The 72,089-nt window shown below is 34.6% G+C and overlaps 1 pseudogene; it reads left to right on the plus strand.

Annotated features, from left to right (window-relative positions):
- The first annotated feature begins 14,790 nt into the window (after window positions 1–14,790).
- LOC121488793 lies at window positions 14,791–44,234 on the plus strand (annotated as a pseudogene).
- Window positions 44,235–72,089: the final 27,855 nt, after the last annotated feature.

Here is a 72,089-nt window from a genome sequence, read left to right on the forward strand (position 1 = left end):
ATCAATATAAAAAACTGAAATCACCACAGTGTATATGTAGACTATGCCCTAGTCTGGAAAAAAAAAAAAAGCTATTTGTATATTGTGGTTCAGTTAGCATTACATGCTAGACAGCATATGAGAATTACACTTTCAAAATCCATCTTTCCACACTATCTTTATTAACTTAGTTGATGACATGGCACTGAATCCGTCAAATTCCAGTCACTTTGCTCTAAATCTGCAAAATTCCATTAAATAATGTACATTGAATACTTTTTTAAATAGAAAAACCTTAAATAAATGCTGTTTTCTTTTCTCCATACACAGACCACCCATGATCCTGCATATGCAGGCAAATGGTAGAAATAAAAGATCAGTTTAGTAAACATGGTATATTAATCAAAGTACTTAAGACTGGGTTGACTTAGGGAGCCTGTGAACTGATTTAAAGCTTCACAAGTAAAAACGTTCAGGGGTCCAGTATTGCAGTTCTATAGGTGAAAAGGCACATCAAAAAATGGCTGAAATGCTTGATACCAGTTAAGTTGCTACCAGCATAAAAACAAGACATCAGTAGAGACTGTGTGTTCTCCGCTTTGCAAATGTGCCCCTAACATTTATAAAATAAAATGTTCTTTTGATTGCTTTCTACCAATTTGTATCAATTGATGTAAAATAAATGATAAATCTCTGTAAACTCCCAAACACTTAACAATAGGCAATCCCCATAGTCCCCTCTATCCATGGTAGTATGGGACCATAACAATTACTGTCCAATTTATTATCTTAATAACCCTTCTGGGAACTTTAACATTTTTTTGTCAAAATTTTAAAAATCCTACCAGTTATAAATGTGTAAGGAAGTTTTTAATACACTAATATTTATTTAATGCACTGTATTTGACAACATATGAGATTATTTCATTTCTTTGTTGACATAGCAGTAGTTTAAACAGTGTTTACCTTCTAGTCTATAATTTATGATCCAAAGAGAGAAAGAGCATCTTTCATAGATCTTTAAAATTGTAACATGCCTTTCTAAATTTCATTTGAAATGAAATGGTGGCATTTTTATCCTCTGCCCTTTCAGTAACATTCAATGTTTCCAGTGTGTTTTTTGGCCACTGTAACTTCCTCTGAGATTTTTCCACCCTTTTTTTCACAACTGCTTTCTTCCTTTATGTCTCTAAGTTTGCCTTCACTTGGTCCTGTCGGCATTATATCTAAAGACTTGTCAACAGTAGTGTCAACATTCCCACGGTCAGGTTTTTTTCTTCTCTGATTCCACTTCTGTTGATACAAAGTTGACTTCCAGTGTTATCACTTTTTATTTCTTTGCTACACTTTCAACTTTGTTGGCCAATTCAAAACTCATTTCTTTAAAATATCACATGGGCTTATCACTAGGGAAAATGAATTAGTACAACTACATGCTAAGTATGCATAAACTGAGTATGTGTGTGGTGACCAATTTTCAACAGATTTTGAAAGAAGTGAAGGGATGGGTATTGACCATGATGCAGATCTATGTTATTTACATAGTGATTTATGGACTGAGGTAAGGCAGTCAAGTTTGTACTTCACACAATTACTCACAGTTAATGTATTCTAACAACTGAAATTTAACCTGTGTTGTTGGGAGATTGGTACTATTTAATCTGTTCTAAACTGAAATCCATGTATATCAGAGCCATACAAAACAGTAATTATCGATAAAAGAATAAGATTATAAAATAAATCCACTTTCAATTAACACTTGTACATATATATATGTATATATATATGTACACACACATAGAATTTTTATGACAAAATTGTTTCTCAGCAAGTGGCCATATATTAGAATAATCATATATCTTTTCAACAATTAAAGAAATATTTATTAAGCAATTGAAATAATCCTTCTGGGTGGAGAACAGAAAGAAAATTCATCTCTGTCCTCACTGTACTGACACTGTGGTGAAGAAAGTAAGCCATAAATAAGATAAATACGTTATGAAAACTAGGATAATGATAACAACAAAGAGGAGACCGAAGCTGAGAAGTGCAGCGTAGTGTCAGGGAGGTGGTTAAAACTGGCAATAGGATGATCAGGGAAGATTTAACTGAGAATATAAATGTGAAGTAAAGATCTAAAGGGAATGAGGGAGTGGGGCTTTATGCATATATTATGGAGGAGCATTTCTTGCAGAAGAAATGCAAATGTAAAGGCTGAGAGTTGAGAGTTGTCCTGTTATAGGAGAGGAATAGGGAAGAAGTCAACGTGGCTGAGTCAATGAGAGGAAAAGAGGAATAATGAAGGAAGAAGGGATGGAAAACCAGCTTACACAGACTCTCAAATATATTCATAGCATGGTTTTACTCAGAATGACATTACAAATCATGGCAAAGCTTGGGCGGAAGAGTGGCATAAACTTAGACATTTTTACAGAACAATTGACTTCTTTCTTAAAAACAGACTGAAGAGGGGTCAAAGCAGAAGAGAGGTAGTTAAGATTCTATTGTAATAATTCAGGAAAGAAATTAACAGAGTTCTAGACTAACATAGGGGTCTTGCTGTGCTGGTAAATAGTTGAATTCTATTCCTATTTCAAGATTAGAGGTGTATAATAGCAGTTTTTCAATATCACAGAGGTGTTTGAACAATCCTCTAGAACTGGTTGAAAGGGATCCCTGAGTGGCGCAGCGGTTTGGCGCCTGCCTTTGGCCCAGGGCGCGATCCTGGAGACCTGGGATCGAATCCCACGTCGGACTCCCGGTGCATGGAGCCTGCTTCTCCCTCTGCCTGTGTCTCTGCCTCTCTCTCTCTCTCTCTGTGACTATCATAAATAAATGGATTAAAAAAAAAAAATAGAACTGGTTGAAAGACAATTTGAGATACTAATTGCCTCGAAGGTGGTAGAACTCAAATACTAAACTACATCACCAACCATGAAAGCTCTTTTGCTGCACGGTGTGCAAACATTTTCTCTGACAAAGGAAAGAAATGCATTTCAAGATAAAGTTGCAACAAGAGGAAAGAACATATTTGACTGGAATTTTTCAAGATAATTTTAGGGGTCTCTTCACCTTTGTACAGGGTGTCAGTTTCAGTTCTAAAAAAACATTCCAAGGCAGAGAAGGGATGGTAAGACAGGATAAGAGGCAGCATGATCGTCTCCAGGGAACACTAACCTACAATCATGAGTAAAAGGCAAAGTCTTAAGGCCTCCAGGGATTGATTTCCTTCGAAACAACTTTCTGCTCAATAACTTAGAGACAAACAGCCTGATGCAAAAGCGGAAATTTGTGCTTTCAGAGAGCCCTCCTTGTAGGGACAAATTCATACATATGAATTGGTACCTCCATGTCTCAATTAATTCCAGTATCCACAAGAAAACCTTTTCAACTTCTGAGTATTTGCCTCTTCAACATGAAGTAGAGAATGTAACTGTATTCCAATTGTTCATGGATGATGTACTTTGCACATAAATTTGCACACAAATTTTTGAGATATTTTTAGGAAATATATATTTAACAAATAGCAAATCCTTTAGGTTACAGGTTTTATCTTTGTTTAACCAAATCATTTTACTAACTATTCTGTGATGAATACCCTTTATTTCCCCTTCCTGGTCCTTCCTCTCTTAATATATTTTACGACTAATGGAGGTTCACTTTAACACATCCTGTCCTCTGAAGTACACAAATGAATACTGATTTTTGTCAACCCCAGGTGACTCATCTTTGTAATTTGTCATGTCAGATTTTATCAGGCATTTCATACTGGCTTACTGGAAGAGCACAACACAATCCAATTGATTCAACACCAAACAATTTATCATAACATGACACTTTTTAAATGATGAAGTTCCAGGATAGACAGAAAAAAGGCTTGTACTATTAAAAAAACTCATGAGAAAAAAGAAAATAAAACTTTCTCTTGGTTATTCAATGTCTACAAGTGTATTTCTAGACATTCTGATCATTTTGAAAAGAAACCCAGTATTAAGAGTAATGTTCTTGAATATACATATGAATTCATTTCTTGCAGGTTTAAAAGTTGGCTAGCTTAACACAGGACTAATGCGTTGAGTATAGCACATTCCAATGTTTACCCATCAAGTTTACCTTGATTTTCCAAAGATTCAATTCCAGCCATTCAGCACCTGCTAATTATGAGATACAACTTGTAAGTTCTTCTGAATAAAATTTCAGAGCACTTCCAGGACCAGCACATCATCAAGAAAAGTAGCTAGACTCATTATCCCAGGTTCTATGATTGCAATGTCAAATGAAGCATTATTTTGACTCGTTTTCACTACATCGTGCTTCTTTCTTGGCAGTCTGCCAGCAAACAGATTTTTTTAAATAGCTCCCAATGAGATTTCTATAAATCCCACATGTCAATTACCCTACACATTATATACAGGAATAAAGCGAACAATTCTGATACACATTTAAAAAGACACCATTCACTGTGTATGCAACTTCTTTGAATAGCCATCTTCCTAATTTACACATATTGAACCATAATGAAAATAGTGAAGCATGTTTCGTATTATGGTTAAAGTAGTATTAAGTATGAAGTTTACAACTCACAGCAATTGGATAGAGTTAATATTTCATTCATTTAACACATTATAGGTACTAATAATGGTACTGTGCTAAAGCTGTGATTCCAATTTATTTTTATATCTTCCCAGAAATACAATTATATCTTTATTTTAATGATGTGAAAACTAAAGTTCTGATGCTGGGGATTCAGGCAGATGAAATCTAACCTGAGAAGTATAAGGACAAACAACTCAACTTAAAAGTTAATTATAATTAACTATAATTGGCGTTAATATTGGAGAGGGGTGAGAATGGACAGCAAGAGGAATGACCAACTTTAGATAAAGAATTCCAAGGTTAATTAACATTAGGGCATCCCTGGGTGGCGCAGCAGTTTGGCACCTGCCTTTGGCCCAGGGCGCGATCCTGGAGTCCTGGGATCGAATCCCACGTTGGGCTCCCGGTGCATGGAGCCTGCTTCTCCCTCTGCCTGTGTCTCTGCATGCCTCTCTCTCTCTCTCTCTTTCTCTCTCTCTGACTATCATAAAAAAAAATTCCAAGGTTAAAGAATTTTATAGTGAAAATTAAATCCAGGCTGGAAGCTACCAGTTAAAAGTAAAGGAAGAGAGCAAGAAGGAAGCAGTGGGAGTTTTCAGCAAGTGTCAAGCACTAGATATGGAAGAGACTATGTAACTGGTAAGAGTTTGGTAGTTTGAACATGAACCTAATGGCGACAGGAAAGTGAATCTTAAAGACATTGCCAAAATGTGGAAAAATCTGTATGTTATGCTAAGGGCAATTGTTATGTACTCAAGTTATAATCATAAGAAGTTCACATTTTAGAAGATCACTCTCACTAAATGGGAAGGATTAGAAGATGGCAGCTCTGAATTAGAGAAACCTAAAAGAAAACCACTGCCATAGCTTAGTTTAAATTGAAATGTTTTACCTGAAATGGTAAGGTTAGTAAGAGATAAACACTAAAGAAAATGTATAGGATGCAGAGACAAGGGTGATGTTTTTCAGACATGAGTTTGTGTCAGAATCATCTGAAAGGCTTGGTATAATATAAATTGATGGGTTTAGTCCCAAGATTTCTAATCTAGAAAGTACAGGATGGGACCAAGGAATTTGCATTTCTAAATTCCCAAGTGATACTGATGCTTCTGGTAAAGGGATCCCTTTGAGAACCACTGGTTAAAAGAAGGAAACTGGGAAGGGAGCCAGAAAAGTCAAGAGTCATGCAGTCCCACCCTTCTTCCTCACACTATTGCTGAGTTCAGGGAAAGGAGATCTCCAAGGAATGAACTTGAAATGAATCCAAATCATTCTCATCCCATCAGGACTCAGAATTCTTTCTTTCCAGAGACCACATTTCCCTACAAACTCTGTTTATACAATATCTAATCATACTCACAAGCTTAAGCTGAGAACTAGCTTTAGAAAGAGATTTTATTCTGGAAGCCAGTCGTGGTTTGTCTATAGATCACACATGTACAAAATTGGATTAATCATTATCCTTATTTCATGACACAGCCAATGCTGAATGTATGGTCTACTTTTACTCACTGTTAACTTAAAAATCAAAATAAGAAAAAAAAAATCAAAATAAGCACCTGCCAATCAATCAATTTTATTTTTGAGACAAAAGTCAGAACACTGATATAAATCTATATTAAAGCGTCTGATAACCCCCAACTCACATCCTGATTTTTCCTAGCCTGAGTTAACCATTACCTTTAATATTTTGTGTTTTTTTTCATGTAACTTTATGTCTATTCACATGTTTTTCTAAAGAACATTTTTAAATTTCAGGATTATTTTGCTTTATATAAACTATATTATGCTGTATGTTACATTTAAAGATATACTTTTATGATTAGTATAATATTGGTGATATTCAGCTATAATTCTGTGTGTCACCAGATCTATTGTAACTACTACACAATATTTCATTACATGAATATACTATAGTTTTTCATTTTGTTGTTTCTCTGAAAAATATTGCTGTGAATCTTCTTATATATGTTGGCTATAAATGTATGCAAGTTTATCTTAGCTAGTAACCTAGGAGTAGAATTTCTGAATCATCCTATATATAAATGTTGACATTTAAGAGATAAAGCCAACCTTTCCCCTGATTGTAACAACACACCCATTAGTGATTAATGATCCTGTGGATCTGGGGCACCTGGGTGGCTCAGTGGTTGAGTATCTGCCTTTGGCTCAGGTTGTGACCTGGGCTCTGGGAATCTAGTTCCACATCAGGCTCCCCACAGGGAAGCTGCTTCTCCCTCTGCCTGTGTCTCTGCCTTTCTCTCTGTGTCTATCGTGAATAAAATAAATAAAATCTTTTAAAAAATATCCTGTGGATCTATATGCTCTTCAGCATTTGATGTTAACAAATGGACCTTTTTTTTTTTAAATTTTGACTTCAAATGAGCATCAAATTCTATTTCATGGTGATCTTGATTTGCTCTTCTCTTTCTTGATCGGCTAACGATTTTGAGCATCTCTTTATGTGCTAGCTAACTAAGTGTGTTTTCTCATCTATGGCTATTCCTTTTTCCTCTTGCTACTTTACAAGCATTTGTGTTTTTTTTAATTGATTTACAAACGGTCTTTAGATAATCTTATTTCTAATTAATTTTATGTATTAATATAATACTTAAATGTGTAGCTTTTAAAATATCTGGATAATGAGAGGTTTGCTTAATAAAACACACTATCAAGTCATAAAAAAAAGCTTTAAGAAGAATATTTTCTTAGCTTTGTACACAAATACTCATAAAACCAAACAAAGAAGAAAAACCTGACCTGTTTCTTAAATGCAGATAATTAATAAACCTTCCCTTTAAAATCAGCAACAATGAGAAATTCCAACCACACTAAAGAATTTAACTAAACTGTTTCATAATATTGCTGCCTTGGGCAATCATTTTGTGTCACCAAGTGGCCTGCAGGGACTGGTGACACTAATCCCTTCCTGAAATAATATGTCGCTGAGTCCCAAATTAATTTAAGTTCTTAATGTCACTCCCTCAAAGACCCTTTTGATAAGGTGTCTTTCCCACCTATTCCCTGAGCCTTTTCTTGGTGTACCACTTAAACAAGACCTCTGTGAAATTTACCAAAACCCCCCTCTTTCTGGGTTGAATTGACCAATCTGGCCTTAGCTCCAGTACCCTAAAGCATTCTGAGAACCCTAACAATGGCACATGACCCACGTCCTGCTGTGTTTTTAGCACACACTCTACCTTGACCTGTCATTGTAGCCTCTGGAGACATGCCCTCTGCTGTCCCCAGGACCTGTGAGTTATAAACTTCTCCGTTTCATTTCACTATCCAATACTAGGGCTCTACTTTACAAATGTTAATTAAAAAAAAAATCACAACATAAACCAATAAAATACTGAAGCCTTTAGTCAATAGTGTAAGATCAGAAAAAGAATTTGAAAGCAGAGGCACTAGAAACGAGAGAATACAACTTCCCTTTTTCCTTGTTTTGCAGATGATATGACCATTCATCTACAAATTTTAATTTTAATTTAATTTAAATTTAATTCTACAAATTTTTAAAAATAATAATTGAGGCTTAATAAATTTGTTACATATGAAAAAAACATATAATAATCAACTGGTTCTGATACCTTCTTCCCTTAGAATTAGTGTTTCCCAATAATTTTATTTGGTTCCTCAGTGAAACAGACTCTTACTTAATCAAGTGTAGTCATATCTGGACGTCATTTCTGAAACACAAAGTTTAACAGTTTACTCTCAAACTAGAATCTCTGTCTTCCTTTCTCTCCCTCTGTCTCTCTCTCTCTCTCTCTCATATACACATACACCCTTTACAAAAATAAATAAAATCTAAAAAAATTAATAAGAATGGTTCAGGGACTATAAGTTTTTATAGTCCAAAAAGAAAAAAACACAGTTACAGAGAAATGTTGTGGAGAAACACAAATAAGCTAGATAATAAGGAGTTAGTACTCCTTAGTACTATTTTATATGTACTTTAATGAATTCTAATTTTTCTAGACTATATGAAATCTTCATATACTTGAAAAATACTTGTTTGAAATTAAAGAACCAAGACATAACTGAAATAATGAGTTATCCTACAGAGATCATAACTTTTTCCCTGTTGTTATTGCCATAAGTATATGTAGGAAACATTAACAATATTTCCAAAAATGAAAATGAGCATAACACAGGGAGAAAAAAAAAAACTAATGCAGGTTACTGGGCATCTTTAATGCTTAAGACAAGAAGGTAATATGCATTAAATTTTTGAGTAAAAAGGATAAGTAGAAAAATCTATTTTTAAAAGCCACATGCTATTACACTTTCAACATATGCTATACATTTATAGGGCACAGAAGTGATGAGGTAACTCAACATTTTAATCAAGAAAATCCCCCGGATGAGTATAGCAGAATGAGTGTCTGGTTCAGGGTAAGAAGCAGAATTACATTATTTTAAAATAACAGTGGTAATTTTAATCAAGATTTTTGCCTAAATTTGTGAGCTAAGTGAATAACTGATTACATAATGATCAAAAAAGTAATCTTGTTAGATGATTTTCATATGTCTAAAAATAATCGCTTAAGTTGTCTCTCCAATTAGATCCACATATATTAATAAAAAGGGGGACAGATGTTTTCTTTAAAACTAATTCTTATCAAAAAAAAACTAATTCTTATCAATAGAATTTAGTAATGCAAATGTTGCTACTATTGCATAATTGACCTCAAAAGAATAGTCTAAATTTAAGAATTCTTTAATTCTTAAAAGCATGCGAATAGTTCTGTACTATTTTAACATCTTGCTAGTCAAGTATTGTTTAAAATTGATTCTGTTCCTCCAATAATCAAATATCTACTGAGAATCCATTATGTGCCAACCACTGTTCTGGGTCTTGAGACAAGAGGAGTGAACTAATCATATAAGATTTCCTTTCCTCATGAAATGTAAATTATAGTGGAAGAAACTAATTTTCAAAATAAAATCAATGTCCATAATATGATAAATGTGAAAGAACTAAGGAGAAAAACGGAATAAAAGAAGTATGCTCACTCTGTGTGCTGGGACCAGTGTATATACATCTCAGATTTTATTCTTCTATATGACCTAATGAACCCTGGACTTTGTCCCCTTACCCCACATCCCAGCTGCAGTGGCCACAGCATGATTTGCCCAGACCATGCTAGACCTGCAGTCATAAAAGACTCAGATATTCCCACTGTTATCTTATCTTTTAATACCATTGGTTATTCTTAGACTTTCCCCAGAATCAAAGAACTTCCACATGATTCTCTTCATGTGCACCAGAGAGAGAGCCTCAACTCTGCACCCTAGTTCAAGTTCACTATGGACGATCTGTCTTCCACAGTGACTACCTGTAAAAAATGGCTAGAAGTGTCTGAGAATTTACACCAAAAGAGGTAAACTTTGATAAGAAATAAGAGATTACAAACAAACTATTCTAAATTTCCTGCTCATTCTTTCCCTGTTTGTCATTTTCAAGAAGTAGTGATTCCATAGGCCACTTCTGGAAATGGCTTGAGTGACCCAAGAAACAGTTAGATTCCTTGGGAGGCCGTCATCAGTTCCGCAGGATCTTCTTACACTGCTTTCTTTCTTTTTTCCAGCCTTACTTCCTTTTTCTTACATAATCTTACCTAAGTTTGGTCTCAAGCCCTGTTTGCTAGGCATCTCAGAGATGTTAGTTCACTCCTGTTGCATAAAAGCATTCCCCCAAATTTAGCAGATAAAACAGTAGCCATTTTTTAAATTTTATGGGTCTAAAGGTGCTAGGCATTCATTCTAGTGATCTGAACCAGGCTTGGTTGATCTCAGTCAGTTTCTTTCATATCTGTACTTGGAAGGCTGAAGGCTGCTGGTCTACGTTAACCTCAGCTGAAATCACTTGCCTCTAATGCACAAAGTCCTTCTTCCTCCTGACATAGGCTTATTTTCTTGGTGGAGGCCAGGCTCAAAAGTGTAAATGTAAATGTATATGTGCAAGTTCTCTTAAGGCCTCAGCTTGGGATTGGAACCTATCACATGCACAGCAGGCTATCTCCCAAAGCAAGTCAAAATTCATCTCAGAGTCAAAGGGTGGAAAACATCTAATCTCTGTTATCATGGGGACAGCTGCAAAGTCAGATTGCAAGGAACACTGTCAGAGGGAACGAAAGAATCATGGCCGTTTTTACAATCAATCTGTTATGCTAGGATAAAAGGGAAGGCCTCACTGAAAAGCTGACATTTGAATAAAAATATGTAGTTGTGGGAGAGAGCTAGGAAGTTATCTTGGGAAAGATCATCACAGTCCTGCAGAACATCCATCCTTGCCTTTAAGGCAAGGGCATACACGGATTATTAAAGGAAAAACAAGGGTGACTGTAATTATAGCAGAGTGGGCAAAGTAGAGGGTGCTAGGATACTTGAGGTCCTGGGGAAAAACAACTGAATGATTTCAAAGTTCAGAGCACTGACTTCATGACACTTGGGCCTTCCGACTCTCTCAGAAATGAAAGACAAGTTTTCTAAAGCAAATAAACTTTTGTAAAGTTCATTTCAAACTGTATCAAGTAGCTGAGCCATTTCTTCCAATGAAATCTTTTTTGAAACTGCTATATGTAAAAAAGTAAACTCAGAACTGATCCACTGCATCTACTTTTGTAGCAATCTAGAGGCTCCCTCTTAGAAACATGTTTTTTTAAAATAACTAGACCAGATGATCCTTAAGATCCTATCCACATGTGTGATTGTATAAGGTAATAAAGTTCTCTATAAACTGCCTAACATATAAGAAAATTGAGCAATTAATAGACCATTCATTCCTAGACCTTCCCTTTTTTTGAACATTTTTTAAAAGATTTTATTTATTTATTTATTTATTTATTTATTTATTTATTTATTTTTATTTATTCATGAGAGAGACAGAGAGAGAGGCAGAGACATAGGCAAAGGGAGAAGCTGGTTCCCTTGCAAGAACCCTGATGTGGGACTTGATCCCAGACCCGAGGATCATGCCCTGAGCTGAAGGAAGACGATCAACCACTGAGCCACCCAGGCATTCCATTCTTAGACCTTCCTCAACAGGTTCTGTACCCTGTCACAAACGAGTTAACCTTCAGACCTATTTGTTCTTGTCACTAATTTAAAAAAATCCTCAACCACATATTTAAATGATATAAAGTATGCTTATTTTAGAATTTCTCTTAATTACTGTTTTACAAGTTAGCTCAAGGTAATATGTCCTAGACCCATTTTCTGAGAATCTCAAAAAGCTTCTGCTTATTTATGACTTCTATGATGTCTAAAAGAAAAAATAGTACTAGTAGGAAAAACCACTCACAATATAATTTTATAGTTTAGTACTATAATAATAGTTTATAATTCATAATAGGTTTATAATTCTGATGTAGATGTAGAATAAGCTAAGTATTTATCTTTCACCCAGGGACAAACAAAATTCTATAAATATGTAGGCAGCGTGTTGCTTAACCTCGTTCATTCAGGTCAATGAGGGAACAAACAGAAATGATGGAATTTTCTTATTTTTATCCCTAACCACTGCATTTCATTCCTTCCAAAAGTCAACAAAACCAAGAGTCAACAAAAATATAAATATCAATGAAGTACACATGACAGTTTAAAATCCCTAAGCCAGGAATTTCTCACTGTGAGAAAACCTTAAACTACTTCTGTTTGTCTTACACAGTATTTATAGTTGCACTATATCTGTGTGTGTAATATGTCACATGTGTAAAATCATAAAGAGAAAATATGGTAAGATCATTTCCCACAATCTAATGTTTGATTTTAAAATACTTTTTCTGCTAAATTAAAAACCAAATGTAGTATAAACTAGTGTTAGATACAACATTCTATAAAGGAAATCAATCTCTGCCTAAAATAAGTGACTCTCAGTGATACTTTCATTCATCTTAATGAAAATTAAAGAATTTTCATTTGGCCATGATACTTAGATTTTAAAAGAGATACAAAACATTAAAACTTGCCATAATCTTCCCAGTGATACCATTTTCTTTTCTGTTCTCTTTGATCTACATTACCTAATTTTAATTTCTCATTTCATAAATTGTTCATGCCTTGATAGATACCTTTTTTTTCTTTTCTTTTGATCCAGAAGTACTGCTTTTAATTTTGAAAGCCATTTGTAAAGCATAGCTTTATAGATAATGCCACAAATACAGAGTTGAAAAGTGTCAAACACGATTTCTTTCAGTCCTTAGTAATAATTCTTGACACTTAAAAAAAATTCTTGTCAGCAGAATATTGAAGATAAATAATTTCCTTCATATTTCTGCAGAAATGCACAAAATAAACCTTTGATCTAAAATGACATTTATTAACCTGAATGTGAGATTAACCATAGCATTTGTCCTGAATAATATTTTATACTCATCTAGGAACTTTCATCTCAGACTAAAAAATGTAAATACATTAATTCTGTAATCCTTATAAGACTCCTATGGAGAGGTATTAACTTTTAGCAGTCCCTTATGAAGGAAGAAACCAAGACTTGAGATGATCCCCAAGTTATACCAAAAATTAAATCTGACTATACAAAAGAGATTGGAGTTTGTACTTCTAGCTTTCTCTTACAAAGTTACAATTTTTGCCTGAAAGTTAGTTCTTTTTTTAAAAAATATTTTTTTCCTAAAAGCAGAACATGTGAAAGCATTTCCTCTCCAGTAAATCACCCAAAGATAATAATCCCTTCTAAATATTAAGATTTGCCAATATATGGGCTTGTGAATAGTCCTACTAAAGAAACTCATGGAATATTTCCTTACTCACCATCTAGGAAAGATCGGATAAAAGCTTGTAATAAGGCAGGATCTCAGGGTGTGTGGACATTAACGACATAAGATCAGCTTTCATGTGGACATAATGTTTTCTTAAACTATTCAGTGCAAAAAGTGACAGAGACAAAACGCCTAAAAGTTGAAGGTTTTGCTTATCGCATTGCTGTGAAGACTGTCCATACTGATGTTTGTAACTAAAAGTTATAGTCACAGCAAGAACAGCTCTCCCCTTCCAACTGCAGGCGCAGATTCATCTAAACATTTAAGATTGTGCTTCCTCAACAGAAAATCCAAGGAGTCATCTCTCATCTCACAGCCTATGTCAAATACAATATGCTTTTTACAGCACCATGTCATCCTCAGAGTACTTAGCAAGCTGTCCCTTTACATTTCTTTATGGAATTATGTAACTATCTGTCTTCCTTACTGGACAATAGGCTTCATGAGGAAGGAGGTGGTATCTGTTTTCCACATTATTCCCAGCACTTGGTACAAAATCTTTCACTTATTAAGCATCAAAGTAGGCAATACATCAAAAAAACATTTCATTTGACTAGGATATCTGGGCAAAATGAGCTCCAGTCAAAGATATTTTTTCCATTACATATAATGTAATGCAGTTATGGTCAAACATCCCTCCCACAGACCCATATAACGTAACGTGCTGGTGGTGTAACAACACTACAAGCATTTTTTTAGCCTTTTAGAAAATGAACCAAATACTCTACTGAAACAGTAACATTACTTCAAATTTTCTCTGAGGTTATCATACCACTAATGAAATAAAATATCGTAAGTTCAATTAATTTAGTGGATCCCCTGAATAAAACCCAAGTATAAGGGGTAATTAGGATTTTACCCTCAAGTTTCTCTCATACCTTTTCGTGTACCTTTTTATTAAGTTGCTTTAGAGTCTTTAGGTGAGGGAAGGTGAACAGATTCCCAGAATGATGTTCCAGAGACCAGTGTAGTACCTTTCAGACGAGCCTGGAATTTCTCAGACCCCAGAAACTTCACTAAACATCTTATTGGGGATCGAAAGAATTTTAAAAGAAACAAGAGTATCCTGTTCTATTACCTAATTTAAAATATTCTGTGTTTCATTAGCTTGCTTAAAGATGCTTTAAAAGCTTGATGAGGGATCCCTGGGTGGTGCAGCGGTTTAGCGCCTGCCTTTGGCCCAGGGCGCGATCCTGGAGTCCCGGAATCGAATCCCACGTTGGGCTCCCGGTGCATGTGGAGCCTGCTTCTCCCTCTGCCTGTGTCTCTGCCTGCCTCTCTCTCTCTCTCTCTCTCTCTCTCTCTCTCTCTCTCTGTGACTATCATAAATAAATAAAAATTAAAAAAAAATTTGTATAAAAAGCTTGATGAAAAAACAATTACAACAACAAAAACTGCACCAACTGGTACCCTGCCACAGAACACAATGTTGGAAAGGAAACAGGACTTGGATTCTGAATGGAATTTGGAAAGAAACAATTTGTTGTTTAAGAATATTTTCTTGAACATCTGCACCTCCACGTGCATATGTGTGCCCATGAGTGTACATCCTCGAGAGCACTGCAGACATCTACGAAGGCAAAGTTCAATTATAATGCACATCATTGATTTACTATTGCTCTCCAGAGCTGCAAGCAGTCCAGGTCTGGGTGAGCACAGGAACTCAAGCCTTTGCAGTCTGAGCCTGGTGTCCTCACTGCAGGGCCTAGAGAAGGCTGTGCTGGAGGATTGTTTTTGGACTCCCACACATGTGGTTGCATAATTTCCCAGTACCTCACTTGGTTTTTAATCTATTTGAAGTATGAAAGCCTTTTTTTTTTTTAAATTTGAGATATCATTCACTGAAAATAAATTTATATGCAAATATTAAACATCTCAATATTAACTCATAAAGGCATTTATGGTGTTTAATTAAATAGTGTGAGGTTGGTGTGTATGGTTTAGCAGCGCATGCTAATTTAGGATACATTCAGTTCCACAGGCACATCAACAGAATATCTTTTGCATAATATGGGGTGATTTGAAACAGAATCTTCTCGATACATTTTAGATATTGTAATGAATGCGGATGATAAAGCCATATGAAATTAGACATCCACATGACGAGATTTTCCCTTTTCTGATTTTTCTGCCAGTGTCAAATATTGTGAGTGGGTCTATTTTTATATTTAATCAGGGTAAGTGCATAAGGAAAAAAAAAAGCCTCCACATAATATCCTGTCAGTAAAATTAGTAAAACCTGGAAAGCAATTTCCATTTTAGTATGTGGATCAGGAGATAAGATGCAATATCGGTTCATTTTCACTATAGCAAAAGAAAGTGTAATTTTCAGTTCTCTTCTAACTTCTATTATCCACATGGGAGCTGTTATTATCTACATAATGTACTGAGGCATTTGCAATTAGGCTTACTGTTCAGATTAGTCTCCCTTGGTTTCAAGTCACTTTCACTTGAAACGATAAAATTAAATTAGCAGTTTTACCCAGGTCAGTGTGAAGTTTCTCCCCATGGATTTTCCAGCTATTGTTGCTCTGTTACAGTTTTCATATCATAACATGGGATGCATTTGGAATACAGATATTCTATTCCATTTGCAGGAATTTTTAAGAAGAGGACAATATATAATTTTTGTCATTCAATTTCTTCTGGGTAGCTATTGTGTAAGAGTTTAACACACAGTTGAACGCCTTGCTTTGGAGTTAGTTGCATCCTCTTTTGGTGTTTCAAGCCATGTGATGAGATTTATATTGAAGTATATCGACATGGTAAAAATAATACTGAATCCTAAATGTGAAACAAATTGCATTCGCTCCTTGAAACAGGAGACGGAATTACTCTGAAATTACTAGGAAAGAACTAATCAGTTTCTTTCTTCCTCTCATTTTCTGTTTCTTCCTATTCTTTTATTTCCTCTCTTTCTCTCTGATATACATTTATTAAGTATAATCAAAGGATTGTTTTTTGTTTGTTTTGATTGTTTTGCTTATTTTGGCCTTTTCAGAGTAGAGGAAGTCCAGAGGGGGACTTTTTAAGAAGGAGAAAAAAGGTAGTGTAGACACCTAAAGAGTAGTTATATTCAAATCACACTTCAGTTAACTGATGAAAGGGGGAATAAAAGGTGGAATTGACAAAAATTGAACATCCTCAACAATGGAGGTAGCTGTATTTTTGCCCTGCTTACTTAAAAGAGTAAATAAACTTGCATCCTAGGCTCTTGCTTAAAGGAATTCCCTTTAGTTTCTCAATTACACCTGTCCCTTCAATCTTCCTCTATTTGGAAATTCCTTGTCTCATTTCATTGCTTGACTAGCTTTTACTCTTCCTTCAAGCCACAGTTTGTCACTTCTGCGAATCCTTCTCTAACATCCTCAGACTAATAGGATCGGTGCACATCTTTTGGAATCCTGCAGCACCATGCTCTTTCATTTGCATGGTAACTGCACATTGTTCAGCTCATCTTTAAGGCATGAACTGCCTCATTCATTTCTATATGCCAGAGCTTTACAAGTCATTTTTAATAGAGTAGAAAATGAATAATTATTTGTTCGAAGACTAACTGAATAAATGGATGAATAATTAAAAGATAGGTTAGGTAATTTTTTTTTTTTTGAAGAGAAGTAGAAAAAACTGGCAACGACAACTAAGCTTCAGGTGAAAGATTATTTAGGTTGTCAGAAATTCTTCCAAATTATTTTTCATCTTTCCTTACAAGACATACTGTTTTTGACTCAAAGATCATATCAGGCTCTGTGTATGTGGGTGTGTGTATTCATGCGCACGTTTAAGAGAAACACTGGGACAGAAAAACAGAGAGACTGTGGATGCTTTTAGGCAAGGTAACTCATCTTCAGTACATATTCCCTCTCACTCCCTACTGCATCATACCTGACCATCTCATACATTTATGGTACCTGACTATTTATAAGCCTTTGAATTTGGAACCCTTATTCTTACTATATTATGGGAATAACAATGCCCCAACAACAATGGAAAATGAGACAAGAAATAATTAATTTGGTGATTTTTCTTTACTAAAGACTGATGACTGTCTTAGTTTGAAAATTCTAATCTTAAAAAAATAAATAAAAAATAAATAAAAAAAAATAAAATTCTAATCTTCTGACATTTATTTTTTTTTTAATTTAGAGACTCAATTTCAATAAAAAACTTCTCAGACAAAAACAAAACAAACAAAACATACCCATAGGTATACAATCAATATCCAGAATTTTTAAAATCAAAGATCCAATGTTATTTCATAATTGGCTTGATAATAATACCTGACTAGAATTTACATAAAACCAGTTTTGTTATTTATTCCATTCAGTTTAATACATTTACTGAATGTTTGTACATTTTGACGCAGAAATGTTAATGTCGTTCACTTTGAGGTGTTGCCAACATTTGAAATGTGTTTCAAATTTTCCTAAATTAAAAATGAAAGTAATCTAAATTCACAAATTCAACCGGACCTAATGATTTTAATCAACATAACAAAGAGCCATATAAAACAAATATAAAACTTCAAATGTAAATATAGCTGACTAGGAATATTTTCTAAAAAAAGAATAAGAAATAAAGAATAAAAAGGAACACCTCCTACTGCTGGTAGAGAAGGGAGGTTTTTATTTAGTAATGTTACACAGGCATTCAAAATATCCTCCCTTGGGAAAGCTATTCTAAACTTGAATCCAGGAATGAATATGATTAGTGTATTTTGGTTACTATGAATTTTTGTCAGGTTAAAAATTCCCCTAAACCGTTATTTTAAACAACCTCTTGTCAATTTGCGTTTGACAAATATTAGGAGTTTGACATTTTATTTTGGTCATGTCTCAAAAAAGTGATAATATTTAAATTTAAAGATAATTATAATGGTGCCACCTTAATTTCACAGTCTTAGTTTGTATTTTCCTCTCTATACATGCTCACTACTTCACATATTATTGTCTTCTTTGATATTAACTAGATAGTAGCTAGGATTATGAAATATGGAGATTTCAAATGTAAATAAAGCATATTATTTAAAAAGTGATTCTCCCCGACGTGCCTGGCAAACAGTGTTGACTAACCCAGTGGATCTTACTGGTAATAGCTACTTCCTAAGGAAGAGGCTGAAGTTGACCATGACATGTGAAATCCTTCTAATCTTTTTGTCTTTCACACCATGGTTGAAGGTGTAGCTCTAGCTTTCATATATGTATGAATGGATATTGAGATGTTTTTTTAAAAATATATTTTGTTTATTTGTTCATGAGAGACACACAGAGAGGCAGAGACACAGGTAGAGGGGAAGTAGGCTCCCCATGGGGAGCCTGATGCGGAACTGGATCCTAGGACCCTGGGATCACCACCTGAGACAAAGGCAGATGCTCATGAGCCACCCAGGCACCCCTGGAAATTGAGATTTTCAAAATAATACAAGTCTAATTAAAAAAAAAATCTTGTCATCAGCCTCTTTTTGGTTTTAATCATGTTCATTGCATATGAGATAATCTTATTATATCCAGAGATACATCTTTATATTGATCTGAATCCTGTAAGTTTAAATTCACAGACATGTTTTTCTTTTTTAAAGGGCTTTTTACAAAGCTAGATGCTACCATGGAAGACCTACTACAGTAGCCAGACTCTATGAGAAACACCTGATGTAACTGAAATTCAAAACTGTCAGATATATGCATATGCACAAATTTACCCAGCTGCACTGAATCACAATTTTAAAGGTCAGAATAAAGGTCTAATCACTAAGAAATTATTAATTTTCCTTAAAAACTGCATAATCTATCTTATTATATTACTGCCTAAAATTGTTTTCTGCAAATGACTGACATAAAGTGTGCTTTACAACCCATAACATGCAGTGTCATAACACTGCTATAGTTGGCCGGGTCTGAAAATTTAATAGAAGCTCTTTACAAAACTAAGTTTCTGAGAATACTAAAATACATTACAGGTTTTAAAAGTACACTTTTTTAAAAAGTACACTTTAATAAAGAAAATATGATGTATTTATATAGAGCTCCAACCAAGCAAAAAATAGGGCCATCAAATTTAGAGCAGTTGAAGATGAGTGCAGCTTCTTACACAATGAATGGATAGAAGGATCCAGTCAAGTGAACTTTTTTCCTCAGCAAGCATATCAGAAGATGACTTAGTTTTCAGACTTGTCAATGCATTAATTTAAAAGGCTCTTATCTTGCTGTCCCAAACTCTCTTCTAAGCCAGTATCTTTCTGAATGGTGCTGAACTTTTAACAGAGTAAAGGTGCTTTCTATGCAGTAGATGAAAATTCCTACAGCAGCAGAAAATAAGCCAAGTAATAGTAAAGCGCAACTATCTCAATAGGATAGGGACCCAGCTATTTGTGAATCTGTAATATTAAATCCTGTCTTAGAGCAATGTACTTGTTCAGTATACACTGATGTAAGTGTAAATACCCTGAAAGTTAAATGATAAAGTTCATGCAAATTAAAGGAACACTGTAATGAATAGACCTATGGTATTTTTTTTCCTACTTTTACATCATTTATTCCAGTAAGTGTTTAATAATCAAGACATTTTGAAGTTTCAAATTTGTTTTACAATGTAAACCCCCAAATGTAGGTAGAAACAGCAGTTTTTATTCTGATCACACGTACAACATTCTCTACAGACAACATTCTCTATAGACAATTTTAAAAATAAAAACCAACTGAAATCTAATAATCTCAACATAACCTCTCTTGGTATTCCTTTCTTATATTTATTTTTATTTATATTTCATACAATTCCTTTTAACCTATATACTGTATATAATTATATTTATTACAATTGCTTAATATATTTTTAATTTAAAATTGCCAATGTTTGACTGTTATACTGATGAAAACGGTAATTCAATATGATTTGAGTTAAAATGTGTATTATACTGGATACATAGTCTTTTCCTGCTTTCTCATTTAACATATTGTCATCATTTAAGCATATTCTGATTTGCTGAAATATTCTTTGCATGACTGATACCATAACTTATTCAATAATTACCTAAACTTCTATCATTTGAGTTCTTTCAAACTTCTCATTTTTTTATACTATGAATTCTTCAAATAAGTCCCTAGGTATTTCTTTAGGACAGACTGTTACAATTACCAGGCATTAAATCTTTAAGTATCTTGATCTACACAGCCAAATTTCTTTCCAGGAGTGCCACAGCAATATAGATTGCTCTAAGCAGACTGTGGATATGGATCTCAGCTACCTCTCAACAACAGCAGTACAATTTATACATTCCAACCATTGCTTATATCATAGATGAAAAGCGGTTTTGAATGTGATGAAACAGAGGGATATACACACTATTGTCAAAACGTAAGTTTAAGGATGTCAAGCTAAGCTTTTGAGTTTATTTCCTGTCCTATTAAAAATCCAGCAGAATGATGGAAGAATTTGGAAAAGATGGGCAAGCTCAAAGCATCAGGAAATTGGGAAGGAAATCGTGGCCATGCTCTCAGCAGGCAAGAGACGTCAACAGATTTCTCAAAGACTGAATACTGAGGGAATGGTATTGATTGTTATGCCGCAGAAAAAGGGGCTGGAGGGGTGAGCTTCATTACTTGACTTAGTTTATACCCTATGAGACATGAAATCAATGACTGCACTTTCAATGGAGGGCAGGAGTAGGAGAGGTGGCATTCATTAAGGATCTATTGAAACAGTCAAACTTCCCCACGTATCTTCCTGGTTCTTTGTCCAGAATAGTCATCATGCAGGACTTTGCCAATTACAGGTAAGTATTAAAAAAAAAATACCAGTGATAATAAAAAGAGATTGAAATACAGCCTGACATAGAGTATGGAGGGAAGAATCTATGGTGGAATCTAATAAGTGACCTAGTTCCTTAATTAAAGCCTTAAATATTTTAACATTTCATTGTGGAGAACAGAATGCAAGCTAATCTTTGAATATTCCTTAAAATAGAACTTATTACTGGCTAAGTGTCCCTGGATGTGCCTAATCCATATACACAGTTTCTGAGTATTTCTTGTCTTATTATTAAAAAGAGAGGAAAATTGAGGGTTAGAGAAAAATGAAGCAGGAAAGAGAAAAAAAATCTAAGATAATAAAATACACAATCTGATGTTAGGATAAATGGAAATTATGAAGAAAATGAAGGAAAAAATAAGAACTAAACTTGATTTAGTAGTTTCAGTTAAATTACAGAAGCTGTTTTAATGATAAAATAAGAGCAAGAGATACTGTGAAATAGGAGTTATGAGAGAGTGGGAAAGAACTCTTGGGAATTAAAAATATAACTACAAAAATTAAAATGCCACAAAAAATTAGAAACCTAAAAGGTTAAACACCCAAAAATGTAGAACAAAAGACAAGTAGAAGATACAGGATAGCTAGAACATCAATTCAGAACATCAATTCAGAAAATCCAACAGTTTCAGATAAAGATAGACTGATTGTGAGAACATTTATACCATTTTCCTAGATTTTAAGAGACATAGGCTTTTTAAAATCACCCTTCACGCTTAAGGAGAAATACATGAACATATATGGTGATAAAATTTATGAGGATAGTACTGAGGATAAGGCAAGGACTCTAACATTTCTATAGATAGAAGAAAAAAAACAAAACAAAACACCAAGAACAAAAGCAGCAAGTGACGTCAAAGATTGAGATATGGGCACAACCTAAGTGTATGTTATAAAGGAAGAAAAGAAAAATACAGGCAATAAGTAGGGAGAGGGAGTGACAGTGGGCAAAAAAAAAAAAAAGATAGATATCATAGCACATCCTTTGGTTCTGAATTGAACAATATTTATTTAGCCATTATAATACAAATCCTAATAATTATGTATTTGACCCTAACTGGCTCTCTGTACATTTTATTTATATACCAGTAACAAGAGAAATGGGAAAGATGATAATAAACTAATGGGGACAAAAAATATCACATAGTTAAATCAAATTTTTAGGACCAAAGAATAATCCCAAATACTTAGAACAATATTACAATGAAGAGCCACATTTCAAAGAACCTGAGAAGAGATATCACGTCAGATTTTTATCTGAATAACTTCCATAAAAATATACAATTTTAGTAGAAAAAAATAGCAGGTTAAGCTTTGCTTTATCAAAGTTAATTAAAAGATGTTGATTACACATAGAAAGTTTAAAAAACAAATGTAATTAAGTTCTAAATGTTCGGTGTGTAACCAATTTCTTTCTTTGGTTATTTCCTGCATATTCCTTCTCTTTATAAAGAATACAGTGAGAAACGAAGCCAATAGAATTACCTGCTTGTGTGTAAAAGATGAAGATAGATGTATTTTCAGGTTCCTAGTTAAACAACTCTGAGACCAACAAAAAAGATGCTCAAAGTTGGCTGCAGGAAGTATTTCCTCCTAGAAATTAAGTCTGTAACCCAAGCACAACAGTCTACATGTCAAACCTAAAAGTAAGATCATCAAGATTCATTCTAAGATCATCGCTGTGCTATTCCTACCAAAACAAAGCTATTCTATCATCAACTCTGCTTAATTCCAGTCAGTTCTTTACCTTAAAAAATCTACCTAAAGTCACCAAACCCAGGTCCTGAACGTCTTGAAATAACCTCCTCTATCCTCACTCTGCCAAGTTCATGTTCCCTCTGCTGCACTAAGTTTAATAAATTTAATTTTGCTTGATCAACAGATTTTCCTGTTAATTTTATAGTAGGGTAGGCATCTTCAACATTTTGGAGACCCCACCAAGATCCAGAGGAAACCACCTTGCTGCCATGGCTTAAGATCAACTCTTGAGAGAATGTCCTTGAGGTGTCTAGAGCTTTCTTTTTACAATGCTGAGCTATGGTTTTTGCTGAGTACAAAGTGCTATATTGGAAATCCCAAACACTGAGTTTATTGTGTATCCCAGGAATGTATATTTATGTTTGAAGAATCTTTTGAAAAAGTGATCAGTTTCGAAAATTACTTTGTAAAAAATCTGTCATCTTACTAATGACACCATGTGTCTCTCTACCTGCCTTTATCTCTTTCAGTTGTTTGTAAGAGGAAGTTCACAAGGCAAAGGACAAATATAGGTCAGCTAAGTTTGTCTTTCAAGTCAGCTACAAGGAATAACGAGTGCGAGGTCACACAGCCTAGGTTCCTTATCAATCAGTCTTTCATTTGACTTATCTCTCAAATCATTGGAAAACTTTTCTCGAATCTTGATTTGTTTATGGGAGTCGGGGTAGAGCAAAGATCCATGTAAACATCATCTACTATAAGAGGCTGTATATTTGCCCATTCTCCAACTGAAAAAGGAGCAACTATTAGGTTGGGATCCTGCGATATATGATACTTACACAACATATTTGATCAAAGATATTTTCATGAGTTTCTTTCATTCTAGGTACACATCTCCTCTTGACCAGACTCTGGCCTCTTATAGGATTCTTAATATAATTCCAATTCTTATTATTTTATTTCTAAATAGCAAAATACAGCAAATATAATTTACAAGTAATTGGTCATATCGGAGAACTTCCAAAATATAAAAAAGAAAGTTCAGTGAAAGTCTTCTTACAGAACTGAGAATAGGGAATAGCAATAAATTAAAACAAGCTAATTAAAAATGAGCACAGGCTCTGAATATGCATTATACCAAAGAAGATCTACAAATGGCCAATAAGCACATGAGAATATCCTAAACATCATTAGTCATTAGAGAAATTCTGTTTTAAACTAGAATGGGATATCACATTTTACCTACTGACGTGACTAATAAAAAAAGATGATATTAAGGATGGGAAAACATGAACTCTCATATAGAGCTGGTGGTTATATAAAATATAACGTTATAGCCATTTTGGAAATAGTTTGGTATTTCCTAAAAATTAAACACAGAATCACTATGGGATCTTACATATAAGATTCATGTCAAGAGAAATGAAAACATGCATCCACTCAACATGTCTATACAAATGTTCATGGCAGCATTGTTCATGATAACCAAAATGTGGAATCAACCCAAATGTTTTTAAATAAAAAAAAAATGTATAACTAAAATGTAGTATATTTATAGAATGGAAACTTATTCAGGAATAAAAAGGAAAGAAGTACTGATACATGGTACCATATGCATGAACCTTGAACCCATCATGCTAAGTAAAAGGAGCCGGTGACAAATAAAGCCACATATTTTATCATTCCATTTATATGAAATATCCATACTAGACAAAGCTACAGAGACAGAAAGTAAATTAGTGGTTGCCTATGGCTGAGAAAGAATGGAAAATGTCTTATAATGTGTATAGGCTTCTTTTTGGAGTAACAAATGTTCTAAAATTATATTTTCATGATTTTTGGTGTTACACAACACTAAGTATACTAAAAAACACTGAGCTACACATTTTCAATAGGTATATGGTATATGGATTACGTCTCAGTAAGAGTATCCATTTGTTCAGGAAGGATACTGACCATAAGCCCAAAGAGATAGGTTGTTCAGTACTCTAGTTTGACAGTTTTTGTTCCTAATTGCTGGAAGTATAGTGTATCAATTTATGAATATTAGTTACAGACCAAAAACTGTACTCTAGCCAGCTTAAGCAGAATGGCATTTAATGAATATTAAGTTTCTTCAGAACCTCCACATGGGATGTAGAATCAGACTTGGTATAAGGAAGACTGAAAAGAAAAAAAAAAGGAAAAAAAAAATGATCTTGAGTTCCAAAACTGCTTCCTTAAGGATTCCTTAGGACAAGTAAATGATATGGATGGAAAACCCAAAATTGTGTTGCATTTGGATCACCCTAAACTACAACTTGAACCCATGTTTGTCATATATTCCCCTTCCCATAACATACATAACATTATCACTTGCTACTTCTACTCTTTCTTCTGTCTTCCTTTGACTCAAGTCAAATGGAAACCCTTCAAAGGCCCTTTACAGTTAGCTGAAGAAATCCCTCATAGTTGATTTTAAGTCATGATCTCTTTCAGAATTAAGAACTATTGAGATGATTTTCCTAAGCTTAAAGAAGCGACACAAAAAATTCACAAAGGAATCTAGGAGAGTTGTGAAGATGGTATGGATTCCATGATACACTGCCCAAGTTTCCCTTCAGGAATTAAATATTAAGTGGTTCAAGATCACCTGTCACCTTCAGGAAGAATATGCCCAGTGTAGTATGCTCATCTTTTTTCTAATTTCTGAATTCAAAAAACTCTTTCTTCCTTTTAAACATGAACATTTAAAACTAGTTTGCCTTTCTAAAATTATTTAGGCATATCCCACCCATTTAAATATAAAGTTTTTTAAAATAATTTAATTCTGTTTAAAAATTTTTCACTTTAATTTTTTAGATTTCCGAATAACTTAGAAATATATTTTCACGTATTCCAACTTAAGTACCTTTGTATACAGAGGGTATGATCTCTATAATTTTTGTTGCTGGTATTTGTTGAGGCTTGCTTTATGACCTAGTGTGTATTCAATTTTTATAATGTTCCAATGAAACGGAGGCTCCCAGGTCAACAATGAATTAAAAATAATTCTTAAAAATATTTTATCCACTAGGGGTTGCCTAGAGCCAAGGTATTGGTGGGTGATTGGCTATAAATGACACAAGAGAACTTTTCAGGGTGATGAAAATGTCTTATCTCTTGATTGCAGTAGGGTTTCATGGATATAAGTTATAGCTCAATAAAGTCGATTTAAAAAATATTTTATCTAGTATTTTTAGTAGCTGTACTGGAAGCAATTTTGTTGGGTATGTGGCCAGCCATATTGCCTTAAAAATCACCACCAAATGCTGCACAGGCAGACTGACAAATTGCAGGCAGTGTTTAGAATGTCTACAATGATTGAAAGGTTGGAGAATGTAGATACCACACACAAGACAAGTTACAAGGCTACTACAATCATGCAGGAGTTATAGATCTGAGCTAAATCACCAACACTAAAAATAGGAAGAGAATGAGTTGGGACATGAAGGACAATGTGCTGGACTCAATTTCTGGTAAGGTATCGATGAAAATCCCCTTTGCCAGAGGGGAAAGCATGATGAGATTACCTCATTGTGATACAACTTATTACTTCAAATTAACACATCCATATTAAATAATTTACATTGGCTGAGTAGGCAAACACAATGTAACTCTATATTATTATTTTTCTAAGGAGGAAAGACAGAGAAAATACAAAATAAGTCCCTCCCAGGGAAGGTAAACGACAAATGCTGTCTACTGGGGACTGGCATCTTTGGCAATGAGGACCTGAGGAGGCAAGAATGTATATGAACAGAAAAGTGATGGAAGAAAAGAGGTGGCCTGGAGACAAATTTCAGCTATTTATCATCTCTTTCTTTCTTTCTTTTTTAACCTATTGACCATTTCATTATACGCTGGACCTGCTAACTAGTAATGAGTAATTCCTGTTGTGAGTCTTGCCATCCTTTCAGCCCATGCTGCTTCCTAATAGCCTTAAGAATTACAATATAATTTTTTGCATTTGAGACTTAAACTCTGTTAAAAAAACAAACAAAAGTGAAAAACTGATGAATCAAGAAAGACACTCAGAAAGACTATAAGTATCAACAGTGGCCGTCACTCAGTAAATGAACTGTAATAGCTGACACTTCCCTAATTGGAATAATGGGAATGCCAGCCTAAATATGGATCAGATTCAGACAATCTTTCAACAAGATTTCTCTAAGGAAATACTACGTTGACATGTGTTCAGGAAGCAGTATTCAGCACTAATAAGTAGAAATCCTTTCTGAGCTAATATGTTTAAAATGGCTGCCAATTTTAATATGTTTTACCTAAAGATACAATCATCTTACTGAAGATAACTCACACTGTGGGAAATAAAAAATGTCCTTAGCAGACTGAAAATGTATGCCCCCAAATCTCAAAGGGACTAGTAAGGATATGAGCATTTTATTCAGCCTGCAATAAATGGTCATGTAAGAGAATTTCAGGACTTCTGCAGTGAATGAAACAGTAACACAAATTCCCAGCATGCCACCTACATATATAAATATATGTGTACACATAAATCTATTTGACCTGATTTCCTTGACTATGAGTGCACATTTGGAAGAATAAAACTTAAATTATTAATTTGATGAGTTTCCATGAATATAGAAGAGAAGAAAAAAACAATTAAATTGATGACATGATGAGATTTCTCTTCTGCCAGGAAAAATGAATTGTACCTATAAAGTATGTTTGATGAATAAGCTATTTTTTTAGAAAAGTGATAATTGATAGTATTCTAAAGCCATAGTATATGACACTTATTTGAATGTTTACCTTTTCAAGAATCAGCAGTAACCTCTTACATCAATCTTTACTGAGCACAGATTAGATTTCTAAATTAATAGCACATATTCTTAAATCCTGGTTACAAATATTCACTAATTAAAAAACTAATTACTTCTGTCTTTCATCCTTAGCCTTGAATCCATTTGAAAGATGCCAATTAAAAAAAAAAAAAGAAAGAAAGATGCCAATTTTTCCAGAAGCAACTGAACATAGAAAACCAAATTTTCATGTCAGCAGTAAAGTTGATGTTACCATGCCTCCTTTCAATGTAATAATAAAGCAATTTTTCTCTTATTATCTATTTTAAACGTTTTATTAAGGGTTCATTATTCTGATAGGGAGTAAGAAATACTTGCTTCTCCCAAGTTTAGAAACAATTCAGAAAATAAGAGAAAAGTATTAACAAATAAACAACCAAAATATTATCATTCCTACTAATGAGTAGAAGGCAGGAGGGAAGGGAGACTCAGGAGACAAACTGACCAAAGTAAAGCCAATTTGATTTTAGGGTGACCCTTAACCTAAAGGTTTAGGTTTAAGTTAAGGTTTTCTTCAGGCTGGGCATTCTGAAAATTGCTTTCCGTGGTAATTCCACAACCCTAAAACAATGAAAAACTAACTGCCCAAAGTGAATGATAAACCCAAAATTAAAGAGTAAGCTCCTCCCTATACAGTTAGCTAATTGGGAAAAAAAAAATATATATATATATATAAAACATTTTATTGCAGACAGAAGGGGGTCCTCTTTCTCAACTGAGGAGAGACACTACTATTTTGTCTATGAAGCAGCTCCTTTGTTACATCTATACTTAATTAATCGTTGTGCCTTTCTCTAAATGGCTTGCTCTTGAATTCTTGAGCAAAGCCAAGAACCCTCTTGGCAAGAGGGCCTGAAGCCCTCCTTCTCTGGGTCTTGGCTGCAGGCATCAGGTATCTATGGCACTGAGTCCGGGGGCCCTAGTTTTACCCTATTTTAAGCAAAGGAAGCAAGTCTTCCTGCTTAAAAAGCAATTTCATCCCTTTTACATGCTAAAATACCCCTAAAACATAACTAATGAGTCAGATCCTCCTTTCTTAATTGGACACATACTCTGAAAACCAAAGTAATTTTGAACAAATGCATTCTAGGACTTACTATTTAATCATTAAAACCCAAGCCTAGCATGACAAGTAAATATACCTAATGTCATTAAATTGTGCATTAAAAAATAGTCAAAATGTTATGTATACTTTACTACATATGCAAAAAAGCCCCAAGTTAGCTCAGCTCCCAGCCTCCGTTTCCACAGTATTAACACTGTCTCAAATCATAAAACTCTTTGTTAGTACATACCTGATGTAAGCCCACTTAGATCTGAGGAATAACAGAATTTCTATTTATTATTTAAAATTACAATATCAAATCTAGAGCTCCAATGTTCGTAAGACATTCTAACTGTAGGGAAAAATAAGTGACATTCACTTAAATACTATGGACATAATCAAATATCTCATTTGTTATTAAATATAGACATTTTGAAGGGAAGTGAATTGTAAGTTGTAACGTAAATTGAATTGTAAATTGTAATTAAATTGTAAAGTGACTTTCTAATTTAGAAAATTTTGTTGATATAATACTTTCATCAAAATATATATTTTCCTAATTCATCAAAATATATATTTTCCTAATTGATAGGGACCACAAAATATTGTAAAATCATTCACATGCTCAGCACGTAATCCTAATGGTTTACTGCAGTAAAAGATTTTGGTTTATTATTGCAATGGCTAAATTTAAGTTATAATTAATTGCTTTGTAAGTACAGAATATTTTATAGCATAAAGCTGTTATAAAGTACATGCAATCATGCAAATACAGTAAAATATTATTTTAAAATCATTCAAGACTTTATTATTAAGTAAATGCCAGCTAATACTTTGGTAAGAACAAATATATTTTATTTACCTAGGAAAACATTACATATTATTCATAAGGGAATAAATCTACTATTTACCTAATTAAAAGCCAAACCCAGGTATAAATTAGTGTGTGTGCTTATCTGGAATGAGCATTGGCAAGGATCAAAGATTTGTTTCCACTTCTGTGTGTTATGTACATCCTGTGCATTTATAAATTACACATATATCGCAGCTAGGAAGGCATTAACCACGGAGAGGGCAGCCCAGCTAATCACCAACCACAATCTTTTTGTGATTCACTCAGAAGTTAAATATCTGTCTACCTGGGTGCCATATTTTGTCTTAATTATAATTGGGAAACTTTCACAGTGACTTTTCCCTCGGGGGCTTATTTCCACATTTGACTAACAGAGTAATACAAAATCCAGGTATCTAAACATTTACATTTCTAGAAATCAACCAACGTTTGAAATTTGAAACGTTTGAAAGCATATTCAGAGAGCACAGAAAGAGCATGTTTTCCCCCAATTGTAAGAAAAACTCATCCTCTAAATTATAGAGCTGGAGGTATTGCTGCTGGGGATTTTCTTTTGGGAATGCTAGCTGAGAAATGTTGGAGTTGTCCTCCTCGAGTGCTTTACGGTCTTACTAAAGAGGATGTCTATTGAAAAAAGGGATAAAGGTAGAGATTTATTTATTTTTAAGTATATTTTCTTTCTAGTTAGTTTATGTTTGAAATCCAAAAAGGATGGGTGTCGACTTCTGGATTTTTTGTTGTATCCTAGGCCAGAACCTTTTTAGGAACTGAAGACCTATCACTAGCAGAACACCTACCTCATGTTCATTAATGTAACAAATATTATAGCAAGTCTTTTCTACTTCATTTTATGTAGTTCTCCCAAAATCTTTCAGGGAGTAGGTATTATTTCTTTTTTCTGATGCAGACACTGAAACACAGGTTAAGTAACATGCTCAAAAAGTCACAGCTGGCACTTTCCAGAGCGGAGACTCTTTAACCCACACACACATATATAAAATATACATAAGCACATGTATGATATAAATATATAAATATGTACATCTTTTTTTTTAATTTTTTTTTTTTATTTATTTATGATAGTCAGAGAGAGAGAGAGAGAGGCAGAGACACAGGCAGAGACACAGGCAGAGGGAGAAGCAGGCTCCATGCACCAGGAGCCCGACGTGGGACTCGATCCCGGGTCTCCAGGATCGCGCCCTGGGCCAAAGGCAGGCGCGAAACCGCTGCACCACCCAGGGATCCCCAATATGTACATCTTTAAGTTGACTTTTTTCCCACCAAGAATCCTCTCCCTTTAGTTTTCTTTCATTCTTTCTCCTCATGTTTAATACATATTTATTCTCCATCCGTCCTACACTTGCAGTTTCTCTCCTATCTTTTGCTGCCAAATTTTATGAGTATGGAAATTCTATTCAATGCCTCCATCTCCTTATCTTCTGTATGCCTTCAATTCATTACAAAATGGTATTTACTCTCAAAAGTCTTTCATAGTAAAGACTATATTTACTGAATTTTTAAAATGCAATTTTTCTTTTTTAAAAATTTATCTGAGAGAGAGAGAGAGAGAGAACGAACGAGCATCTGAGAGAGGTGGAGTCAGGGCAAGGGGCAGAGGAAGAGGGAGAAATAGGTTCCCCACTGAGCAGGAAGCCTGATGCAGCTTAATCCTGGGACTCTGGGGATCCTGACCTGAGCTGAAGGCAGTAGCTTACCTGACTGAGGCATCCAGGCACCCCTAAAATACAATTTTTCAAACCCCCAGGGATTGTGATTTGGTAAATCTTTGATAGAATCCAAAAGATTTTTTGTTTTTGTTTTGCATTTTCCAAGTAACTACTGTGGTTTCCTCTAATTTTTTTTTCAAGCATGATCATTTTCAGTTGCATCTATCACAGTTTCTTAATCTCCATAGGTTTCTTTTCATATTTTATATGTTGGTTATAAAGCCAGAGCTACTGGGTTAGTCTTTTCCCATATCATCTTTGGTTGGCATCCTTTGTTTATAATCCATGATTCCAATCAACATTTTACACAGAAACACCCAAGATGTCTCTCCACTCAAGATTTGTCTTCTGATTTCCAAATTTTTATATGAAATGTCTTATATAATATCTAAATCTGGATATCCCTCAGGCTGCTTAAATTCAATATGTATCAACCTAATCTCATTGTATTTTTATGCCAGACTTCTCTTCTGTTCAACATCCTGGTTAATGGTTCCATTAAACCAAGTGAGACAATTAAGACTCCTAGCCAGATTCTCCTCACTGACCTCCTGCATCCAGCCAGCCATTATCAGTTGCATTTCCCTAACAATTTAGAATGTATCTACCTTTACAGCTCAATTGTTTCCCATCTTCCATCACTGTTTCTATTGTCATCCATGACTCAGATTTCTTTGTCTGACAATGTAATTCTTTTCCTTATTCCAACTTTTTTCTGACATTTCTATTCCTAACACTGTTACAAAAATTATAATTTTAATATTTAAGTAACCATATTCCTTCATCTATCAAAAAATTTCAGTGATGATTCCTCCCTCCCATAGTTTGAATGTGACACTTGGACTTTAATGACCTAGACCCCTGTGTGTCTTATTTTATGGCTATCAATCTCTTCTATTTTAGATTTGTTTACACGAATCATTTTTGAATATGCAAGTTAATCCTGCAGTTATGTGGCTCTTATTGGCTGGAAAACAAAATGGTACAACCACTTTGGAGAAGCTTTAGGAGTTTCTTACAAACTTAAACACAATTTTACCACAGAATCCAGCAATACCACTCCTAAGTATGTACCCAGTTCATTTGAAAACTCAGGTTCACAGAAAAACATGAACACAAATGTTTATATTAGTTTTGATCATAATTTCCTAAACAAGAATCAACCAAGATGTCCTTCCATAAATGAACAGATAAACTATGCCTTGGAATAGAATATCACCCAGAAAGAAAGAAAGCCATTATGCCACCAAAAGACACAGACAAAACTTAAATGCATATTACTAGGTGAAACAAAACCGATCTGAAAAGACTACATACTGTATGATTCCAATTAAATGACATTCTGGAAAACGAAAAGCTACAGAGACAGGAGAGAAATCAGTGGTATGCAGAAATTTGGGGTAGCAGGGGAATGATGAACAAATAAAGAAAAAGATACTTTTAGGACAGCAAAATTACTGTATATATTATTTTAATGATGGATACTGACATGCAATTACATAGAAATTTACAGCACAAAGAGTGAGGCTTAATGTATAAAAAATTAGGAAAAGTTCATCAAGGAGACCGCAGGTCCCAGGAAGGAATGCAGACTGTGACAAGGGACTCTAATTGTACCACAAATTTAAGAATAACCTCAGAGAAGGGTATTGAGAAAAGGTGCTTACCAAATAATTTTGGAAATAAGGAGAGTCTGTGAGAGTGAAGGCAAAAGGAACTGCTCATAAGTACGGTATTTTAGTTGATAAAGTTGTGCCCCAAAATAATATGGAAAAATATTCTAATACTATTATAAGTACACTGCAACAGAACAATTCAATGAATGGGTGATGAATGATAGTCATCAAGTTTCTCACAGCTGGAGTGGGAATACACGGTGTAAAAAAAGGCTAAAATAATTCATGTGATAATGATTAGAGACATTAGTATAAACTCATGGTTGGCTTAATGTAGATACAGATGTTTACATATCAAAATATTCAGGATGGGGGAATAGGTAATATAAGTGGTGGAGATTAAGGAATGCACTCACCATGGTAAGCAATGGAAGAGCTGAATCACTGTAGTGTGCGCTTGAAATGAAAATAACACTGTCAATTAATTATACTGGAATTTAAACAAAAAAGAAATAAAAAGAGAAATATTCATACATATGTGAATGAAAAGGGGGAGAAAACAGTAACTTTGTAGTAGAGAAACCAAACACTCCCTCAGCCCCACGACAAGGGCAATACCAACAGTAATAAGTCTTGTTAATACTATGTACCCTGAATACAACGTGATGAAAATGACTCTTCACCGGTGGTAGCATTCCTACCAAAACTCTTCATTCCAATGTCGTCATGAGAAAGATGTCAGACAAATTCTAGAAGATCATTCTAAAAAAAATATTTAACCTGAAATTCTTAAAACTGTCAAGGTCATTAGAAACAAGACAAGCCTGAAAAACTGTTAACAGCCAACAGGAGCCTATGGAGATACAACAATTACGTGCAATGGAGTCCTTTGGATGAACTAATGAAACAGAAGGGACATAAGATAAAAACTGAGCAAGCTAGAGCAACTAAATAACTAAAATAATACATTTACACGATATATACTGATAAAATTCCTTTATGTTAATTTGCTTGGGACTTTAAAAGCATATCTATTTTTGTACTAATTATACCAAGGTATAAATTAACAAAATATCTATAATACGTACATCATATACTTATAGCATGTTAACACTTTGTAGAAAAGCCTACTTACTGATGTAAAAAAAATATATATATGAGGGGAAATTTCTTTCACAAGATGTGAGCTATTGTAGTTTATAAAGAAGTGATCCAAATATAGTTCAAGAATTTTCAATTACTCTATTTCCCTAACTTTTATTAATGTTTTAGTTTATTTTTGTAAACTGTGACATTATTTAAGAAACAAAGATTTTCCAGAAGGTTAAATAACACTTCTTAGGCTGCTATCTTCTATGCTTATATTACAAGCTATCTCCATCCACCTCCTGCTCTAAAGGCTGATTTTCATATAAATCATGTACTATATTGTAATCTGTGCTGCATATTTATCATTTTTTCTTCTTTATATTGAAATATTCATTTGATGTGAGAGGGTTAAGGCTGATAGGGGAAAAATTAATAAAAAAATATATTAAAAACAAGTAACTCAGAGCTTTTCCAGTTTTAGATATAAAGTGCCTTGTCATTTCCGAAGAGTGAAAATTAGAGTCCTTTGTATTGTCTGTGTTCTTAAACTCAAGCCTGCCCCCTGCCTCAGAAAAGCTTTCCTATTATGAGCTTCTCTTTACAGAGACCTACTAACCAGCCTCTAGGTCGGCCAGGGTTATACAAGTATTGTTTTCAATAGTATGATTTTTCATCAACTGTTTAAATAGTTTTAATAGTTTATTTTTTTTCTATTTTTACTTCGGCTATATTTTAATACTCATTATGATTCATGGGATTTAGTTCTTAGATAATATTTCACAACTCGTTTAGGGACTATAATGTAAATAACCACAAGGCAAATAGTACCATCTACCAATTGCCCTTTCTGAGTCTCCACATTTTGATACTACGCCTCTATGTATAGGAAAGTAGTATTATCTTGGGGTCTGTCTCCCCATATGTTATTGGCTCAGGCTTCAACAAAATGGTTTCTGTTCTAACATAGTTTAAAGAGGAACACAAGCAAACACTCACATTACTTGAACTCACAAGTTAGGTCTCAAAGGGTCGTTGTTTCTGAACTGAATTGATCAGAAATTAAAGCTGTGTTCCTGGAGAAAAAGGCAATGATTTAGAAATCCTCACAGGGCTTCTCCTTTTCCTGACCTTGTGTCTAAGAATTACAGTATTAAAAGTCTACAGAATCAAAAACAAGTAACTCTGCTCCAGGGCAGCATGCCCTGTTTATGTTTGGGTGATAAAACCAGTCAAAGGGTAAATTGAAAGTATTACTAACACTATCTAAATCATTTACTGTTGCTGGAAGCACCAAATAATCATTACCAAAGATGTTATGGTAATATTTGCTAGCAAGGTTTTCAAAGTCACTTTTTAGCTTTAATTCAAGAGTGAAGGCTTTTTTTTTTTTTTTCACTGTACGTTTTGGAAAGATGCTTTGCAGTCACTGCTCTTCTCTCTCTGTCTCTCTCTCTGTCTCTCTCTCTCTATATATATATATATATAATTTCTATATATATTTCTATATATATTTCTATATATATATAATTTCTCTCTCTCTCTCTCTCTCTCTCTATATATATATATATATATATATATCACTATAATCTGGAATATTTATTTCTATTAACAGTGGTACATTGCTATGAACTAAATTATGACCTCCCCAAATTCTTATGTTGAAGCCTTAACCCCCAATGTGATTGTATTCAGAGATAGGGCCTTTAAGAAGGTAATAAAAGTTAAATGAGGTCATAAGGGTGGTGTGCTGATCCAATAAAATCAGTGGGTTTGTTTGTTTGTTTGTTTGTTTCTTTTTTAAGAGATGCCAGAGAGCTTACTCTCTCTCTCCCTACCAGAACACAGAGAAAAATTGGTGAGGGCTCAGGAAGAAGGCAGCCATCTGCAGGTCAAGAAAAGAGTTCTCATTGGAAATGAATTGGCCAACACCTTAATCTTGGACTTCCAACATTCAGACTGTAAGGATATAATATTTTGTTGTTTAAACCATCCAGTTCATGATATTTTCTTATAGCAGCCTGAGCTAATACTTACATCTAAGTGGTTCATGAAAATCTATCTGTTAACCACAGATTCTTTCTCAAAACCAGTTTCCTACAGTATTTTTAAAAAATTTACTGTGTTTTTTCTTCACTATTAGTCAATATTTTTTAAGTTGTTTCCCTCATCCCTCCCTTCCTCCCTCCCTCCCTTCCTTCCTTCCTTCCTTTCCTTTTTTTTCTTTTCTTTCTTTCTTTCTTTCTTTCTTTCTTTCTTTCTTTCTTTCTTTCTTTCTTTCTTTCTTTCTTTCTTCTTTCTCTTTGCTTTTCCTTCCTTCCTCCCTTCCTTCCTTCCTTCCTTCCGTTCAAATGAGGATCACATCACAAGAAATATAGAAAACACTGTTGGTTATTATTCTGAGGCTTCCTTCTCACTAGACAAGGCTGAAATTCATTCTAGTGTTTCTTTCTTACAACATAATTATATTATGCTTGTGCTTGTTTAAACCTCTGAAAGAGGAGGTACCTGGGTTGCTCAGTGGTTGAGCATCTGCCTTTGGCTCAGGGCCTGATCCTGGGGTCCTGGGATCAAGTCCTGCATCCTCCCTACAGGGAGTCTGCTTCTCCCTCTGCCTATCTCTCTCCTCTCTCTCTCTCTCTCTCTCTGTTTCTCATAAATAAATAAATAAAATCTAAAAAAAAAAAAAAAACACCGCTGAAAGAAATCCTCTTACTGTTAGTGGCTTATTGGTGAGCATGTGAGATATTCTAATTAATGAGATGTGATGGTAAATGAGCTAGGAAGGGAAATGCTTCATTAAAAGATTTCTCATTTTCGGGGATCCCTGGGTGGCGCAGCGGTTTGGCACCTGCCTTGGGCCCAGGGTGCGATCCTGGAGACCCGGAATCGAATCCCACGTCGGGCTCCTGGTGCATGGAGCCTGCTTCTCCCTCTGCCTCTCTCTCTCTTTCTCTTTCTCTCTGTGACTATCATAAATAAATAAAAATTTTTAAAAAAAATTTTAAAAAAATAAAATAAAAAATAAAAGATTTCTCATTTTCAAAGGGGGGCAGGTGAATGAATGTTGAATGGGTTTGGCCTGGCCTAGTCATTATTGTCTGTGGATATGAAGTTTGACTATTTTAGCTTCTTGCAAACATGAGAACCATTCACTTAGGTGGAAAGTGATATACTGATAGAGTAGAAAGATAAAAATAATTTAGAAGTCTGAGATTATTATTGAACCTTGAACTTAATAGTATTGGAGTTTTAATATAACCAGACTTTTTTGCTAGGCAAAAATAACAAATCTGTTGTTTAAAAAGTGCTGAGTTGACTTTTAATAATTACATATGATAATTACATAATCATTTATATATAGGATCAGAAATTAAAATTCTTTGACACACTTTTTTGAATTGTCTTCAACATAAAACTTTTGAAAATAATTTTAATTGTTTAATCTATTTAATAAATGCCTTTCACATTAGAAAGAAAAATAGATACTTTGTGTTAAATGGAACTTGTGTATTTCAGTAAAATCAATACATAAAATTGCTTCTCATAAAAATCTCAGGGAATGATATAGAAGAAATAAATAATAGTGTAACAGATGCTGAGAACTAGCACAGGGAGTCATGGGTAAAAGGAATACTTCTTGCTTTATAGAATTTTTTTTTATTTTGAGGTTTTAGAAATTTGTGAATATATATTAACTAAGCTTAAAGTCTTATAAAAATAAAGACTGAGGAGGCTGTTAAAAATCAGATTTGGGGATCCCTGGGTGGCTCAGTGGTATAGCGTCACCTTTGGCCCAGGGCATGATCCTGAGATTCAAACAATTATATTTATTTGGGTAACAATTATATTTATTGTTTGGGTAACTTAGATAACTTTAAAATCCCTATTCTATCTCTGAAATTGAATTTTACTTTTTATATTTGTGTTGATCTTAAGAGTGTGCTAGCAGAGAAGGCAATGGTTAATAGAAAAACTTATTAGTAGAAAATTACTATTTCAGCAGATTTCCCTGTGACCTGAGTTCAAACAGTTAGAAAGCATGTTTTTTTAAAATTTCTGGGCAAGATTCAGTTGGAATGAGTCTGTGCCTTAAGAGAGCAAGCAAATAAACTTCACATCATCATCACATCATTGACAGGTAGGGGTAAGACAACTTCTATGTCTCCACTCTACAGGCTAGCTTCTGTAACCTCAGTGAAGTTTTGCAATGTCCCTGGAAACAGCTGTTCAGCCACCAGAATATTGGAGAGGGCTCATTAGGATATCTCATATGATCACTAGAGGTGCTAGCTGGGAGATTAATAATAAGGAGCCTTTGTTATATTGAAAAGGCCAAGTTATTTCAAGTTTGGACATGCTATTAAAGTAGCCTAAGTAAGAGAGATCAGTAGACTGCCAGCTAGAAGAAAAGGAGATGAAAAAAAAGGTGAATTTGAAAAGTGATCAGTAGGCAGAGTCATTAGGATTTGTATATGAGATTGGGAGAGCAGAATAATCAAAATATTGCCAGAGATGTCGAATAAGGAAATGTATTGACATATAAATTGGGGAATAGTTGAGAAATTCAGTTTTAAGCATGCGAAATTTGAGATGCCTATAGGACATTCAAGGAAGTGTTTCTTAGCTGCAGTTACAACAAAGGATTAACTTATAACCATTAGATTTATGAGAAATGAGAAAAATCAATGATGAGTTGTTCAGAGATGCTGATGAGAGCCTCCAATAATGTACACCTCTTAAAATGGCCAACAATCATAGTTTGTGAAATGGGAGGAATGCATTTTCTGAGAAGTCTTATTCGCTTTAATTTCATTGAAAAACAATGCAGTACTACTATATGGGGAGTGTCTAAAATTATAAAAGGAACAAAATCTAACCCTTCCCTATAAAAAATTTATATTCTCTATATATTCTAATGAAGAAAATACAGTCAAAAGTTGGGGTAGCTTTTTAATTATATTATTTTTCTCCCCACAGATACAAACAAAATATATTTTTATCAGAAAATCTAGGTTGGTCATCCAAATATTATTTTTCTATTATATATGTGTTATATATATAATATACATAGTAATACAGTATACACAGTAATTATACAGCATATAATTTTATATATTTACACATTTTGTTATAAAGTTCTGCAAATAAATAACAATGGGAAACAAAATTAGATGCAGAGCACTAAGAATCTACAAAGACTCACAAATAATATTCTAAATAAATGGAAATCAACCAGTAGAAATATCACCAGTTTTGAACATCCTAAATTTCTAATAACACTAAAATAAATATAGTGCTTTTGTTTGGTGGAATTGAACATAGTAAGCATTGTGGCTCTTTGAAGTCAAAAGAGATGTCGGAAAGAATATTATTTTAACCTTGTAGGTTAATAATTATGCTTCATTGTCCTGTTTTTCTTTTTTTTATGCATTAGCTTAAAATAGAAACTTAACATTTGTTGTTTGGCCAATTACCTCATAAAGAAATTGCTCATATGGTGCCAAGTGAGAACAGATGCTACAAAATGGTATCCTCCTATACCCAGTTTTATAGTTGTTAATTTCAATCCATTGCAAATGTTTTTCAATTCCATTTAAAGGAGATGATAACTGTGATGTGTAAAGCTTTCGTTGTTATTAATTTATTTATTTATGTAGCCCCGTCTCACATTACAATGTGATTTCTTCAGGCTTGATTCTCCATTTCTTTCTAAGTGTTTTAGTATTTAAATCTTCTCATTACTTAAGGCTTTCCCTTTTGTTCACTTATTTGGATTCTCAAAAGGAACATTCTCATTCATGTGCAAGATGCTATGTTAAACACTTGTCAGAAAAGTCAACAATTCTGGGATAACAGCATAGTGTACACCAATTAACCAACATATGTGGAAAACTGGAGTCAGAGAAAGTCAATGAGTCAACCAAGTGTGTGTATGTGCGGGGGGCTGGAGGGTGCATACTCATGGGTTGTTCACTCAGCTTGATGACTTTTTTTTTTTTTTTTTTTTGCTTTCAGCTGTTATTATTTGTTAGGTCTTTGCCAAATCATCTCATCAGATATCAGAAATGAGCAGACACATTTTCATGTTTTGATTGTTGTATTCCCCTATTTATCCTTTGCATATGAAAAAAATATGTGCACTATAGACACATGCAAAATTATCCAATAAGACTGAAGTCCACAAAATTCTTCCATCTTAGGTTTACTGTCTGAGAAGAGTGTCATATATACATGACTTGGAAAGAAATTTTTCTATAATTCTTATTTAAAAAAAAATTCAGGATGTGTCCTATAGTAACTACTAAATTCAAGAGACTGAGAGACTGATCCATATTATGTAGTATTTTAATAACAACCATAGAATAATTTGCAATAAAAGAATCTATTCCTTAAGCATTATCTTTTTACATACTCTTGCTTTCTTATAGAACTGGACAATGATTTTTCTGAGCATAAGGAAATGGCTTTGGATCTCCACACAAGTGCTCTGGTAACAAGTCCAAGTCATAGACGACAGTATTTAGATTTGATAAAGGTCTCATTTTTTTTTTAATTTTCCAGAAATAATGGAGTGGTAAAAAAATATTTTTAAATAAAGAATTAAATAATTTTACTTTCAGTTCTTTTTTCACAAAAAAAAATACCTCTCAATAAATTTGTGTTCAGTATGCACATGTTTATAAATACGTCTATTCTCTCATGAGTTTCCTAATGTATTGTTTTTGCTTCTAATAGATCTGATATGGCTTTGTCTAAACTAGTCAATGTGCTTAAAAGGCAGGTCTAACAGCCATACTTATTTTGCAAAGGGTAAGATTTCAGAAGTAGCAGCACACTGGGGACAAAAATAAGGACCTTACTCCAAAAATTGAGCCTTTCCTTGCTCTAAAGGAAATGGTCACAAAAAAGGATATCCTAGACTGAGGAAAAGCTGTAAGAACTGAAGTATGGACATTCTGATCATTTTTTTTTTCTTTAAATTAGTGGAAGAGCAAATGTATTCAAATGTCTCATTTCTATTAACTAGTCACATGCAGTTTCTATGTCCCTGTAAGACCCAAAAGCTAATTTACTATTACAGATTCATAGATGTTGTTTTATTCATGCTCTAGGCAAGTCATACTGGTCATACTGTATATTTTATTTCTGAATTGCTAATAGAAAATGTGGAGCCCTTTCATATTAAAAGAAATACAAAAATAATTTTATTGAAATAATTTATTCTTAAAGCAACCTAAAATATTTATGAACATATTTTCCTTCATTTCATTAAATTCATGTATAAATGCAATACTGTTAATACTGAGGATATAAGTCAGCCACTCAGGGTAAGAAATATGGAATAGTTTAATCCAAAAGCAGTTTATTCCTGGGTTTAAAAAATATCTAAAAGGAGTATTTTTTTTGGACCATAGAAACCCAACTGATAATGCCAAGCTTTAAGCTCCAAGCTGATATCTTTAAACAATTATTCAAAAAAATAGAACACCAAGCATAAAGTCTAGTGACCTAAGATGACTATAAGACATTTTCATTTCTTACTTCAAATCCTCTTCACTCTGTTTCTCCCATGTCCTTAAATAAAAAATAAAAATGTTCTCCTGATTAAACATATTTATACCTTTTTTTTGGACCACTGATCCTTTTGAGACTACAAGAAAAAATACACATATATGTATATGTATAAAATGTTGTATTTGACTTAAGGGTCTTATATATATATACCCCACCAAAGGCCATCTGTATGCTATAATGTTTCATGAATCAGAGTTAAGAATGCCTGGTCTAAAACAATATGCATATTTTTCATTTTGGAGGATTTTATAAACCTTCTACAGCCATCATCAAGGCTTCTTAGAAAGATAAGCACCCAATAGGTGTTCATCATGTATTAGTGGTTAATAATGATAAAGAGCTATTTCCTCTCCTTATAAAAGTAATAATTTGAAATCAACTATCATGTGAATTTTGCTACAAATGTTCAGTTCACATCTCCTAATTCCCATGATATTGAAAGCAAGATAATTTTATGAGATGAATCAACCTTCAATAACTAGAAATTAACCGGATCTAGGCAACCCAAAGAAGTTCATGAAGAAACCAAGATATTGGAATATAGAATTGGAATATCTATAGAACTTAGCTCTGTAGGCTCAAAAACTCACAAGTCTAATTTTTGCTTACCCAACAGCAAGCAAAAATCATATATAATTTTTTGGAGATCTGTTTATAACTAGATGTGATGCTCTGCTGGGGGTGGTAGCAATTACCAACGCTCATCATTATTCACTTCTCCTCTCTTTCCTGAACACCCAGCAGACAAGTTTCCAGCCTACGTAAAATTAGTCAGGGCAATATGGCTACTTCCAGCTGATGGAGTATAAACAAAATTTGACATTGTCATTTCTTGGCTGAGATATTTAAAAGCACTTGATTGATTCGGTAGCTTGCTCAAATCATGACACTGACCCTGAAAGCTTCATGTTTATACTGAAAAATGATAAGACCTTAAAATTCACTTGGAAGGCTACTGCTCTGGAGAAATAAACTTAGGCCACCAATATTAATGTCACCAATATTTCATGAATTAACTGGTAGCTAAGAATAGCTTAGCCTAAGTTGATGAACATGCCAAGTTAGATGACATTTTTTTTAAGAGAGAGAATGAGTCCCCAAGTCAACGAGGGTACAGAGAGAAAGAGAATCTTAAGCAGGCTCCATCCCCAGTGCAGAGCCCAACACAAGGCTCATTGTCAGAATCCTGAGTTTATGTCCTGAGCTGAAATCAAGAGTCAAAACCTTAACTGACTGAGCCACCCAGGTGCCCCCACATTTGATTTTTTTAAATTAAAATGTAATGAGTAATAGAGCATCATGTCTTCTGCAATTAGTGAAAGTTTTACTTCTTCCTTGCCAATTTATGGTATTGGCATTAAAAATAGGCACAAAGATCAATGGGACAGAACAGAAAAAACAGAAATGAGCCCTAAACTATATAGTCAATGAATCTTCAACAAAGCCAGAAAGAATATCTAATGGGAAAAAGGCAGTTTCTTCAGAAATGATATTGAGAAAACTAGACAGTAACATGCAAGAGAAAAAAAGTGGATTACTTTCTTATACCATATACAAAATTAAATTCAAAAAGGATTAATGACCTAAATATGAGAAAGGAAACCACCAAAATCCTGGAGGGAAAGACAGGCAGCAACATTGATCATGGCCATAGCAACTTCTTATTATGTATGTCTCCTGAGATAAGGGGAATAAAAGCAAAAATAAATTGTTAGGACTTCATCAAAAGAAAAGACTTCTGCAAAGTGAAGGAAACAATCAACAAAACCAAAAGGCAAACCTACTGACTGGGAGAATATATTTGAAAATGACATATCTGATAAAGGGGTAGTATCCAAAATAAATAAAGAACTTATAAAACTCAACATCCAAAAGAAATGAATAATCCAATTAAAAATGGGCAGAAGCACCCTCAAGTGCTGCTCTGGCTACAGTGCACTTGTTCACAGCTCCTGGATCCTGCTAAGCTAGCACCTCCATCGTCTCTCTCCAGCTGTAATATCATCAATCGGAACCTCATCACCCATGATGAGAGTTCTCTGATATTGACAAGATACAGGAGATTGCAGATGGCTGTGCCTTGGAGGTAGAGGGGAGAAGGTCAGTAGGACAGAGGGTAACATTGATGACTTGCTCATTGGTGGAAATGCCTCCACTGAAGGCCTAGAGGGCAAAGGTACCAAAGTACCACAGTAATCACTGGTGTTGATATTTTCATGAACCATCACTTGCAGGAAACCAGCTTCACAAAAGAAGCCTACAAGAAGTACATCAAAGATTACATAAAATCAATCGAAGGCAAACTTTAAGAACAGAGTCCAGAAAGAGTAAAACCTTTTATGACAGGGCTTCAGAACAAATCAAACACATCCTTATTAATTTCAAAAATGACCTGTTCATTATTGGTGAAAACATGAATCCAGATGGCATGGTTGCTCTGCTGGACTACTGCGAGGATGGTATGACCCCAAATATGATTTTCTTTAAGGGTGGTTTAGAATGGAAAAATGTTAATGAATTTGGCTATTACTTTGGATATATCACCTGTTGTCCTAACTGGCTGCTGCTCTACATCCACACAACACCAGAACTGAGACAAATGGGACTGATGTCACCTTGAGCTCTTCATTTATTTTACCTTGATTTATTTGGAGTGAAGGCATTGATTTTTGAGAAAAAAAAAATGTGTCATGTAGATTGTCCAAAAATGAAGTGCATTTAAACCCATTTGAGAGAATGATTCTTAGTTTAACACATTTTTAAATCTATCCTGTATAGTGTCCTGAAGAAGCTAGAGGCTGATTATAGACTACTGCTAGAAAGCACAAGACTACCCACAGATAACTTCTACAGTGAAAGCTACTTCTGGGACTGGAATATAAAAAACAGGAACCAAAAGTCTTAATTCTGAGTTCAAGGAAAGTGAAAGACCATGCTCATAGCCAGGTCAACATTTGAAGTGGGTTCCTTACACATTTTGTCACCTACAAATGGAAGTAGTTAACTCGGGAAGAGATCACCAAAAGAATAAAAAAGAGACTAATAACAGTTGGAAGACAACAAAGTGGGCAGAAGATATGAACAGACATTTTTCCAAAGAAGACATCCAGATGGCCAATAGATACATGAAAAGATACTCAACATCATTCATCATCAGAAAATACAGATCAGAACTACAATGAGACATCACCTCACACCTGTCAGAATGGCCAAAATCAACAACACAAGAAACAACAGGTGTTGACAAAAATGTAGAGAAATGGAAGCCCTCTTGCACTGTTGTTGGGAATGCAATCTGGTACAGCCACTTTGGAAAACAGAATGGAGGTTCCTCAAAAAGTTAAAAATAGAATCCAGCAACTGTGCTACTAGATATTTACCCAAAGAATCCCAGAATACTAATTCAGAGGGATATGTGCACCCCCTTGTATATAGCAGCATTATCCAAATAGTCAAATTACAGAAACAGCCAAAGTGTCTAGCAACTGATGAATGGATCAAGAAGAAGAACATGTATAAATACACTGAAATATATATATACACAATATATAAACACATATTGTGTACATATATACACAATAGAATTACTCACCCATGCATGACAAAGAATAAAATCTAATCATTTGCAATGATGTGGATGGAGTTAGAGAGGATTATGCTAAGTCAATCAGAAAAAGAAATACCATGTGATTTCACTCATATGTGTAATTTAATAAACAAATAAATAGGCAAAGGGAAAAAAAGAGGAGAGGCAAACCAAGAAACAGACTCTCAACTATACAGAACTGATATTTACCAGAGGGGAAGTGGTGGGGGTATAAGTGAAATAGGTGATGGGGAGTAGGGAGGGCACTTATGATAAGCACTGGGTATTATATGGAAGTGTTGAATCATTGTATTATACACCTGAAATTACTATTATACTGTATGTTCACCAACTGGAATTTAAATAAAAACTTTAAAAAGTTATGGGTAATGGAGATGTTAGAAAGTCAAATAAGAGAAATTAGTCAAAGGATTCTGAGCATTCTTTTGTCACCCCATAACTTACAGATCATATTTAAGTACACTCTGACGTTGCTTTCAGTGTATGATAATGGAGAATGGTGGATTTCTGAGTGGACATGAAACTCAAAATAGTACTTCATTATTCCTGTTTGGGGTAGTTATATGGGAATTGAGCTGGCATTTGCTTACCAACAGGCCAGAGGTGAATATTTACCACAAACTTTTTAGACCAGCTAACTCTCAAAAATCTAACAGTTAACTCTTCCTATCTTATCACAATTTTCTGATATGACCTGAAGGAGGCTATGTGTGGTTGGTGACAAAATCTACCTGAACAAGATAAAGTTTAATAACTTTTAAAGAAAATGGAAATTTGATCTCCTCTCTAAACAGACTGTCAAGATGTACACTCCATAGGAATAGAGAGTAGGGTTACTGAACAAGAAAACAGCCAAAATAATATAACTATTATTATATAATAATGATGAAATATAATATAATATTTAATAATTTATTATATATTATTTAATAATAATGTATTAATGCAATATATTATTTAATATTATTTATTTGTATTTAATGTAATATATTATTTACCTTCATTCAGTTCTAACAAACATCGTATGCAGCAGAACTACAGCTACTTCTGGCAAATGTTCCCTAGAATAAAAAATTATATTATAAATATCGACTATTTTCAGCAGTAGGAAATATAGCTAATAGCATATGCGAAGAGATCCATGCTCCAAATTGTCGGGTGTGTAGATTTCTCCAGAATCCTTCCTAAAATCAACCACTTACTTTTCACAGGTCATTTGAGCCCAAGTAATTTTTTAAATCAATGCTCAGCACACTTTCTAGGATATTAAGTAATATGCACATCCAGCAAGAGGAAAGCTTAACATTCTTTGGAAGCAGGATAATAAAGGTGGTAATTGCTAATAGAACACTTGCAATGACCTAATGTCGAGCCCATAAACACCTACACATCGACTGTCTCAATTGCTCTTAGATGAATCTTGGAAGGTGGCAGACCATTTTTTAGTGCAAACTGGCATTCAATTATGGTCTTCATTTAATTAACTATAGTATTCACAAGGTCAATTTGTTCTCTATATACAAGATATTACATCTTCCTCACCCAAAGGAGACAAAATAGTGTCCCCGTCTTTCTGTCACCAGAGAATGAAATCAGGTTAGCATCTTGTGTAATGATCCCTACAGATAAAGGTGCATTGTTCAGCTGAATGAGAACATAGAACAATAGTCTAATCACAAAGCAGTGTACTTTGAAAGCTACAATATCATTTGAGAGATATTAGTTCATCCACATAGCGTATTGTAGAAAGAAATAGCAATTCTTCTACTACTCAATGGAGAAGCAAAGGCACAAAGACATCAGTAGACACAGAAGACAAAACAGAGGAGAACAAGACGTCACATGTGTCCTGTTGTTATAATTACTCCACTTTTTACCCAAATAAAACAAGCCTTTCTAGGTTTATATTTCAGGTAAGCTTAAAAACTCGCAAATGCTATAAAGGAACATAAACAATACAAAAATCTGCAATCCTGTGCATGCACACACACTCAACTACCAAAGTACTGATGAACAGCTACAAAGTTTCTCCCTTTCTTCAAAATTCTTTCTCAAAGCAGCTGCTGATTTCTCTTCCCTTCTTGTCTCCTTCTTCCATTTCTCAAACATCTCTCCTCTTTTTATAACACTGCTGTTCTCCCCTCACATGTTTCTCCCAAAGGCTAACCCCTGACTTCTCCTATCTTAAGTTCTTTCCTTCCAGATGTCTCCATCTTTTTCCAGGCACATATGTTTTTACCCCTCCATACCCTTTGGCTTGCCTAATTCCCTATCTCCATTTACTGCACCATTAACTCAACAATGATTAGTTACAGAGATAATTTTCCTTACAAAGTAGCTGTGTGTGTATGGAATTGGCTGGGAAAAGGGCACAACGAATATGGGAAAACTGGTAATTAATACAGATTTTGTTCTGGTCGCATCTGTATATATGCATAGATATATAGCTCTGTTACTTCACCAACTTTATGACTGAAATTCAAGTTTAAGGAGATAAGATGGTCACACTTGAGTCAATTTTTTTTGTTGTTGTTGTTGTTGTTTTTACTTGAGCCACTAATTTTACCTCTTCTTTTACTTTAGAACTCTTGCTGTCTCAAAATATTCAGTCAAATCCATTCAGCCAGAAGGTTTTTATATCAAACATCTCCAAATCCAGAGGTATCAATCCCAGAGATCTCAAAAAATGATCCTGTAAACAAGTAAATTACTTGTCTAATTTACCTGATGGATAGACGACTTGAGCCAGGATAAAATCTGCCCATGGAAGTCTACCACTTATTAAAGGGAGACTTTGCCTCTTCACATTTAGGCATTTATAAAATAGGGATAAAAATAACCTGTACCACCCTCAAAAAGTTGTGGCTAAATGTTAGGATATATTCTAAATCACTTGAGAATTGCAAAATTCCAATCCAAGGAAAGGTATTTATATTGCCTTTGATCATCCAGCCAGGTGGTGTTAAACGGGGTTTCTTGGACATCAGATTTTTCTACTGCTTTTCAGGTGTCCTTTTATGCATATTTGTGGTATTTGCTCAGGCATTCTGTATTATTATTTAAAGCAATGTGCAAAGAACTAAGAGAAAAGACTCTAGAATCCAACCAATCTAGCTCATATTCTGGGTCCTGCCACTTGCTATTCATAAAATTTAAGAGATGTCATTTTAACCACTTCCTTCCTTTGAATGTGCATGTGGAAAATGGAGGTAAAACTAGCATTTAACTTAAGGTGTTGCTGTGATCATTTAAAGTGTTAAAATGGGTAATATGATTTCCAGGGCACGGGAATAGTGTTTTACAAATTACGAGAAAAAAAAAGGGAATATTTTTACCATCTGATATTCTATGTCACAGAGTTTACAAGAAAAGTCAAAAGCTTTATATAACTGAAAATAATACTGAAAGTTGCTACTTTAAATTTCATGTGTTTGCAAATACAAGGCACTATTTTCCAATATATTCGTATTGATTTTCTAATGTTGCTTAAACTGTACTGTATGTGATAAGTGTATTGTTTAGTGAAGGGAAAAGAGTATGTGGGAATGATAGACTATTGGGGTTGAAGTCTGTTTATCTCTAAGTAAGTTATTTAACATCTTGATATTTTATTTTTTTAGCAACCTTATAATAACTGTAAGAATGAAAAAAAATAAATAACTGTAATAATGAGTCTTAAGATTTTTGTGAGGTGTAATAGGAAAGTCTTCACATTATTCCTAGCAAACGGGGTAAAGGGAAAACATGTTAGTTATCTTCTCCTGTTGATAGGGGGAATGGAGTGTGTGCAGCTTCTGACAATATTTACTACATGTCGGGTGCCTTGTGACTTCACACTCACCTTCTAAATGTCAACTGAGGAACCGATCTCAAGTCTTAAGAGAATCATCTTAAGATAATCATCTTATTAAGAAATGATACTTTAAAGAGGTTATTCATAATCTGTGTCCCTGGACCCTTATGTGAGCCTGGGATTATTTTCACAAAACATTATATACCTGTGCCCTTGTTGCATAAGCAAACAGCCCACATTTGAGTATTATCAACATACAAAATCATTTAAAAACATGGAATATTTTTTTTTTATTTTCATACAATGTCTCAAGAGATACTAACAGTATGTAATCAACTTAGGAAATAATAAAACTATCTGTTAAAATTAGTCTTTACCCCCAAAACGTGGAAATCACTAGCCAGAGGACACTCAAACTATGGCATTTTAAAGTTATTTTAAATCCGATTCAAGGCAGGGCTCTTATTTTAACTGTCCATCTTCCCCCACACTCTAGTTATTTTTATAGTTTCCTCTTTATGCTCTGATTTTATAGTGTGACTACTCATGCATATTTGTTCCAGGGCTAAATTTCTAATATGCATAGTGCATAGAATCATGTACTCTCAGAGTTAAAAAAGACCTTAAAGTCATCTAGTTCAACCATCCATCAGATGCATGAATTATTCCTACTTATGTCTACATCCACTTTCATGGTGCCTTAAATATACCCTAGACATTAGCCCTATAGCCAAACATTAACTCTGACTCTAAGTGGAATTCTTAATTCATCAGCACTTTTAAAACTCCCCACTTGTAACAAAAATCTCAATTAAAGTGTATTTAACCGCTACTTTCACAAGATGACTGATTCTCTATAATATATATTGAGCTAGCTCATCATCAGCAGGCAAGTCACTCTCATGTATTAAATTAGATGCCTAGGGAACTACATTAACTCTTTCAGACCATGAGGGTATTTAGTGTTCAAAGTGCAGTGACTGTAGTAAAGAGTTATGTACCGGAGAGAGGCATGAATAATAGATAGCTTGACAAGGAGTAAAATAAAGAATTCCAGAAATAAAGGACCTCTATAAGAATGGTGCTTTTTAGTACATTTTGAATACAAAAGAAACAGATTATTAAATACTGTGAGCCACCATTTAAATGGATTTCTTCTGAAATTTAAATCTATATAGGCACTCACTCTTTAAAGCATCACATTAAGAGAGAGTTGTGTCGCCTGTTATAGACCTCATATTGACAGAGATGTTGTGATAATGACAGTCATTACAATAACTGCCTCATCAGTTTTAAATGATAGGCATTAAATTTGTGTTTATTAATCTTTAACTTCCCTTTTGAGTTTTCAGTGACACAAAATGAAAAGTCCTGAATTTAAAATTTCTCCTCCATCCTCATCTTTTCTTTCCCTTTCATTTTTCCCTCCTTAAGAGTCCGATGCTATTCACGTAGCTTCACAACTGACATTAAAATGATGCATGATTAAAATATTCATTGTACTTCCACAGAAAGGACTCTTGTCCAATAATTTTGGCTATAAAAATAAGGAATGTTATTTTTCACAAAACCTTTTTCTTTTTTTTCTTTTACATTCATTGCTGTTAGAAATGGACTGTATTGTACATAGTCGAGCATCAATTTAAGGACCAAGTTTGAGATGAAAAGATACACCTTATGATAAAAACTGCGTAAATTTGTGCCTCCTCATTCCTGTGAAATAAACTGATTTCTAGTTTCTTTAAGCACACAACATAGCAGTCACTTATTCTCATAGGTTCTTGGTATCAGAAAGTTCTACAAGATACTGAATTGTAGAGGCTCTAAGAAGTACAATGGATGTGCAAAGCTCTCAGAGAATTTATTGTGTAAAATATTCTGTATTAGTTTTCTGCTGTAGCCATTGCAAATTATTACACAGGTAGTGGCTTGAATAAATTTACTCTTTAGTTCTGTAGGTCAGAAGCCCTGAAGCCCAACATGGGTCTTCCCTGGCTACAACCAAGGTGTGTAGGGTGCACTCATCTTCTGCATGCTCAAGACAAGGATCCACCTTTTGCTTAATTGCATTGTTAGCAAAATTCAGATCCTAGAGGTTACAGGACCACCACTTCCTTCCTTCCTGGCTATTGACCGAGGACCTTCCCCAGAGTCTAGACAGTGTCAGGTTCCCTGGCTCAAGGTCTTCTTTCTTCATTTTTAAAGCCAGCAATATCAAGTCCCTCTTAAGCTTCGAATCTCTGTTGCCTCATTTTCCATCTCATCTCTCTTACTCAGCCAGAACTGTTCCTGGATTTTAAGAATTCATGTGGTTACATTGGGCCTCCTGAATAATTTAAGATAATTTCCTCATTGCAAGGTCTATGTTCTTAATCACATCTGCTAAGTCTCTTTTGCCTATGAGGTAACACATTCACATTCATGGGTTCCAGGGATTCGGGTGTGGACATACTTGTAGGGGGGACACTATTCTATCTGTCATGTATCCAAACATGGTAGGCTGAATTGCTGAAGATTCTAGGACTATTAACACTGGGCACAGAAAACTTAGAATCAAAGACTTTATTTCAAATTTCTTTATATTATAATAAAAGAAACTGTTATAAATAGCTGTGTGATTTAGTAGAACTATGTATTTTAAATAAAGTGGATTATTGAGGAATTATCCTAGTACAACAAGCCAAAAAGTCAACAATTTGTATTTTGCATATAAGTGTAAAGACTGAAAACTGTATGATTACTTACGTTGGGTAGTGATTGATCTTGCCATCAAGCATCCTTTCACCCTCTAGTAACCTTGCCCCGATTTTTCTGTGGGGACCTAAGTTCTTTCCTCAGTCTCAACTCAGGCTCTCCCAAATAAAGCAGAACCCAGGGATGGAACATCTTGCTAGACTTGAACAACTCAGCATAGCACATTTCCTTAACCGCTTAGCTGAATTTATCTGCTTCAAGTTCTATCTGAACTTTACAGAACAGATCTTTTCAATAACATTTAGAGTGTTTTTTTTTCCTGATCCTCAACAAAAAAATGGAACATCCTTCAAATAGTTTTAAGAAGCCACATGACCTTGGTATAACAATCTGATGACAGTATTACAAAAATTAATTATGAACTAGGATGTGAAGATGTAAGTAGAATGTATTATAATTACATAATACTACTTAATTGGGTTTATTTGGGAAACAGAAAGATGACTTAACCTTAAGAAATGTCTCAACAGTTGATAACTAGTTTATCAAAAGTTTATTATCTCACCTATTTGCAAAGTTCAGGAATACCTTTGCTTTCAGAAAAAAAAAAACTATTGGAACTAAAATTATTTTATGCATATGTGATTTTTAAGTAAGATTTTAAATGAAGTATAACATACATGAAAGAACAAATTTTTTAATGAAATGCTTGATAAAACTTCACCAATTGAATGCATATATATATATATATATAATTATATATATATATATATATATATATATATATATATAATGCAGCATCTCAGAAACCCCTTTGCTGACACCAGCCCCACTCTGGACCATATAAACTCTATCCTGACGTCTAACGAAATAGACTAGTAGTGTGCAAAAAAAAAAAAAAAAAAAAAGGAAATAAAAAAGTAAGAAAATATAGAAGTACCTGATGCTGTATCTTTCTCCAGTCAGGTTTAATTCTTTCTTCTTTTCATGAAAGGGTTACTCTTCATTATGTTATCAACACTCAGTTAAGGATTTCAGTTCAGTTTCTTCTTCTGATAACATCATTCTTCCTAAAGCTTCACCTTCCAGGTTTCTTAGCTTCCTTGGTAAACACATCATTGTCCTTTTCCCAGGCACACCCTGAACTTTGCTCCTGGTCTCCACAGCACAGAGAGAATGCCAAATCACCATTCCACTTAGAGAGTTTTTGTTTTAACAGCCCTCTCCAGAAAGCTTCACACATTGGCAAATGTCTTCAGAAACCCCCAGTTGTGTGTTTGTTGATTCGCAAGTTCAATTTTGTCACTCCATGAAAGACTGTAAAAAAACAACAACAAAACCTTGCTTGTTTATATTACCTCAAACCATGGTCCTATTTCGTAGGAAAATGCCAAGATTCTCTCTCTCTCTCTTTTTTTAAAGATGTTATTTCTTTATTCATGAGAGACACACAGAGAGAGAGAGGCAGAGACACAGACAGAGGGAGAAGCAGGCTCCCTGGGAAGGAGCCCGATGTGGGACTTGATCCCAGGACCCTGGGATCACGCCCTGAGCCAAAGGTACATTAAATTTATGGTTTCTGTCTGCTATATCCTAGGTCAAGTATACATTTTATTTTACATACCAATCCATTTTCTTAATGAAAGAAAACTTAGGAGTAGGCCTCCTTTGAACCCACCTCCTTATGGGTCAGTTTTAGATATACTTTGTGCCTGTAGTCAGGAGGGGAACTGCTAGTTCATTAGCAAGATTTCTAAACATACATCTTATTCTATGCTATTTCCTAGGGCTTTTATTGACTTTTAGGTTACTTTTATACCTGGAGAACTTGCTGCAACTTTTGCTTAGCTCTAATTTTTTCTGGTACAGTGGCTACTCTATGCCGGTGTCTTTTTTTTTTTTTTTTTTTTTAATCCCAGACATTTAAAAGTAATGCCCCGTCTCTTTCACATTGCATACTCTTATGTGTTCTTATTTCATTTATTTGGTAAGTCAGAACTTTCAGTTTTTCATTTATAAACTAGGAGTAATGAATGAACATTTTTCCCGTAAAGTATGATATTTAATTTTAGTTATTTAGATAGGCTTTGTCAAACTAAGGAATTTTGTCTAATATGATGACACTTTTTTTATCATAACTACTTTTTATTTTATCATGTATTTTCTCCATTATTTTAGATAATGACTGCATTTCTTTTTTTAGGCCCTCACTGAGGTAGATTACACCAACAGATATCCTGATATTAAAACACCCTCATTCCTACTTGGGTCACGATGTACTAGTATTTTCATTATACTGTTATTATTAGTTTAGATTTAAGATTTTTAAAGGAAATTAAGTATTTTAAGTAAGATGGTCCTAAAACTGTTTCATACACTGCCTTTATCTGGTTTTAGAAAATGGTTGTTTTCTTCAGATCTTAACTTTGAACCATTCTCTCCCATCTATATGTTCTAAAAATGCATATATTACATAGGAGTCATTTTGATGTTAAATACTGATAGAATACCTCTGTCAGGCCATGTGAATTAGAGAGAATTTGGTTGAGGATATTTTTGTTATTAATTCAATATCTTCAAAAACATTTTATTTAGTCAAGTTTAATAATTTTCCTTAGAACATAACAGCATATATTTGGCTAGACTTTCCTTCGCTATCTTCCTTTTCAGTATATGTATTGAATTTGTACTTCAACTTTTTCTATCTTTTAGCTAAAAAAAAAAAAAAAATCCTGTACTCTGTTTCTCCTTGAGAGACTCCATACATTTCACAAAGGACTGTAACAAAAACTCCTAAGCTCAAAAAGCCAACTCTTGACTATTTTTGTCTTCTTCTCTCCCATGCCTTAGTATTGGAAAGCAAGTTTTCACTTTTCCTTCCCTCGTTATCACTTTTCATTTCTTCAGCACTAGGTCAGTCTGTTTCTCAAGAAGTGGAATGACAGAATGAAACAAAGTATAATAGTCTCTGTTCTAGAAGGCTGGTGGTGATGATACCACCAAACAGAAACACCAAATTCCAATTTCTGTGCTAAGAGAAAAGGAGGGAACACCTGTGCTCCCAGATTCCCAACCTGTAGGTGGCAACTCTCAGCCACACTGTAATTCCCCATGTTTACCAGAAATAGCCCTGAGCAGCCTGAGGCACTTCAAGATGATTTGGTTTCATTAGTTTGTCTATACATGTTGTTTGGTTAGTCAATTGGATGAGTCTCACCTCAAGCAGAGAATAAAACCAAGCCCAGCTATAGGATACTTTCAACTTGTCTCTCACCCAGGGTGAAGGCGCAAGAATTCCCAGCTCTGGAGAGTTAACTGAAGCTGACAGTTGCATGCCCTGGCATCTGTAAGCTTGCCTTCCTGGCTTTTATTCTTACTCCAGAGAAATCGAGAAGAGGGAAACAAAGTCAGACATCAATGTGCCATCATTCTTGAATATTTGTGATTTCTATTTCTTTATTCTTTAAAAATACTTACTATAGTCTGAAGAGCATGCAGATGACAAGATAAAATAATAAACAGATTACACATTGATAAACCATAGAAAGTAAAGTTTTTCCTCCACATGTCTCTCATCCTGCAGTCCAGCCTCACCGCAGACTATATGCTGTCGATAGCTGTATGTGTATACTTTCAGAGACATTATAGTCATACAAGTACATACACACACTTTGAATCATAAATGTTAGTGTATTATTTTGGGGGTCTGGCCTTTGCCTTTTTTTTCTATTTACTGTATCATGACACCATTCATATCTGTAAAAGTGACCCATTTTTTAAGAAAACAGCCACAAACTATGTACCCAGTTGCACGAATAGTATTGTTATTGAGAAAGGCTCAGAGTCAACATCCCTCTATCAAGTAATAGAGGAATAAAACCAAATGAATAAGAGAAAACCTAGGGAGAAAGGATCTATGTGTGTTCCCAAATATGTGAATACATGGTGCAATGGGAGCCACATTAGATAAAAGAACACATCAGATGAAAATCACATTGTCAAAATATAAACAAGGGGCAAGAGACTGATTATGGAATACTACAAAATTCTCATCAGTTATTAAGAAGTTTGGTTTAAAATAATATGCCAGAACTTGGAGAAAACTCTGATGGATAGAGATGGTGAGCAAAATGATGGAAAAAGATATAAGTGAAAAATAGAATTTAAGCATTTTGCACATTGATCTGTGATATCTAGATATTTCAGCAGTTTCATTTGAGGATCCCTCTGGGTTTAGGGTGGATCCTAAATTTGAGTGTTTTCAATTGATTTAAGGTCATATCTTGGGGCTTTCCCCCCTATGTTGATAGAGACAGAAAGAAGATTAGATAGATGATAGATAGATAGACAGATAGATAGATAGATAGATAGATAGATGATAGATATGAAAATACACAAATTTTTATATATATTATACATGCACATATACTTATGCAAACACATATGTGCATATACACACAGATGTTTTGAGAGGAAAGACAGGAGGTGATTGTTTAGAAGTAACAGAAGCAGGCATATTTAGAATATTTAGAATATTCTTTTCAGACAGTTGGTTAATAATTCTGGAGGCACATAGTTTAAATATCTCAAGCACCCACAGTAGTTGTCTTACTCTACTTAAGCTACTCTCTAACACAATACTACAGACTGGATAGCCTAGAAACAACAGAAATGCATTTCTCACAATTCTGGGGGAAGGAAGTTGGAGATCAGGATACCAGTGTGGTGGAGGGAGGGTTCTTTTCTGGGTTGCAGACTTCTCATAGCCTCACATGTCAGAAAGGGCAAGGGGCTCTCTGGAGCCTCTTTTAAGGAGGTATTAGTCCCATTAATGAGGGCTTCACTCTCATGACTTAATCACCTTCCAAAAGCCCCACCTCCTATTTTGGGGGCTCACAGACATTCATGCCATAGCAGTAGCATAGCTAGTTGTATTTAGATTGCTAACAGTTCATGTCCACTAAAAAACTATAGTCCGACCGTAAAATAGTTGCAATGTCTGTATGAAATTAGGCATTCAGATTTTCCATGCCTACACCTGTGTACCCTCCACTACCATCCACTTTGGTGAATATACCTAGGCCAAGATTGCTAGCAATCTGTGCAGCCAAACATCATGAGAGAATACTACGAAATTAGACATCATAAAATAACTGTCATGATACATTCAAACTTAGTTATTAAGCTCTCCCCTAGAGTCGTATTTCTCTGATTCTCTCCCCTCTTACTTTCTGCCATTGACTACTTTTCCTATCTTTGAGAAACACACTTTTGGAGTACTGCTCATTCATTCCCCGTGACAAAATCTGCAAACCTACCTGTATCTCCTTTTACTTCCTACTTCTTCACTTACAATGAACTAAATATTTGGACTTTTTTTTCCTATTATAAGTGAATCTTTTTCTTCATATGACTCAATAAAAATATAATTTTCTCTGTCTTTCCCTTTATCTCTTTACTTATCAATATCTCCCTAATTAGATCATTCTCATTCACATGTCAAGCTGCTCTGTTGTTTCCCATATCAAGTATTTTTTAGCCTTTGTTGACTTCATATCCCTATCAGCAAAAGCCTCCATGAACTTCTTCAAAAAAATTGCTTACATTTTTCACCTCCACTTTCTGACATCACATCACTTCTTACACCACTCTCAACTAACTTCTACCCATCCCCATCCACCACCCAGTTCAATGAATCTGCTTGAGCCCAGTTTACTAACAAATTACTTTTCCCTTAGGTTCTATGACAACACATAACTTTAATTTCCCACCGAATTCTCTGCCCTCTCTTTCACATTTTTCTCTGCAAATTTCTCTGTATTAGCCAAACCTTAAAATGTCATTTCTTGCAATTTGGTCCTGGACCCTACCTTCTCTCTCTACAGATGATCTCATTCTCATGACTTTAAAAGAGTTGCTTAAGGCTAAATGAGAGATCTTTCCTCTGAGGTATATACACCTGCATAGTCAAGTCTGAACTCTCGACTTTATCCTATCCCAAACTGTACCCCTCTCATCATTCACTTGCTCAAGTTTAAAATATTCACATTGTTATGGAACCTCGCCCAGGAGCGCTCCCCATTAAAGCACCCTCGAACCTACAAAAAAAAAAAAAAAATAAAAAAAAAATAAATAAAATATTCACATTGTTATCAGAAAGTACCATGTACCAGTTATCAATCCCAGAGGAGTAGAGTACTACATACCAGTTATCAATCCCAGGATAGAACTCTACGTATTTCTGCCCACTGCATTTTGGTATAAGTTAAAAAAAATCTACAACACAATCAGACACTAGATGGAACAATGCCCTACAGAGAGAAAACACAGAGCAAGATCAGCTTCAACAGTAGGCATTGGTCCCCCATGGCTAGAAGGTCTCTCCAAGCAGCTATTTCAGGGCAATCTGCCCACATATACCCCTCGTGCACCACAGGAGGAAAGATCCAGTTCCCTCCTCTTGGAGAATAGATGTAACCAGTGGAGTTGGCCATGTGCCATGTGATGCACATGCTTTAAGTGGAGACCATCTAAGAGCATTCACTGAGCCTGAAAAAAGAAGAGATATTCGCACGCAAAGTGTTAAGTCTGGCACAAGCTCTTGGCTCCTTATCTCTTGGTAAGGTAATGTTGCAAGCCCAAGGCTTATTGTTATGCATCCAAGTGGAAGCCCAAACCTTGTGTGCCCAAAATTGCTTTTCCCAAGAGCTATCCTTCTTATCTACCTCCAACTTCCATCAAATCATGGTTGCCAAAGTGAAAAATATCAGAATTACCCTTTCACAATCTTCCTTGAAGCTACAACAGGGAATGTGATTCTAAGCTGGACAATAGTTACTGAGAAGAAATTATCTATAGGGCTTATAGAAAAATGTTTTCCCCTAACACAAAAGGAGAAATCAGGAGATATTCTTGTTTCTAACTTTTGTTATTGTTGTATAATAACATGATACCTGGAGAGGTGTATCCTGCACCTATGAATTTTCTTTTTTGTATTTTGTTAGAGCAAAGCAGAAAGATGGAGACATATGGATCTCTGGTAATATCCTTGTTTTGCTAATTTAACCAATCTTGAAACTCTCTACCTTCCTGAACTTGTTATGTGATAAAATGCTTATCTATGTTGCTTGAGTTCCTGCTAATTAAGATTCTGGTAATTGGAGATAATCTTCCTATCAATACAATCCTGCAAATATTATGGGGTATTGCTGTTGGTTGGGCAACAGAATTATCCTTGGCATTTGAGACCACTCAAAAGTTAGCCTTAGTCTATCTTTCTAGTATTATTACTGGTCATTTCTGACATTACAACATGTCTTCCAGTACCTTCATCATTTTTTATAATATTGCTTTTACTAAAATTCCCTCTGCACAACTTCTTTATATTCAGGTTTTAACATTTAGAATAAACATAACAACCTTGACCATCTTAACCACCAAGGGAGTTAATTACTTTCCTGAGAATTACATTTTGGGGGGAAAGAATTTGACTCAGGTATGTGGCATTTATTTTTTATGGGTTTATTGAAGTGTAATTGATATATTAAAATTGCACATTTAATGTATACAAGTTTTGATGTGTTTGGACATATACATACACCTGTGATACCATACCACAATCAAAATAATAAATATATTCAGCACCTCTGAAAAAAAAAAAAAAAAAAAACAAAAAACAAAAAACAAAAAACAAATCATGGTTGCCAAGATCTATAACAAAGCCAGTTCACTTTTCTCCCCATCCACTGCCACAATGTTAGATCAAGCCTTTCTTTTGAGACCATGGTATTGTTCTAAATGGTCTCCTGACTTTTTATTTTTCCTTTCACTCAAATTAATAATGCACAGAACACCCACACTATAATTACAAAAGAAAAAAAAAACAACTCAGATTCTGTAGTCTCCTGTTTAAAATAATTTAATTTGATTGTTAAATGAAGATACAAAATTCCACATAATTGCCAAGAGGTCTGCTATTTTACACAACCTCATCCAGTATGTTTTTCCCCTTTCACTCAACTATGGTTTAGTCACTCTGGTTTGTAGTTGCTGGAATCTACATGATACTTCCCTGTCCTAGAGTCTGAATTGTTGGTTCTTCTGCCTGCAGTACTTTTTTGCTTAGATGTAGTTGTGGCTAATAACTTCTTACTATGCAAGCTTCACCTTAAATTTCAACTTCCCCAGAAGACCCTCCTAGCCACCTTAAGAGGACTCTATTACTATCATCACCATTATCTATTTTTACAGCATCTTGTAATTTTTAAAAATTTGACTTGTAATATTTCCCCTCTTATTTTATGTGTGCATATAACCTCTAATTTGTCATGAGGGAAAAGTAATTGTGTCATAATAATTTTTTTCCTAATATAGTTTCTTGTATTTATCAGGCAGTCAGAAACATCTTTGCCATCAACTGATGTAAGCCAGAAATATGAACCAGAAAATTAAAATATTAGACAATTCAAGGCTAAATACTTAATCAAATAATAAAACAAATAAACAAAACCACTCACACCACTCTCTCTTATAGATACCTAGCCAAGTTTTTGGATAATCTGTAATTCCTTGACATATACATCTTTCTCTGATATCAACATTCAAGAAATAATTTTCAATCTTAATATGATGATAAAATTATACAATTTTCACATTCCTGATGTTGCTGTCACCTTCTAAGTACTGTGCCTGTTGTTTGGATTCAATCAATAAACATTTTTATCCGAAGTAAGAAAAATTACTTTTAAAAATAATATATAATTGAATTCATGAAAGATTTTTATAATTTTAGAAAGATTCAATATAACTGTGAAATTGTAGCATCTGATACAGAATACTCTTTGTCAATGCTTAGGGAAAGCAGATAAAAGAGTGGAAAATTGATTATGTAATATTCTGTGTGTGGGAGAGTGCCTTGTCCTAACAATTTAGTATCTATAATACAGAATATAAAAGAATCGTTGTTTGAAAGCTGTGATAATTTTCCTTTGAAGGGTAGTCTTTTAGTTTGGTGCAAATATGGAATGATTTCCAATTACCTAATCGTATGACTCTATTTCATGAAGTCCTTGAGTCAAATTGTCTCCTAGCTGTGATAGTGACTCACAGAGTATCTCTGACAAAAAATATGCAACAGAAAAATTATTGAGAGGAAAAAATTACAGCCAGAATCTTAGGGAGAAAAATTTACATCTTTTTAAATTTTGGTTTTTCCTTTTCAATCTAGCCAGCTGATAGCTGTGACCTTTCTCTACCGTTCAATTCCTTATAGATGTACATTCCAAAAGATCATTTGTCTCTATCATGTATGTGATGAAACAAAGAGAGGAGCTCGGAGTGACTTTTAAATATTAGTTATCAATGTTTATACTCACTGGTCTATAATCAACAATTTTGGAAACTAGTTAATGATCACATGGGATACTAAAAACAATTATTTTTAATGGTGTTTCTAAAATTGAGCACTTTGTTGTCCCTGTATAGACTTACTTCATAGGGCATATGAAGCAACCAAGGATTAGGAGATGGTACACAACCATTAAGAAATATTTGAGTGTCTGACATGTGTTAGGCACTGATATAGATCCTGAGAATACAGTAATAAATGTGCCATAAAAGATCCTTGCTTAACGGAGCCTAACTGGGGCAAAGGGAGAGAGAGATAACTAATGACTGACAAGGAATTATACAACATGATTTCTACCTGAGATATATATTAAAAAAAAAAGTGAGACATTATGCAAATGATTTTAGATAGAATGATCAGAGAGGCCTCTCTCAGGAGAAAATGTACAATCTCAGATCTGATTGGTGAGAAAACAATGTTGAGGAATATCAGCATGAAGTTTATAGGATGTGGAAGGACTTGGCATTTACAAGAAACAAACAAAAAGTCTGTGTGTCTGGAACATAGTGAAGCCAGGAAATGGGCACTAGATGAAATCAGAAAAATAACAGGGTCTTCTTAATAGATGACCTTGTGAGAAGGTAGATTTGGGATTTTACTGTCAGGACAATGGGAACACAGGGATAGTTTTTTGTTCGTTTCTCACAAACTGCACACTTTTCCTGTTGTACAACGTGGTGAGTTTGGATGCCACCACCACAACTAGAGTGAAACATATCTAACATCCTCCAGTTCCTCTATCTCTGATTTCCTCTTCTCTTTTCTTTTTTAAATGAAAGGGACAATAATGAGTCCAGATGGCAGCAGACAGTGGATTAAAACGGGATAATCAGGAAAGCAGGAGGGATAATCTTGGAAAGAGGAAGGTGCCTTAAGACTTACTGTATTAGGAAAGGTGACAGGTACAACTGGCAGAGGAGATGGAGAGAAGCAGACAGATTTGGGGCTAGGCATTCAGAAATGAACATTATGCTAGGTTTCTCTCCTGATTCAACCTTAGGATTTTGTATGTAGTTGAAAAAGAAACAAGATAAATGGCCTCCTATCTTCTATGTTTTTTACTGATTTTTTTTTCTAAATGTGTGGTAGTTTAATAGTTTTTAAATATTTACAGTTTATTTTTCTGTGAAGCCTGTCAATACTTTTAGGTAAGACATTTTATTGCAGTGTGGGAGCACACGTTCATTCAGGAATGTACCAGCTGTGATGTGAAAAATGCCCCTTTTTCCCTAATCTTTATTTTATTCAATCTTCTTACACTGAAGTTTCTCAGACTAAGATATATTTGACTAATGTTAATTACACACTGACACACAGTTTTTAAGTCATTATAAAGCTTCACAAACACTTACTGAATTCTGAGAAATATTCCAAGATGCCAAATGAACAAAGTGATGAAGGTAAGCGCTCAAATGAGGGACTGTGTGAAAAGAAGAATAAATGAGTGGTGACAAACTCCTTAGAATAATTATGAATTAAGTAGTGAGCCCTCATCTAAACCTTCATCACTTCAGATAATATTAAAAAAGAATAACCTGCTATTTCATCCTGAGAAATTAATGTCAAACTCTAGCAGTCATTGTATGCCTGATAACTTTGAAGATCTCAACAGAACACACATTTCCAGAAGCATTCAATTTGTTCTAAAATCATGCTTAATCCAGGCCTCCTGTTCATATGCATTCTATCATCTGAGACTGCAATTTTCAAATATAAGAACTACAGTCATTAAGTATAGACAATGCTTTTAAATGCCATTAGGTGCCACCGTGGGGTGTAGAGTGTCAGAGTATGAGCATAATGTGGTGATCCTACCTCTGTCACTCAGCAGTTGTGTACCCTTGGTAAGTCACTGAGCACCTTTCAACCTGCTTCCCCATATAGGAAATACAGAGGTTGGACTAGGTAATAATACATGAGATCCATTCCAACCCTAAAATATTATAGTTTCTGCTATAACATTATACTGGGTAGGGAAGTGTTTCCCACAGTCATAAAGAAGCTGTAATAATTGCATAATATTTTCTAACAGTCCACAATTCCTCTTTCTTAGTCAATGATGTTTGACTGAATCCTAGAACAATGACCTTAGTTGGGACAGACTGTATTGCTAATGGAAGCCGATTCACACTATTTCACTCTCTGGAAAGTGCCCTGAAGAAGATGAGGAAAACAGTGGCCACAGATACCTATACAGAGATAATTTCTTCTTGGGTCTATTTGTCTTTTCTAGGTATTTTATAACCAATATGTATCTTTTTTTAACATTTTAGTTAAAAATTTTAGTGAGTCAATTACAGATTCAAAGCTGTAAGAGATGTAGAGATCCTATGTATACTTCACCCTGTTTCCACCAATGAAATTTGCAAAACTATAGTAAATAACACAACCAATATGTTGACATTTACACATTTCACCAAACTTACTCAAGTTTTCCCCAGTTTTACTTGTGATTATCTGGGTGAGAGTGTGAGTTCAGAGTTTAGCTAAACCCCTCCACAATTTTACTGCTTTGGCATCCATTTATGTGGCCAAGCAAGTTGTGGAGGACTTGAAATGTCCCTAGGCAACCCATAATTGCATGCCCTAGAAAGCAATCCACAGACTCACAGCAAATCTAAGCTTCTGATATGACTTCTCCAACACTCCTTTGTGGGCAACAGTCTCCCATGCCTCTTAGGATCTTCCCCCTAAGCATCTCTCTCTCTTTTTTTTAAGATTTTATTTATTTATCTATTCATGAGCGACACAGAGAGAGAGAGGCAGAGACACAGGCAGAGGGAGAACCAGGCTTCCCATGGGGAGCCTGATGTGGGGCTCGATCCCAGGACCCAGGATCACACTCTGACCTGAAGGAAGATGCTCAACTGTTGAGTAACCCAGATATCCTCCCATAAGCACCTCTTACATAAGACCCCTGAGAGCTCATAGAACCCCATTCTTTTTTGGTTTAAATTGACCAATCTAGTCTTATGTCAAGAATCGCAAAGGCCTCTGTAGTGGACCTTAGCAAAGCCATGTGCCCCAGGTCCTGCTGCCCTCCCCTGTCTGCACCCTGCCTTCCCATGTGCTCTCTCCAAGTGTGCTGTGTACCTCCTCAGGTACAAAAATTTATTTTAATTTCCCCTGTGGTCTTTTATCAAACCATTAAAAGTAACCTATAAAATTACTGAAGTTCCTAGAAAATTCAGATTCCATGAAACACTTTCGAAATATGTACATTTATTTTATGTTTTTTTTTTTTTAATTTTTAGGTAGCTCTCCAGTAAGAAAACAGAATCTCAAAATGTCTGACTTTTGAGAATTTTATTATCATTTATTAATTCTCCTTTTTCAGATGTTAAACTATATTTTTAACTATGGTTATAGCCATGGTTATATATAGCTCATGTGAAAGATAAGCATACTCAATTAAGTTAAACATATTAATGAGAAAATTTCGGGACACCAAGAACTCATCTGAAACAGTAATAAGCATGGAATAATCTCTAAGAATTCCAAAAATATATTTGAAATTGAAGAAAATTATCTTATACTATGGTTGAACAAGGAAATCACTTAGAAGCAGCAAAAGCCAATGCAAAATTCTAAGAAATATCTAAAAGTTTAAATAAGGTTAGTCTTGTAATTGTAAAGGAGTCAAAAGTTGGGCAGCAATACTGCAAAAAATCTCTTTAAGCAATGATTACTATAAAATTACCTCGTGTGTAGAGGTCACATTCCATACTCAAGCTTCATGAGGTCACACGATTAGCTGCTGACTAGAGGTTTTTTCCTTCTCCCACCAAGGACCACTCCACAAGTGAGCTGTGACACCCTACAAAGTAGAATGCCTCCCTTGTTCCCTGTTCCTTAAATAATATGTCCATGATAGAAACTGAGATGTGTAGCAATAAAGTACATTTTCTGCGTGGTTTGTCAGCTATGTATAATAGTCAACTATGAAAAAGGTTCAAACCTTCCTTCCTTCAGTGCTGAACTATGAAGAGTTCCCAAGAGTCTACTCATCAAAAATGTAAATTGCGTCAGTGATGGAATCAGTGAACAGCAATATCAAATTTTTTCAAGAAAACTTTAAACCAGCGATGTCAGTAAGTCTTCATAGCAGAAGTCAAGTACTGATGCACCACAGATTAAAAAATCATTCCTAATGAGTGAAGCCCACCAGCAATCACACAATGTCTCACTGGACTTCCTTCTTTCAGGGCAGGTTCAGAAGGGTTCAGGTGGAACAGGCAAGTATCTAAAACGCACTGAGTGAGAGTCCCATGGCAATCCAAAAGCCAAACAAGAAAAATGACATTTAATGATGTTTGGTTGGCTGGGTGAAGTGCTGTGCTTCTCCCCCATTAGCATACATAAATGCATACTACACTAAGAATTCAGCTTCCGTCACATGACACACATTCAACATTTCTATATTTTCTACCACACTGGGTAAGACGTTCTACATGGCACATTCTACATGGGACAAGAACCTGTGTTGTGTTTTGTTTTGTTTCATTTTCATCCTCTTCCTCAATCCTTTTTTTTCCTCTCTCCTTATTTCTATTTGGTATTTTTATGTAATTAGGACTAGAGCTTTACATACTGTGCCCAGCGTCTTTAGAGTTAATGCTGTTACTTGCAATTTCCTCTTTCCTCCTTTGTGAAGTCTACTAAAGGACCCAAGGTTGAGTAAATATTTACTAATGAATGGACCCAGGGTGAAGCTCTGTGTGACTTAGTCAACTGTTGGGAGTTTGTAGTTGTGATTAATTCTGTTTTCAAGGATGCACTTGGGAAGGCACTTTCAAACTGAGTTCCAGACCTGAAAGTTCTGAGATTTCCACCATGAGGAGGAAGGTTAGAGGAAAAGTGAACCAGGCAGTATTTAAATAGATCTGTTATTTTTATTTTAGTGTATTAATTTTAAAAAGCAAGATTTTATTTGAAGAAAAAAGTGTCACTGCCAAAACTATTTAAAACCTCCCCCCGCCTTTTTTTACAAGTTTGTCCAAATTTTGTCTTTTTGCACATGTAGGTAAATAATATTATAAATGTGTCTCAGGAGTATGCACACATATTTTACTTCTATAATTCAAATAAGACAATTGTAATTGTATTTGAAATACAGGGCACAAGATAGGAAACATAATGAGGTAAAGTTTTTTGTGTAAGAAATATTATATTTAATTCAACCCTTGAATTACAGTTTCAATTATATGCACTTTTTTTCTACTCAAAACATCACTTTGTAATGAAAATAATACTTGCATATCTACAATAGCTTTCTGTAGTTAATATTTATATCCTTCTCTATATTTCTGTGATTTTCTCCTTTATGGAGTGTTTCTGATTATTATTCAAAATTCTTTTAAAAGCAGATACAATAAATGTCTTAATATTGCAACCTCGAGCTTTGCAGATAAATAACAGCAGTTACAGTGATTTTATTTATATGGTTCTTTGGTGTTAATTATATTTATCATCAGTATCAAAGCCTTATGCTAATTTGTGAGAAAATCTAAGTATCACTAACAGTTCACAATTTTTTATATCCCTAGGGATAATTCTGGAAACAATATTAGCCTTTAACTTCATAAAACATATGAACAATGTTATTACAGTATATCTCCACTATCACGGTTATTAATTTTTCACAGATACTAGATTTGTTCACCTGCAGAGGGATGAAAATGGGACATACTCATGGAAGTCCCCAACTAGAAGCCTCTCTTTTCTAATCAATAGAACAGCCTGCCTTGGATAATTTTTCTACACAGTTATTTTTACACCATGTGGAGATAAAAGGAAAAAAAAATTACTGTCCAGAGGCAATGACTTTATGTTCCTCATCCCTTTTTGTTCCAGGCGTTTCCTCACTGAATCCAGCTTAAAGCAATATACTCAGAATCAATTTCAGGATATAGTTAATTTTATGATGAAATTATTGAGAAAAGTTAACAAAAAATAATTTTTTTCAGGGAAAGGAACGTGGATCATGTCAACAAAGATGAGAAAGCAACAGACATATGGGCTCTTTGCTCAGGATCACAATAAAAGCTCTTTCAAAGATTCCCAAGGGACCACCCAATCACACAGATGTGATTCACTTATTAGATGGCCATAAGAAGACCACATTCATCTAAAGATAAAAAAGTGAACCCTGGGGGCACCTGAGGGGCTCAGTTGGTCAAGTCTCAGTTGGTTCAGCTCAGCTCATGATCTCAGGGTCCTGGGATCAAGCCCTGGATGGGGAGGACTGGAGGAGGGGTATGTCTCTGCTCAGTGGGGGTGGGGTGGGGGTCTACTTGTCCCTCTCCCTCTGCCCCTCCCCTATGTGTGCTCTCTCTCTCTCACACTCTCTCTCCCTCAAATAAATAAATAAAATCTTTAAAAAAAGAAGAGAACGCTAAAAAAAAAAAACAAAAACCAAAACAAAAACAAAACGAAATAGCCTATTCTTGTAAGGACTGAGCTACTAAGCTAAATGTACATTCTAGAGAACCGCAGTAGGAATCAAATTTAATGTTTGTGGAGTTAAGGTAAGTGATTTAAAAAATATCTGCATTTTAGAGTAATAAGTTTTAGTTTTCATTTTATGGTCATATTAAGAACAAATCAAAGTTCTCTTCCTTCTTTAAGAAAATAAATAAATTTCAGAAGATTAGTTTATAGAACCAGAAACCACTCATGAAAGTCAGCTACTGGGGACCCAATTAGACACTGTGACCAGAGCAAAGACTCAAGCCACCACACTACCACACCAGTTCATAGTGCACGTGATTCACATTGGATTTTAGCAAAACTACAAGTCATTACATGGTGTGCATTTTCATTATCACCTACAAATAGTCCACACAGAGACATTAAATCTACAGAATATGAGAGGTTGGACTGGAGGATAGATACAAGTTACCCACAAAGAAAAGGGCATTTATCATGCCTACAGGGAGAACAAAATACAATATTCAGGTGACTGTGGGGCCTAGAAGCAAGGGGGCAAAATGTTATGAAGGAGCTTTTTGAATAATTAAGAAAAACCAAATGCCACCAAATATGAAGTCTTTGAGACCTTATTTTAACTAGCTAATAGAACACATTTTAATGTATTTTATAATTCTTCCAAATTATTTGCATATATTGGCATGACATGATTACTATGTTATATACAATAGAGATTAATATTTAGAGAAAAACTATATAGTTTGACCTTAGAGGGTAATCAATTCAAAGACATAGACTCCTTACATCAACCCATATTTTAGATGTTGAGGAAAAAATTTCAGGGTTTTCTTTGTCTTCCTGACACAAGTGGAGCACTGTATACTTTATTATAATTTATTCCTAAACTCTGACTAAAAGAATAAGTTTACCGTAAAAGATGTTTTGATGATGATGAGAGCCCATATTTACTTCTGAAAATCTTTTTGAAAAATTGTTTTAGTATTTTAAAATACAGCATTGCCTTTCTAAACCAACAAACAAAAATTGCCCGCGGAGCAACTAAGAAAAAAACCTTTTTATTAACACTTCATAATTTTACCCACAAAAGGCTCTCTCTAGACTGATGACTCTCTAAATTCGCTGGACTGGATTATAATGACTTTTTATTTGTCCAGGAAGTTCATCAAAATATGATGAATTGTTATTAGTGAAGATTGTTCAAATATATGTATTTTTTGCATGAGAGTCTTCAGATATTTTTTTTAAGATTTTTATTTATTTATTCATGAGAAACACAGAGAGAGACAGAGAGGGGGGTGGCAGAGACACAGGTAGAGGGAGAAGCCGGCTCCATGCAGGGTCCCCAGGATCTCACCCTAGACTGAAAGCATTGCTAAACCACTGAGCCACCTGGGCTACCCATCTTCAGACTTCTTAAAGATAAAATCCCAGGTGTTTTGAGCAAGAATATTTAATAGCAATTTAGGATTGCAAAAAGCCTAGAAGATCTTTGAGGGAAAAGTCTAGGAAAAAGAATTTTGATTTCTCTAACAGAGAACTGACTTCTTCAACAGTTGACCAAAAAAAGGCCGCTTCTTTGACAAGGAAAATCTTCTTTAAGTCAAATAATTTTCATGTAATATGAGAAGATACGGAGCAGTGGGATGAAAAAGGCAGTAATTCTAAACATCTGGTAAATTTATGTTATTACTTCAAAGCCTTACAAACATTCTGATTATACCGTTAAACTCGGATGAATACAAAAGAGCCCTCTTTCAGCCTATTGCAAATCTGTGTCCTAACCTATTTGCCCATATTAGCAATGTGCAAGATAATATACAATTGTAGCCACAATGAAAAATAGAAGAGAATGAAGCAAAAAAATGGAAAAGGAATTATTAACAATACTGCTTAGCAATAAGCCTGTTAACTTTTTTTAAAATTTTTTTTAAAGATTTTATTTACTTATTTGAGAGAGAGAGAGAGAGAAAGAGAGAGAGAGAGAGAGAACAAGCAGAAGAAAAGCAGAGGGAGAGGGAGAAGCAGACTCCCCACAAAGCAGGTAGCACAATGCGGGGCTCGATCCCAGGATCTTAGGATCATTACCTGACCTGAAGGCAGATGCTTGACTAAGCCACCCAGGTGCCCCCCTACTTAATCCTTTTAGACTTCCATCATAAAGAGCAAGCAGCACTTGGATCAAATATGACCTCAAAAAATTGTTGTGTAAATGAATAAATAGAGAGGTCTTGGAAAAAGAGATGGCACCACTCTGAATTGCTCCTGTAATTACTCTGGCACTGCCTTCTTTGAGTTTCTTTTCAAGAAGTTATAAAAGATATTGGCTATTACTCCTCATTCTCAAGGTCTAATTAAATACTTCAGCCAACATAGTAGAAAGGTAGAAAGGCAATCTAATTCCAGAAGTAAATGGAAGGTGATTATTTCAGTCAATTTGAAGAGCTAAAAACATCATAGGCTGTGGCTTAAACAAGTATTTGTTTCATAATACTAGAGTCTGGGAAGTCCAAGATAAAGGTACCAGCAGGTGCAAAGTCCTATGAGAGCCCATTCTTGACTTACAGTTAGCCATGTCCACACTGGGCCTTGAGAACGACCTCTAGCCTCTCTCTCTTCTTAGAAGAGGATTAATCCCACCACGGGGACTCCATCCTCATGACATCATTTAAATTTAACCACCTGCCTATGCTCCATCTCCAAAACAATCACACTGAGGCTTAAGGGTTCAAGGTAAGAATGGGGGCAAGAGGTAAGGGGGATAAACATGTCATTCCATAACACTGACCAGCTGTAAAGAGAAATTCTTATTTTCAGGGCACCTAGGTGACTCAGTAGGTTAAGCGTTGCATTCAACTCAGGTCATGAACTTGGGATCCTGGAAATGGGCCTGCTCAATGGAGAGTCTGCTTATCCCTCTCTCTTTGCTTCTTCGCTCACACAAACTTTTCCTCTCTTTTTCTCTCAAAATCTTTAAAAAAATTTCTTTTTCTTAGGACCAAACTCTTGATAGTTTAGTGAATATGTATTAAATTAACCTCTTTTGAAATGAAACGGTCATAAACCACAAATTTAATACCCTGTGAATAATAGTGATTTACACAAGGCAAATAACTTTATTTAGTAATAATAATATTAAAAATTGCATTTCTTTAGTCCTTTATGGGGTGAGAACTTTACATTGCCTCTTTAATAGATCTTAGGATCAGTATCACTAGATATTGCTCCAGCTACCTATCACTCCAGTGAAAACATATTTCATTAGGTAATTTAATCTTTATTGAGTATAATTTGTACAAAAATGCATGTGGCTCCCTGCATGGAGCCTGCTTCTCCCTCTGCCTGTGTCTCTCTGCCTGCCTGCCTCTCTCTCTCTCAATAAATCAATAAATAAATCTTAAAAAAAAAAAAAATGGATGTGGAAAGCTCTTCAATGTAAAAAAAAAAAAAAAGACAAAATCTTACAAAAGAGAAGTTATTGCTAACTAGACTTGAAAGAACTAATGAATCATTCACTGGAAAACCTCACTTGAAGAAGAAGTATAACACCATTCAGATATTACCTTTTTCATTTAAATGCAGGAATTAATTGTAGAGTGAATCTCATTCATTCCCATTAAGTAGTAAAGAAGTGTAGTGTGATGCAGTTTACTGATACTTAAGACAACCAAAGCACAATTTTCACACCTCATTGCTACACATAAATGAGAGGTAAAATGAAACCTAAGACATATAATAGGAGGCCTTTAGGCTCTTTGATCACTCATTATGTGGATTTTCCCCCTACAGTATCACATTAGCTTCCCTGCTTTATATACCAGAACGAAACATGATTCAGATCTGATGTAAATGTTGCAGGTATTATTAAAACTGTGTAAACTCTTCCAGTTCAAGTCATTGAAACATAACCTAACTTTTTATTTGCACAATCTTTACTAAGTCATCTTTCCCCAGACTTTTAATTCTTATTAATGTTAATGAGACCCAGGTGTGTGTGTGTGTGTGTGTGTGTATGTGTGTGTGTGTATAATTGCAGGATAATTTGGGCATTTGATTAATATGTATACTTATTACACTTTTAAAAAGCAACAGCTCAACCTTCTGTATCTTGAATTAAAAAAAAAGATTGAATGAAATATGTAATCAGGTCCTATTTTCCTACACCTATGTGTATAGATATTTAGATAGATGGCTGATTACATATATTTTATTTTGTGCTAAGAAGTAAGAATTATCTGCATAATTTGGTAAGATAATTTAGTATAAATTTGATTTTTAAAAACATGCTTATAACATCCTGCCATTAATAGGAAGTGTCTCTGAACTAACTACAAATGCTATCAGGAATTATTACATTCAGAGCATTGTCATCATTAGGAGTTTGTGCTGTGTCCACATATAAAACAAATGTGAGATCCTACTTCCCCACTCAAACCATATGTGCAATCTTAAACAATTTTCTAAGCTAGTTTCCTTGTATAAAATGGAAATAGTACTTGCAATTATCTCATAGATATGTGGAATTAGA

This window comes from Vulpes lagopus, chromosome 4 (genome assembly GCF_018345385.1).
Source record: "Vulpes lagopus strain Blue_001 chromosome 4, ASM1834538v1, whole genome shotgun sequence".
NCBI classification, from domain to species: Eukaryota; Metazoa; Chordata; class Mammalia; order Carnivora; family Canidae; genus Vulpes; species Vulpes lagopus.